The 72089-nt window shown below is 43.0% G+C and overlaps 4 protein-coding genes across 4 annotated transcripts; 2 read left to right on the top strand and 2 right to left on the bottom strand.

Annotated features, from left to right (window-relative positions):
* Nucleotides 1–8936: 8936 nt before the first annotated feature.
* On the bottom strand, nucleotides 8937–9959 carry LOC120055259 (melanocortin receptor 4-like). Its single transcript, XM_039003145.1, has one exon. It carries the CDS (start codon nucleotides 9957–9959, stop codon nucleotides 8937–8939), a length of 1023 nt encoding a protein of 340 aa, XP_038859073.1.
* A 31473-nt stretch (nucleotides 9960–41432) lies between these two features.
* On the top strand, nucleotides 41433–58769 carry LOC120055258 (glutamate decarboxylase 1-like). Its single transcript, XM_039003144.1, has 15 exons — nucleotides 41433–41454; nucleotides 42249–42389; nucleotides 47571–47813; nucleotides 51761–51851; nucleotides 52536–52654; nucleotides 56301–56416; nucleotides 56503–56582; nucleotides 56681–56735; nucleotides 57022–57138; nucleotides 57336–57400; nucleotides 57621–57699; nucleotides 57812–57961; nucleotides 58034–58141; nucleotides 58237–58326; nucleotides 58521–58769. The coding sequence occupies exons 1-15, from the start codon at nucleotides 41433–41435 to the stop codon at nucleotides 58767–58769; spliced, it is 1725 nt and encodes a 574-aa protein (XP_038859072.1).
* A 2351-nt stretch (nucleotides 58770–61120) lies between these two features.
* Nucleotides 61121–61917, bottom strand: LOC120055257 (E3 ubiquitin-protein ligase RNF152-like). Its single transcript, XM_039003143.1, has one exon. It carries the CDS (start codon nucleotides 61817–61819, stop codon nucleotides 61121–61123), a length of 699 nt encoding a protein of 232 aa, XP_038859071.1. The 5' UTR covers nucleotides 61820–61917.
* A 1440-nt stretch (nucleotides 61918–63357) lies between these two features.
* Nucleotides 63358–70647, top strand: LOC120055256 (glutamate decarboxylase 1-like). Its single transcript, XM_039003142.1, has 15 exons — nucleotides 63358–63379; nucleotides 63962–64108; nucleotides 66029–66271; nucleotides 66442–66532; nucleotides 66842–66954; nucleotides 67181–67296; nucleotides 67383–67462; nucleotides 67561–67615; nucleotides 67898–68014; nucleotides 69273–69337; nucleotides 69551–69629; nucleotides 69762–69911; nucleotides 69984–70091; nucleotides 70187–70276; nucleotides 70450–70647. The coding sequence occupies exons 1-15, from the start codon at nucleotides 63358–63360 to the stop codon at nucleotides 70645–70647; spliced, it is 1674 nt and encodes a 557-aa protein (XP_038859070.1).
* Nucleotides 70648–72089: the final 1442 nt, after the last annotated feature.

Genomic DNA, 72089 nt, shown 5'->3' with positions numbered 1-72089 from the left:
ATTGTTTTAGTTTACCTGTGCTGGATGATGGATTTGGTAAGAATATCAAAAGACACCTGGGATATTGTTAACCACGCTATGGCACTAGCAAGCAAGATACAACCTGGGAACAAGTAGAAATCTTGGTTAGATTTCATTTGCAACCTGGAAAGGTTTAATCCTCAAAACACATTGCTTTATTGTCCTCAATTCGTTCCACACTAAAATAGGCAAAAAATGGCGATAGGGGAGAGTGGGGTAAGTTGACCCTCATGAAAAATTACTATTTAAATAATACATGCACTACAACACAAAACTTACTGGTTTTACTACTTGATTTATATTGAGATGTGTAGTAAACCAGTAGTAATTTATGTATTAACTGAAGTAGTAATGAGTGATAAATTGGGAAGATTCACTACTGAACACTACAGTGCCTTCAGAAGTATTCACACCCCTTGACTTTTTCCACATTTTGTTGTGTTACAGCCTGAATTTAAAATGGATTAAATTGAGATTTTGTCACTGGACTACACACAATACCCAAATGTCAAAGTGGAATTATGTTTTATACGAAAGGAAGGAAAACGCACAGGGAATTCACCATGAGGTCAATGGGGACTTTTAAACAGTAACAGAGTTTAGTGTCTGTGATAGGAGAAAACTGAGGATGGATCAACAACATTGTAGTTACTCCACAATACTAACCAAATTGACAGACTAAGAAGGAAGCCTGTACAGAATAAAAAAATACTCTAAAACATGCATCCTGTTTGCAACAAGGCACTAAAGTAATACTGCCAAAAATTTCGCGAAGCAATTCACTTTTGTCCTGAATATAAAGTGTTGTGTATTGGATTTGCCCCAAACATATTACTTAGTACCACTCTCCAATTTTCAAGCAAAATGGTGGCTGCATCATGTTATCGGCATGCTTGTAATCGTTAAGGAATGGGGCGTTTTTTAGGATAAAAAAGCTAATCACAGGCAAAATCCTAAAGGAACCTGGTTCAGTCTGCTTTCCACCAGACACTGGGATATTAATTCACCTTTTAGCAAGACAATAACCTTAAACACAAGGCAAAATCTACACTTGCTTACCGAGTAGACTTGTGAATGTTCCTGAGTGGCCGAGTTACAGTTTTGACTTAAATCTACTTGAAAATCTAAGGCAAGACTTGAACATTTGTTTAGCAATGAGCTTGAAGAATTTTTTAATAATAAATGTTGCACAATCCAGGTGTGGAAAACACTTAGAGACCCAGAAAGACTCAGAGCTGTAATCGCTGCCAAATGTGACTTTAACATGTATTGACTCAGGGGGTGAATACTTAAACAAGATGTATTGTTTTTTTTATGTTATAAAAAAAATTCACTTTGACATGAGTATTTTGTATAGATTGTTGATAAAAAATGATAACTAAATCCATTTTAATTCCACTTTGTAACAACAAAATGTCAAGGGGTGTGAATATTTTCTTAAGGCACTGTACCTATTTCCTATTAACATCATAATTCTCCCTTAATGACTACTGTGTAACTGAGCTTTTGGGTATCTACTACTTAAAACCTACACATTCACTATTGAATTACTACGTAATGCCTACCCATTACTGCTGTATGTCTACTCAATCCCTATTGAATTAATACTGCCATTTGTGTGTGTAGTGTTGTGTCACTATTGATCCCAACAGAATTGCTCCAGATCCTTTTTCATTTCCCCCTTTAAACCCCTTGAATTACTATTGAAAACTGACACTTTTTCTACTGTTTGTCTATTCAAAATCACTGTTGACATCTTTTTCACTACTGTGTCACTAACGTTACTAGCAGTGGTGGGAAAAGTACTCAAAAGTCATACTGTAGTAAAAGTAAAGATACCTTAATAGAAAATTACTCAAGTAAAAGTGAAAGTCACCCAGTAAAATACTATTTGAGTAAAAGTCTAAAAGTATTTGGATCTAAATATACTTAAGTATCAAAAGTAAATGGATTTGCTAAAATGTACTTAAGTATCTAAAAGTATTCAAATTCCTTATATTATGCAAACCAGACAGCACAATCTTGTTTTTTATTTTATTTACAGATAGCCAGGGGCACACTACAACACTAATTTACAAACAGAACATTTGTGTTTAGTGTGTCCACCAGATCAGAGGCAGAAGGGATGAAAAGGGGTGTTCTCTTGATAAGTGCGTGAATTGGACCATTTTCCTGTCAAAATGTAACAAGTACTTTTGGGTGTCAGGGAAAATGTATGGAGTAAAAAGTACATAATTTTCTTTAGGAATGTAGTGAAGTAAAAGTAGAAGTTGTCAAAAATATAAAGAGTAAAGTAAAGTACAGATACCCCAAAAAACTACTTAAGTAGTACTTTAAAGTATTTTTACTTAAGTACTTTACACCACTGGTTACTAGACTAGTGCACATGCTATTTCCTCAAGTTATTAGCTGTAGTTATATAATCATACAATACATAATAAGCTTATACAAACGTAATTGCATTTTTTTATTTAAATGAATTACATATTTACACTTTTGTTAATCCCTTTGAGGCCTTGTCTTCATTCAGATTCTCTTTTGCGTTGCAGCCACATTTTTCCACCACTTAACCTTTTAGAAAATAAAAACAAGCAAAAGAGACAACCAATTATAAGCCATTATTCATCATCTGCTAATAAAGGTCACATAAGACAACACAGAAAAACATTTGATTAACAATGTTAATCTTACAAACACTGGCCTCCAGTCTTCTTACAGTATGTCAAGGGCCTCTTTGGCAACAGGTCAAAAGAGGTAAGTAGAATGGGTAAGTATAACAATATGAACATACTGTACATTTGCATACAAACACATACGAATTAGCTAGCATGATGAAAACACAGGCTACTTAGCTACAGTCCATTTCAATGGGGCTAACAAACAAGGCCATTTTGGCTAGCAATCTTTTTCATCTGGTAAAAAGTTATATAAATGACATTAAAGTATTTATAAAACATAAAGGAAAGTTAACCTTACAGATGGTGCCAGCATAAGGGATATGAAAGACAGGATTATGAAGGATGGAAGATGATTACATTCAGGATTGTCAAAAACAGTAGATAGCTAACAACCAAACTACTTCCTGTTTTGTCTCCTGCGGTCACGAAAACCTTGTGTAGAAAAGCTGTAGTTTTTTTACTACTAACATCAAGTAGTGAAAATCTCTACCTGATTACTACTAGAAACACTACTACTGTTTTCCTACTGAACACTACAAAATTCTACTTGTGTATCTTGAGTAGTGCATAAACTACACATTCACTACAAGTCTTTACATAGTCACGACTGTAACTCATGCAAGCAGTAAAATTTGATTTAAAAAACAGATACAAAATACACCTTATGGAACAGCGGGGACTGTGAAACACAGACACATGCATACAAACACGATAACTGTCACGTTCCTGACCTATTGTTCCTTTTTCTTTTATTTATTTAGTTGGTCAGGGCGTGAGTTGGGGTGGGTTGTCTTTGTGTGTTTTTGTATTGTCTAGGGCAGGGGTGTCAAACTCATTCCACGGAGGGCCTAGTGTCTGCAGGTTTTTGGTTTTTCCTTTCAATAAAGCCCTAGACAACCAGGTGTGGGGAGTTCCTAACTAATTAGTGATGTTAATTCATCAATCAAGTACAAGGGAGGAGCGAAAACCCGCAGACACTCGGCCCCCCGTGGAATGAGTTTGACACCTGTGGTCTAGGGTGTTGTATGGTTTAGGGGGTTAAGTAGAGTAGATGGTTTAGTGTTCAGTGTAGGTGTCTAGGAAAGTCTATGGTTGCCTGAATTGGTTCTCAATTAGAGACAGCTGGTTATTGTTGTCTCTGATTGGGAGCCATATTTAAGGCAGCCATAGGCTTTAGCTGTTGTGGGTAATTGTCTATGTCAGTGTGTAGTGGTCAGTGTCAGCACCATTTCTGTTTATATAGCTTCACGGTCGTCAGTTTGTTGTTTTGTTTCGTTCGTTGCTCTTCTCAAATAAAAGAAGAATGTATTTCTCACACGCTGTGTTTTGGTCCTCTCTTCAAAGTCAAGACGAACGTGACAGAATTACCCACCAATCTAGGACCAAGCGGCGTGTCAAGCGGCAACAGGACCCACCTACACAGGATTCATGGACATGGGAGGAGATACTGGATGGTAAGGGACCTTGGGCACAACCGGGAGAATATCGCCTCCCTCGTGAAGAGCTGGAGGCAGCTAAAGCCGAGAGGAGGCGATATGAGGAGGCAGCACGGAAGCAAGGCTGGAAGCCCGTGAGTACAACCCAAACATTTCTTGGGGGGGGCCTTAAAGGGAGTGTGGCGAAGTCAGGTAGGAGACCTGCGCCTACTCCCTGTACTTACCGTGGAGAGCGAGAGTACGGGCAGACACCGTGTTACGCAGTAGAGCGCATGGTGTCTCCTGTACGCGTGCATAGCCCGGTTCGGTACATTCCAGCTCCACGTATCGGCCGGGCTAGATTGAGCGTTGAGCCGGATGTCATGAAGCCGGCCCAATGCATCTGGCCACCAGTGCGTCTCCTCGGGCCGGCTTACATGGCACCAGCCTTACGCATGGTGTCCCCGGTTCGCCTACATAGCCCGGTGCGGGTTATTCCACCTCCCCGCACTGGTCGGGCGACGGGGAGCATACAACCAGGTAAGGTTGGACAGGCTCAGTGCTCAAGGGAGCCAGTAGGCCTGCACGGTCCGGTATTTCCGGCGCCACCTCCCCGCTCCAGCCCAGTACCACCAGTGCCTACACCACGCACCAGGCTTCCTGTGCGTCTTCAGAGCCCTGTGCCTCCTCCACGCACTAGTTCTATGGTGCGTGTCTCCAGCCCTTTACCACCAGTGCCTACACCACGCACCAAGCCTCCTGTGTGTCCCCAGAGTCCTGTGCGTCCTGTTGCTGCTCCCCGCACTAGCCCTGAGATGCGTGTCCTCAGCCCGGTACCTCCAGTTCCGGCACCACGCACCAGGCCTACAGTGCGTCTCAGCTGGCCAGGGTCTGCCGTCTGCCCAACGGCGCCTGAACTGCCCGTCTGCCCAACGGCGCCTGAACTGCCCGTCTGCCCAACGGCGCCTGAACTGCCCGTCTGCCCAACGGCGCCTGAACTGCCCGTCTGCCCAACGGCGCCTGAACTGCCCGTCTGCCCAACGGCGCCTGAACTGCCCGTCTGCCCAACGGCGCCTGAACTGTCCGTCTGCCCAACGCCGTCTGAACTGTCCGTCTGCCAAGCGCCGCATGAACTGCCCGTCTGTACTGAGTATTCAAAGCCGCCCGTCTGTACTGAGCCTGCAAAGCCGCCCGTCTGTACTGAGCCTTCAGAGCCGTCCGCCAGACAGGAGCCGCTAGAGCCTTCCGCCAGACAGGAGCAGCCAGAGCCTTCCGCCAGACCGGAGCAGCCAGAGCCTTCCGCCAGACCGGATCAGCCAGAGCCTTCCGCCAGACCGGATCAGCCAGAGCCTTCCGCCAGCCATGAGCAGCCAGAGCCTTCCGCCAGCCATGAGCAGCCAGATCCGTCAGCCAGCCATGAGCAGCCAGATCCGTCAGCCAGCCATGAGCAGCCAGATCCGTCAGCCAGCCATGAGCAGCCAGATCCGTCAGCCAGCCATGAGCAGCCAGATCCGTCAGCCAGCCATGAGCAGCCAGATCCGTCAGCCAGCCATGAGCAGCCAGATCCGTCAGCCAGCCATGAGCAGCCAGATCCGTCAGCCAGCCATGAGCAGCCAGATCCGTCAGCCAGCCATAAGCCGTCATCCAGCCAGGATCCGCCAGAGCCGTCATCCAGCCAGGATCCGCCAGAGCCGTCATCCAGCCAGGATCCGCCAGAGCCGTCATCCAGCCAGGATCCGCCAGAGCCGTCATCCAGCCAGGATCCGCCAGAGCCTTCCGCCAGACAGGATCCGCCAGAGCCTTCCGCCAGACAGGATCAGCCAGAGCCTTCCGCCAGCCATGAGCAGCCAGATCCGTCAGCCAGCCATGAGCAGCCAGATCCGTCAGCCAGCCATGAGCAGCCAGATCCGTCAGCCAGCCATGAGCAGCCAGATCCGTCAGCCAGCCATGAGCAGCCAGATCCGTCAGCCAGCCATGAGCAGCCAGATCCGTCAGCCAGCCATGAGCAGCCAGATCCGTCAGCCAGCCATAAGCCGTCATCCAGCCAGGATCCGCCAGAGCCGTCATCCAGCCAGGATCCGCCAGAGCCGTCATCCAGCCAGGATCCGCCAGAGCCGTCATCCAGCCAGGATCCGCCAGAGCCAGCCAGCCAGGATCTGCCAGCCAGCCAGGATCCGCCAGAGCCAGCCAGCCAGGATCCGCCATCCAGCCAGGATCCGTCCCTCAGTCCGGAGCTGCCGTCCCTCAGTCCGGAGCTGCCGTCCCTCAGTCCGGAGCTGCCCCTTATCCTGGTGCTGCCCCTTATCCTGGTGCTGCCCCTTATCCTGGTGCTGCCCCTTATCCTGGTGCTGCCCCTTATCCTGGTGCTGCCCCTTAGTCCGATGCTGCCCCTTAGTCCGGTGCTGCCCCTTAGTCCGGTGCTGCCCCTTAGTCCGGTGCTGCCCCTTAATCCAGTGGGGTTAATGTGGAGGGTGGTCATTTGGAGGAGGCTACGAAAGCGGGTAGTGACTATGGTGGGGTGGGGACCACGACCAGTGCCAGAGCCGCCATCGTGGACAGACGCCCACCCAGACCCTCCCCTAGACTTTATGCTGGTGCGCCCGGAGTTCGCACCTTAAGGGGGGGGGTTATGTCACGTTCCTGACCTATTGTTCCTTTTTCTTTTATTTATTTAGTTGGTCAGGGCGTGAGTTGGGGTGGGTTGTCTTTGTGTGTTTTTGTATTGTCTAGGGTGTTGTATGGTTTAGGGGGTTAAGTAGAGTAGATGGTTTAGTGTTCAGTGTAGGTGTCTAGGAAAGTCTATGGTTGCCTGAATTGGTTCTCAATTAGAGACAGCTGGTTATTGTTGTCTCTGATTGGGAGCCATATTTAAGGCAGCCATAGGCTTTAGCTGTTGTGGGTAATTGTCTGTCAGTGTGTAGTGGTCAGTGTCAGCACCATTTCTGTTTATATAGCTTCACGGTCGTCAGTTTGTTGTTTTGTTTCGTTCGTTGCTCTTCTCAAATAAAAGAAGAATGTATTTCTCACATGCTGCGTTTTGGTCCTCTCTTCAAAGTCAAGACGAACGTGACAATAACATACACACTATACACACACATGCATTTTGTGTTGTAGATATGTGGTAGTAGAGTAGGGGCCTGAGGACACACACTTAATATGTTGTGAAATCTGTTTTTAATGTATTGTAATGTTTTTAGAAATGTATAACTGCCTTCATTTTGCTGGACCCCACGAAGAGTAGCTGTTGTCTTGGCAGCAGCTAAAGGGGATCCATAATAAATACTGCATGAATAGGTTTTGTGCAGTAATTCAGTAGTACTTTTTCATGAGGGTGAGCCAAAGGGGTAAATTGAGCCACCCTTGGTTTCTAGGAAACCATACACAAAATTTATAATTTGACCAAATATTTAGGAAGAGGTCATAATTTCATGAAGTCTGTGAAGGAAGAAACCACATGGAAAAAATGGTACGCAAGTTAGGTCTAAAAAACAGATTTTCACCAAGCCAACTGAATGTATTGTGTTAGAGGTTTCATGATGCTTGTATCTAAACCAAACATTTGTGTTCCATACATCAGTTGGGGTCTCTATAAGCTTCAATATGAGGTCTATCCTTGTAACTGTGTGGCCTAATATAGCGCTAGGAATATGGGACCAAATACTAAACCTTTGATTACTTTAATACTCATAAGTGAATTTGTCCCAATACTTTTGGTCCCCTAAAATGGGGAGACTATGTACAAAACGTGGTGTAATTTCTAAACAGTTCACCCAATGTGGATGTAAATACACTCAAATGAAGCTGACAGTCTGCACTTTAACCTCGAAGTCAATGTATCATTTAAAATCCAAAGTGCTGGAGTACAGAGCCAAAACAACAAAAAAAGTGACACTGTCCCAATACTTGGAGCTCACTGCATTTGGAAAGTTATTATCCTAAATAACATGCAAAGACTACAGCACTGTGATGCATTGTACTTGCACATATCAAGGAAACAATATTTCATAGCAATATCTCTTCCTGTCTTTCTAAATATTCTCAGGGTGTTAGAGAGCAAACAGCAAGACAGTATCTAACAATTCCCAAACATCTCCATGTACTGATAGCCATGCCATTTGTTGACAATTTTTTTGATATTGAGATAATGTACATGTACAGGAAACTACCAAAATAATGGAAACACTTGAGTAAATGGCTCGGTTATCGTGTGGGGTGCATTTTCCTGGCATGGTTTAGGTCCACTCAACCCAAGGTAAACGCCAATAAATAGTGATTACCGTCAACCTATGGTGAATCATTTCTATCCTGATGGGAGTAGATGACAATGCCCCCATCCACAGGGCACGAGTGGTCACTGAATGATTTGATGAGCATGAAAACGATGTAAACCATATGCCATGGCCGTCTGTCACCAGATCTGAACCCAATTGAACACCTATGGGAGATTCTGGAGCGCCGCCTGAGACAGTTTTCCACCACCATCAACAAAACACCAAATTATGGAATTTCTCATGAAGAATGGTGTCGCATCCATCCATTAGAGTTCCAGACACTTGTAGAATCTATGCCAAGGCGCATTGAAACTGGTGGCTCGTGGTGTGTCGTGGTGGCTCAACAACCTAGTAAGACACTTTATGTTGGTGTTTCCATTATTTTGGCAGTTACCTGTAGTTACCTTAGGCATGTTAAACAATTTTGCAATTCTTATTTGGATCATGAGGCAAGACAAAAATATGTCCTTATTTACAAATAATATAATTATGTTTCTTTTAAACTGTTCACATTCTCCCTAAACAGTTCACATGCAGTATCTCCATAAGATTCAGTATCTGCTGGGCATTTCACACAGAGAGACACACAGAGAGGCGAGACCATACCAACAGCAGAAGATCTCCTTGAAGGTTTTCCTCATCTCCTGGCTCCTGAAGGCGTAGATCAGCGGGTCAATGACAGAGTTACACATGATGAGGATGAGGTACATGTTGAAGTGGGTCATGAAGCACACGCAGTAGGGGTTCCTAGGGCAGGAGATCATGAGGATGAGGTGGAGGAAGAAAGGAGCCCAGCACACTATGAACACCCCCAAGAGGATGGTGAGGGTGATGGCCCCCTTCATGTTGGCTGCCTGCCAGATGGGGCCGTTGCCCGGCAGAACGGCGATCCTCTTCATGTGCAGGCGTGCCAGCATGAACATGTGGACGTACAGCGAGGCCATGAGCACCAGCATGCTGAAGAACATGATGATAAGGCAGATAAGGACAGTAGTGCTCTCCGAGTAGACGATGAAGAGGACGCCCGACACGGTGCAGAAGGTCCAGATGCTGGTGATGATGGCGGCGGCCCGGCGCGTGGTCATGATGTTGTGGTAGCGCAGCGCGTGGAAGATGGTGACGTAGCGGTCCACGGCGATGGCCAGCAGGCTCCAGATAGACGCCAGCAGGGAACTACAGATCATGGAGTCAAACACGTTGTCCATGCTCTTGATCACGCCGCCACCAATCCCCAAATTTCCGTCGATGATCATTGCCATAACGATGGTCTCTGTGGCGTTGGAGACGCTGACCAGCATGTCGGCCATGGCCAGGGAACAGATGAAGAAGTACATGGGAGAGTGCAGATTCTTGTTCTTAATGATGGCGGCGATGACCAGGATGTTCTCCAGCAGGCTGACGATGCCCAGCGTGAGGAAGACCTCGGTGGAGATGAGCAGCTGCTCGTAACACCCAGACGAACCATGGTGTCTCTCCGCCCCGGCCTGATGCTGCTGATGGCTAAGAGGCGGAGCTCCAGAGCTGTGGTTCCATAGGTGAAATGATCCATGGTGATGCTGGTGCGTGGCATTCATTGTTTTGTAGGATCTCTTCAGTCAGTACTCTTCAGTTTACTTCTTTCTTCATTATTCCCTTAATCCGTCTAGAGGGTTTCTGTGCCTAATGAGGAGCTGCTTACTTCAAGCTCCAGCTTTGAATGCCATGCAGACACTGGGCAGTGAAGTAAAGTCTGAAACACTGGGAGGTAGTCCGATACGTGACCACAGGTGCCCGTCTGACTCTACTTCTGGCATTGACTCTACAGGCAGGAAAGCCTTATCATCCTCTGGTCTCACGCTACCATCTATTTACCACAGCTTCAGCCAGAGAGGTCTGAGAAAGAGAGCGTGGAGAGAGCAGGGAAAGAGAGAGAGAGAGGTGGACGCGAGAGGGGAGAGAAGGAGATTGGAAGAGAGAGACAGGGAGGGAGGCAGAAATTGTGAAAAATAGATGGAGGTTGAATGGGGGTGTGTGTCTGTGAGTGAGTCCCGAGAGTTTGAGTCACTAACTGAAAGAAAAGGTATTAAAGCACAGCTAGCCAGCCAGAGCTTCACTTAACAGAATCATTCTCACGTTTCCTATAGACACCCCTCAGCACTCTCATCCCTGACTCCTCCCCGTCTCTCAGCCAATGGGGGAGTGCTTACAAGGGTGGGAATCACATCTGGAGTGTGTTCTTGGTCTGAGAGAGGTATGAATAGCCCTGCTGCACCTCACTTCAGCACATACAGATTGTCCTTGTAGCATGTGTCAATTTAATCAAATTGATGGTTTTATTAATTTCAGAAATCGAGGTCTTTTGAAAAGCATTCACAGGGGTGATTTACGTAAGTGTATCAATAACATTTCTGAACTGTATCCTACCTACCACTATGTTTCAAGCAGTCAGATCTACTGGACATGCTCTGTAGCCTTGTCATTCATCCCCAGCTGCTGAATACATTGCAACCTCCCCATTTGTCCTAAAATTAATCACACCTGGGTCGTCCAACGAAAAGAGTTCCTTTTGCATCCCTTTGATATTTTAAGTAGAAATTGTGCACCAATTTAACATTTTAAAACTCTGCTATATTAAATGAAGTGCCCTTTAATATAGACCACATGGAGAGAAGGCTTGCTGAAGTGTCAATATACTTCAACCCTGTGTCACTTCTATGTAGATTTCAATCCACTTAATCTGAAAATTCATTGTAAAGCACTAGTTATTTTGTTGCTTTGAGAAAGCCATTTCTGAAGAGTATTACTTATTTAATGTGATTAGTGATTCATTTACGTACTGTATGTCCCTCATTTTAATGTGAACACTGTTACGTGAACTGAACTCTCATTTTAATCTGGTGAAGCGATTCCTTTTTAAATATTTATTTCAATAGAAACATTGACCATTTAAATCAGTGTAAAAGCAGATATGCTGGTTCTACTCTTTTTGGCCATTTTCCGGTGTTTTGTCATGGAAAACTGAGCTGGTCAAGCACAACACATCAATCCTGTTACCCATAGATAGACAGGCTAGAAATGTTTTAGCAATTCCATTTTTTGCATTCAATTGCCACTCCCTGTTGCACACAACAAGCTTCCCTTCCCCCAGTCATGAGAGGATTTATGGCTGATTTATGATTAAATCGTCAACCCTGTTACTTCATTTGGCACTTAATAGGCACTTACTACAGGAATGTTTTTATTTAACTTTTTAGGGATATGGGGCAGCATTTTCACTTTGGATGAATAGCGTGCCCAGAGTGAACTGCCTCCTACTCTGTCCCAGATGCTAATATATGCATAGTATAACTATTGGATATAAAACACTCTGAAGTTTCTAAAACTGTTTGAATGATGTCTGTGAGTTTAACAGAACTCATATGGCAGGCAAAAACCTGAGAAAAAATCCAAACAGGAAGCGGGTCGATTTTCAACTCATCGCCTATTGAAATCCCAGTAAGATATGGATCTGTTTGCACTTCCTACGCCTTCCACTAGATGTCAACAGTCTGTAGAACGTTGAATGAATCCTCCACTGTGATGTGGGGCCGGATGGGAGGTGTTTGAGTCAGTGGTCTGGCAGAGTGCCAATTCCTGGTCACGCACATTCCACATGATATCGTCTTGCGTTCCATTACTTCTGTAGACACAAAGGAATTCTCCGGTTGGAACGTTATTGAATATTAATGATAACAACATCCTGAAGATTGATTCTCTACTTAGTTTGACAAGTTTATTCGACCTGTAATATAACTTTGAAGTTTTCGTCCGACGTTTGCCTGGACCTGCGCGAGCGTTTGGACATGTGTACTAAACATGCTAGCAAAAGTAGCTACTTGGACATAAGTAATGGACATTATCGAACAAAACAACAATTTATTGTGGAACTAGGATTCCTGGGAGTGCATTCTGATGAAGATCAAAGGTAAGGGAATATTTATGATGTAATTTCGTATTTCTGTTGACTGCAACATGGCGGAGAAATGTTGTTTATATCTGAGCGCCGTCTCAGATTATTGCATGGTTTGCTTTTTCCGTAAAGTTTTTGAAATCTGACACAGCGGTTGCATTAAGAACAAGTGTATCTTTAATTCTATGTAAAACATGTATCTTTCATCAAAGTTTATGATGAGTATTTCTGTTATTTGATGTGGCTCTATGCAATTTCTCCGGATATTTTGGAGGCATTTCTGAACATGGCGCCAATGTAAACTGAGATTTTTGGATATAAATATGCACATTACCAAACAAAACATACATGTATTGTGTAACATGATGTCCTATGAGTGTCATCTGATGAAGATCATCAAAGGTTAGTGATTCATTTTATCTCTATTTCTGCTTTTTGTGACTCCTATCTTTGGCTGGGAAAATGGCTGTGTGTTTTTTGGACTTGGCAGTGATCTGACATAATCATATGTTGTGTTTTCGCTGTAAAATTATTATTATTATTATTTTAATTTTTTTAAATCGGACACGATGGGTAGATTAGCAAGATGTTTATCTTTCATTTGCTGTATTGGACTTGTTAATGTGTGAAAGTTACATACTTCTAAAAAATATTTTTTAATTTCCCGCGCTGCCTTTTCAGCGGAATGTTGTTAGGGGTTCCGTTAGCGGAATGCATGTCCTAGAAAGGTTAACCTCGAGACGGGAAGACGTGTTTTTTTATGTTGATAATGAAGAACATGTGCTCTTTATGACAGAATGTTAAAATTTGGTATTTCATCCTCAAGTGGATAGTCTTTTTTTTTTTTTTTTTTTTTTTAACCAAGTTACACTTCTCAAAAGGCACCGAATTGGTGGAACTGTCGAGGCCTCCCATGGCTTTAGGCTAGCTTCCTGGCCTATCGATCACACCTCTAGGTGTTTGAAAAACACACATGCATGCACAAATACATACACCAGCTTAGGACAGGACATATGTTTTAGGACAGGCAGATGTTTTTGTTTAGGTGAGCAGTTTGTTCTCACGTCTTATATCAGTCTGAATCAATAAGATATATTGTTGGAAGTAAGTTACTGTATGCACCAAGCACAAGCAGACAAACATCAAATGAAAATAAAATCACATGTTATTTGTCACGTACACAGTTTTACAGCATGTATGAAAAGTGCAGTGAAATGCTTGTGTGCTAGCTCGCTCAACATTGCAGTACAATAACCAATATCAATAATAAAAAAGTTAAATAAATAATATCAAGTAATTAGTAGGTAGTATGCAAAGTAATAAACTGATATGTACACAATAGGATATACAGTATAGATTATGAATGTGCTATGTCAAGTATGACTGTATTTACAAATATAAAATGGATAGTAATGGTCACGCAGTTAAATAGTATATGATAGAAGAGCAGCATCGGAAATATTGTGTGTTGAATAAGCCATCAATTTACCTAAAACCCACTGTAAGTCAGGACTACTTAGCCTCATTCAGGGCGCTCAGAAGTCACAAGAAGGATAAACGGAAGGTCTCTCAACAGGTATGTTGCGCTAACAGGTATCAACAAGGCTCAATTGGCTCATGTCCACACTTTCATAAGTAGGCATCTATAAAGATCAAATGGATGTGCAAATAATTTTATCCCCAAGTGGTCATGTCATCAGGGATATTAGAATATGCAGACTGATCAGATAAATATTAGATGAATATTGAGTCATTGTTACAGGCTATTCTCAATGCCATCAAAGCATGATCTGGAATGTTTTTTGAAAAGCAATCTTTTCTAGTTTTTCTAAATATATTTTTGGACTGATATTCCTTTAAATATAATTTGCTGATCTTCTTACAAATCAAACAAATATTGTCGTCAAAAGCATACTATCATTATTCGATTTCTACACAACTCTGGAGTACACTATCCATATAGATCCACTGTTATGGCTGTGTTTACACAGGCAGACCAATTCTTCACATTGCAATCTTTCATCCTCACTCAACAAAAGGTGGTAGTAGGGTTTGGTGCTGATCAGATATAGTATGTCATGCTTGAACTTATCCAGGAAGCTTATTAACACCACATTTTCTTTCAAACCTTCATTCAGTGTTTTGCTGACAGCTTTGTAACAACTTTCGATCACACTCGCGGTACTCTGACATCACCTCAAAGGATCCTGACAGCATGGTAATAGAAAAAAATAGTCACATTTAATGTGGCCTTAACATTGCTAGGCACAAAATTATAATTATTAACCACAAATCAGATGTACTGTGTCTTGGTCCTAAAATACTTCAAGAATCGATGTGAGTTTGTGAGAACATGTTGCAAACAGTCTTATGTCAATTGTTGTAGGGTCACGTTGGTTTTCAGTATTACCTAACTGGAACAGGATGTACTAGGCGTCGTCCATGTCACGTTCCTGACCTGTTTTCTGTTAGTTTTGTATGTGTTAGTTGGTCAGGACGTGAGTTTGGGTGGGCAGTCTATGTTTTCTGTTTCTATGTTGGTTTAAAGGGTGACCTAATATGGCTCTCAATTAGAGGCAGGTGTTTTTCATTTCCTCTGATTGAGAGTCATATTAAGGTAGGTGTTTTCACACTGTTTGTTTGTGGGTGGTTGTTTCCTGTGTCAGTGTGTGTTGCACCATACGGGACTGTCTAGGTTTGTTTGTACGTTCGTTCTTTTATGTAGTCAGTTTTCCTGTTCATGCGTTCTTCGTGTTACATGTAAGTTCTTACGTTCAGGTCAGTCTACATCGGTTTTGTTATTTTGTAATTTTCCAAGTGTTTTTCGTGTTTGTCTTAGTCTTTCAAATAAATCATTATGTATTCACAACCCGCTGCATTTTGGTCCTCCGATCCTTCTCTCCTCTCCTCGTCTGAGGAGGAGGAAGATCTAGACACCCGTTACAGAATCACCCACCAACAAAAGATCAAGCAGCGGGTTAACGGACAGCAACGACAGCGCAAGAAGGAGGAATGGACATGGGAGGATATTTTGGACGGAAAGGGTTGCTACACATGGGAGGAGATTCTGGCTGGTAAGGATCGCCTCCCATGGGAACAGCTGGAGGCAGCTCGGAGAGCGGAGGAAACCGGAGAGAGGAACCGGCGTTATGAGGGGACGCATCTAGCACGGAAGCCCGAAAAGCCCGTGAGTACTACCCAAAAATTTCTTGGGGGGGGGGGGGGGGGCTAAGAGGTAGTGGGCCGAGGGCAGGTAGGAGACCTGCGCCCACTTCCCAGGCTAACCGTGGAGAGCGGGAGTACGGGCAGACACGTGTTACGCAGTAGAGCGCACGGTGTCTCCTGTACGTGTTCATAGCCCGGTGCGGGTTATTCCACCTCCCCGCACTGGTAGGGCTAGATTGGGCATTGAGCCAAATGTCATGAAGCCGGCCCTACATATCTGGCCACCAGTATGTCTCCTCGGGCCGGCTTACATGGCACCAGCCTTACGCATGGTGTCCCCGGTTCGCCTACATAGCCCGGTGCGGGTTATTCCACCTCCCCGCACTGGTCAGGCGACAGGGAGTATACAACCAGGTAAGGTTGGGCAGGTTCAGTGCTCAAGGGAGCCAGTACGCCTACACGGTCCGGTATTTCCGGCGCCACCTCCCCGCCCCAGCCCAGTACCACCAGTGCCTACTCCACGCACTCTCCCTATGGTGCGTGTCTCCAGCCCAGTGCCTCCAGTTCCGGCACCACGCACTAAGCCACCTGTGCGTCTCCAGAGCCCTGTACGCACTGTTCCTTCTCCCCGCACTCGCCCTGAGGTGCGTGCCCTTAGCCCAGTACCACCAGTGCCGGTACCACGCACCATGTCCATAGTGCGTTTTGAGAATCCAGTGTGCCCTGTCCCTGCTCCCCGCACTAGCCTGAAGGTGCGTGTCCTTAGTCCGGTGCCTCCAGTTCCGGCACCACGTACCAGGCCTACAGTGCGTCTCAGCCGGCCAGAGTCTGCCGTCTGCCCAACGGCGCCTGAACTGTCCGTCTGCCAAGCGCCGCATGAACTGCCCGTCTGTATTGAGCCTTCAAAGCCGCCCGTCTGCCATGAGCCTGCAAAGCCGCCCGTCTGCCATGAGCCTACAGAGCCTTCCGCCAGACAGGAGCCGCTAGAGCCTTCCGCCAGACAGGAGCCGCTAGAGCCTTCCGCCAGACAGGAGCCGCTAAAGCCTTCCGCCAGACAGGATCAGTCTGAGCCATCCGTCTCCCCAGCGCCGTCTGAGCCATCCGTCTCCCCAGCGCCGTCTGAGCCATCCGTCTCCCCAGCGCCGTCTGAGCCATCCGTCTGTCCCGAGCCATTAGAGCCGCCCGTCTGTCCCGAGCCGTCAGAGCCGTTCGTCAGTCAGGATCTGCCAGAGCCGCCAACCAGACAGGATCTGCCAGAGCCGCCAACCAGACAGGATCTGCCAGAGCCGCCAACCAGACAGGATCTGCCAGAGCCGTCAGCCAGCCATGAGCGTCCAGAGCCGTCAGCCAACCATGAGCTGTCCCTCAGTCCGGAGCTGCCATGTATCCAGAACTGCCCCTCAGTCCAGAGCTGTCTCTCTGTCCGGAGCTGCCCTTCAGTCCGGAGTTGCCCCTCTATCCTGAGCTACCTCTCTATCCTGAACTACCTATCTGTCCTGAGCTACCTTGTCCCGGAGCTGTCCCTTATTTTGATGTTACCCGGTATATTAGGTGGGTGGAGTAGGAGGGTGGTCATTCTGAGGGAGAGACGTAAGCTGGGATTGACTATGGTGGGGTGGGGACCTCGCCCAGAGCCTGAGCCACCACCGTGGTCAGATGCCCACCCTGACCCTCCCCTAGACTTTGTGCTGGTGCGCCCGGAGTTCGCACCTTAAGGGGGGGGTTATGTCACGTTCCTGACCTGTTTTCTGTTAGTTTTGTATGTGTTAGTTGGTCAGGACGTGAGTTTGGGTGGGCAGTCTATGTTTTCTGTTTCTATGTTGGTTTAAAGGGTGACCTAATATGGCTCTCAATTAGAGGCAGGTGTTTTTCATTTCCTCTGATTGAGAGTCATATTAAGGTAGGTGTTTTCACACTGTTTGTTTGTGGGTGGTTGTTTCCTGTGTCAGTGTGTGTTGCACCATACGGGACTGTCTAGGTTTGTTTGTACGTTCGTTCTTTTATGTAGTCAGTTTTCCTGTTCATGCGTTCTTCGTGTTTAATGTAAGTTCGTCGTCCAGGTCTGTCCACTCCGTTTGTTGTTTTGTTAGTTTATAGTGAAGTTCGTGTTTTCGTCTTTTCTTTAAATAAATCATGTCAACTCAAGACGCTGCATTTTGGTTTAATCCCTGCTCCTCCTCTTCGGATGAAGAGGAGGAGGAGAACCGTGACAGTCCACCTTAAGTGGGTTTTAAATAGAGAGGATGGCTTCAGGTACACCCAGAATCACTTGGTGACAAATTTACGTATTTTGTCAAATGTATGTATTTTTCAGGGATAGCTTGGGTTAAAGCAAAAAACTGAATTTCTGACTCAGGCCATTAGCACGAAAAACCTCATTCTGGGAAATTGCCATGGCTGCATTGCAGTTTGGGCAGTTGACATCTTTGCAGAAATCTGCTAAACAAGCAACAGGTTGATCATTTCAGAGGTTTCCTATAATCCATCAGCAACAACAATTCATTCATGTACAGTACATAGAAATATCCCTCTCTTTACAATCCTTGTTTTTTCTCTGTTATTTTTGTCATTCATGCTTTCTCTGCTTTGTTTTGATTTAGGTGGAGTTGGTTTCTGTATCCTGGGACCAGCTGGTGAAAGAAATGGGCTGTCCTTTCTCTTTTGTGTGGTCATGAACAAGGCAAAATTAGAAGTTGTACACGGCTGCAGCAGCTATGGTAATATATGGATATGACTAAATAAATGAAGGTGCTGAAAGAATAGCTTTTTCAAAGGGTTTATTGGTCTAACCTTTATTATTACCTGGAGGCCGCTTGAGGTTATCAATCTCTTTTTTTCAAGAGAGACCTGATGAAACCTAATTTTATGGGGAACAAAACACCAAATCTTCAAGTGATTTTTTTTTGTGTGTCTTGTATGAGGATAACGCCTGTTACGAACCCCTTTGGCCCTGCAGTCTAGGGGGGATGGAAACGAGACCCGTAACATATCTCATGCAAATCATACGTAAAAAGGAACAATGAGAACTAAAATCAGACAACCTAAATCTACCGTCAAACACTTAAGGTTTATTGTTCAAACACACGATAATGGGGGGGGGGGGGGGGGCTGAGCTGGACCCAAGGAAAGAACTAATTTATTTTTCATTTAACTAAGCTAGTCTAGCCTGCTTCATGAACAGCTAGCTAACTAACCAATAAAATACAGTGGGTGGTCCGCCCAGTTCTAACTAGGGTACTTAGACAAAGTTCTCCTACGGGTAATGTATGCCCATGGGCGACTTGGTATGCCCATGGGCGATCCCCTTTTCCCAACAACAAACAGTCATACACCACAACAATACATACTCAGATAATAACAGACAAATGTGACATGTAGGCGCAAAAACAAAAGAGAGCTAGCTCCAGAGACAACTGATTTGGTTTCTTTTAAACCAAGGGAACAGGGATGTGATTGGGTAAGGGAAAAGTAGCAGGTGTGTCTTCAGATTGGCGACTGATGACTGCCACCTGTGACTAGGGCAGAAGGAGAGAAAACAAATACACAGGATCCCTGTATCCGTAACACCCCCCCCTTAAAAAAGAGTAACCCTATAAGGATTGCGACCAAAGTATTTGTAACGAATACCAACAAGTTCAATGAGCCAAGGCAACCTAACGAGACATACAAAAATCATACATTTTTAAACACGAGACAAAGCATCTGCCAATACATTATCAGAACCCTTTTTGTGGCTGATCTCCAAATTATAATTCTGCACAATAAGCGCCCAACGTATAAGGCGCTGGTTTTGGTTGTACATACGGTGGAGAAACACTATCACTGGTAGGGCACTGGAACCAATATATACTTCAAAGTATTGCAGAGCTAACAACAAAGCTAGAGATTCTTGTTCAATGGCTGCATAGTTAGCCTGACATTTGTTAAACTTTCGAGAAAAATAACAAACAGGATGATCCACTCCACTCTTGTCCTGCTGCAGTAGAACAGCATCAGGACCTCTGGCACTAGCATCTACCTCAAGTTTAAACGGTCGTTCAAAATCCGGAGCAGCAAGTACAGGGGTATTACATAAGAGTGCTTTAGCAGTATCAAAAGCTACCTGACAATCAGGGGACCACTCAAACAATCTAGCCGGACTGAGCAAAGTTGGACTGAGTAGTTGCTCCATTGACTGCTCATCCATTGACCGCAGATACATTTTTACAGAAACTACGGTAGTAGCCAACCATCCCTAAAAAGTGGCATAGCTCTCGTCTGGTGGTAGGTGCGGGGAATGCAGTTATAGCCAAGACCTTGGCATCAACAGGATGCACCTGTCCATGGCCGACCTCTTTGCCGAGATAGGTAACAGTGGCCTTCCCAAACTCGCACTTTGCCAAGTTCAGGGTTAGAGAAGCAGCTGCCAAACGTTCACACACCACCCCTAGAGAGTTAACATGATCTGACCACTCATACGAATAAATCACTAGATCATCAAGGTATGCACGACAATTTGGAACGCCAGCTAATACAGAGTTAACCAGTCGTTGGAAAGTGACTGGTGCATTTCGCATCCCAAAAGCCATGACAGAGTATTGTAGGAAGTTGTTGTTTCTGTATGTTAGGTTGGATAAGGGAATAAAGACAGACACCAATGTCAAGTTCAACAGCCTTGTTAAGCATTGTACAAATCCCTACACGTGGAGTCTGGGGAACAGTCCAGCTAGTCGATTACCTATCAACTAGACTCCGTAACATCATCCTTTTCAATAGAAAGTGCAAACATAACGGCATAACATTGAGTTCTTAACAGTCAAGTCATAACAATTGAAAAGCATGACATTTTCTTTTTACTTTAGTTGTCATCTTCCTTTTTTTTTATTTTTTATTAACAGACAACAAGTTAAGTCTCTTGCTTACAGAGTAAGCCTGTCCGGTGGCTTGCACAGCCGACCCACCCGTGAGTAAGTATTGGCTCTGACAGGTGTAGGATTAGGGCCACGAGCTGGAGAGTTTGGTGGGGTAGAAGCCTCACCTTCAGTTGGCTCATGTCTCAATTCTGCACCCCTTACCCTTATGCCTGGACTGTGATCCAGCTCATCTAGGTGAGTGTATGGCATGTTCTGGTTTGTCTGCTCTGCTACGCGCAGATCCACCCGATTGCGACGATAGAGGGAGCCACCAACATCCACCAGGTAAGAACGTGGTGCAACTCTCTGTAGGCATGTGCCCAGCCTCCAAAGTCCTGTGTGGTCTCCCGGCAGCGGTTTCATCCTTATAGTTTCACCCACCTCCAGCTCTGGTAGGTCTCGAGCAGTCCGGTCGTAGAAGCACTTAGCGAGCTGCTTTCTGTGACGCAGTTTGTCCGTGACGCCAACCATGACGCAGGGCTCAAGTAGCTTGTTAGCTACGGGGATAGTAGTCTTCAGACGTCTGGACAGAAGGCGTTGTGCTGGGCTGCTGTCCATGTTTTCGGTGGGTGTGTTCCTCCACTGTAAGATCGCTTTCCATGGGTCGTTGCTGTCGCGCAAGGCCCTGTTTAACAGGTTTTTTGCAATCTTGACAGCTGATTCTGCCTTGCCATTTGCTTTTGGGTGTCTTGGAGAGGAGGTCACGTGGTCAAACTCCCATTCTGAGGCGAAACGCTTGAACTGTGCAGTGAATTGTGGGCCATTGTCCGTGATTACCTTGTCAGGCTGACCTTGCCTTGCAAACTGCGCCTTGCAGCGCTTTATGACCGTCTCTGCAGACAAGTCAGGGAGCAGTTCAATTTCCCAAAAGTCAGAGTAATGATCAACGATGAGAAGATAGTCCTTTTGTCTGTGGCTGAATAAGTCCATGCTGATGATTTGCCAGGCCCTTGTGGGCAGTTCGTGTGACATCATGGTTTCCTTTTGCTGTTCATGAGCGTACTCGTTGCATGTGGTACAGTTGCTGACAAAGTCTTTAATTTCTGCTTGCATGTTTGGCCAGTATAATGTTTCACGAGCCTGGCGGTAGCATGCGTCACCTCCAACGTGACTGGAATGTATGCGGGTAAGCATCTCTGGACGTAGTGATTTGGGAATAATGACCTTCTGACCTCTGAACAAGACGCCATTTTGCACACTGATCTCATCTCGAAAGGTCCAGTATTCTCTCACTGTGAAAGGTGTCTCCTCTTTCAGATATGGCCAACCTGCGAGAGCCATGGACTTCAGTGACTGTAGGTGTTCGTCCTTGTCAGTATGTTGCCTGATCTGGGCTAGGCGGTGATCTGTGACGTTTAAGTAGTCTGCCTGATTGATCTGTTGAACATCTTGTTGTTCCTGCTGTAGCGAACAGATGGCCTGCCGCTGATAGGCAGTGCCTCGACCTGTACATTGTGCTGTTGCCCTGCTCAGTGTGTCGCTGATGTACATCTCTGGTCCTGGCTTGTAAATGACCTTCAGGCTGTAGTTTTGCAGAGTCAGGAGCATGCTTTGAAGCCTCTTGGGCGCATTGAGGAGAGGTTTACTGAATATGGAAATGAGTGGTTTGTGGTCAGTTTCAGCGGTGACCAGCTCTCGACCATATAAGTAGTGATGGAATCGCTGGCAGGAGAAGACGATGCTGAGGCACTCTTTCTCAATTTGTGCATAGTTTTGTTCGGTGGGGGTGAGCGCTCTCGAGGCAAACGCAACGGGCTGGCCTTCCTGCATAAGGCAGCATCCAAGTCCCCTTTGGCTAGAGTCGCTCTGGATTGTGACAGGCTTCGTGACGTCGTAGTAGCGCAACACTGGCATGGATGAAGCCAGAGATTTCATCTCCTGCACTGCGGCCTCGTGCTTGGGTAGCCAGTGCCACGGTGTGTCTTTGTCCAGCAACCGGCGCAGAGGCTCACAGACTGCTGATAGGTGTGGCATGAACTTTGCAAGATAGTTTGCAAAGCCGATGAGACGCTGTACTCCTTTTGCATCAGACGGGTTTGGCATGTCGAGGATCGCTTGGACCTTGTCTGGGTCCGGCTTCAGGCCTTTTGCCGAGAGAATGTGGCCATGGAAGTGGACGTCTTTCACCTTGAACTGCAGCTTCTTCAGGCCAAGACGAAGCTTAACTGATCGGCAGCGCTCCATCAGTGCCAGGAGCTTCACATCGTGGTCGCGTTCTGCTTCTTCGTCTGTTTCACCACAGCCTACGATCAGGATATCATCGGCGATGGGTTCAATGCCCTTGAGCCCAGCCAGTAACTCGTGCTGCTTGCGTTGGTATACCTCAGGCGCCACTGAGACACCAAACGGGAGCTTGAGCCAGCGTTTCCGACCCCAGGGGGTCCAGAAGGTAGTCATGAAGCTGCTTTCTTCGTCTAGCTGGCATTGAAGGAATGCATCTCGGGCATCCACCAAGGTGAAAATCCTGGCCTTGGGAAGCTTATAGAGGACATCCTCTAGTGTCGGCATGATGTAGTGGGATCGTTTCAGTGCTTGGTTCAGATGCTTTGGGTCGATGCAGACCCTCAGCTTCTCTGGTTTTTTCACTATGACCATATTGCTAATCCAGTCAGTTGGTTCAGTCACAGATGTCATGTGGCCATCGGCCTCATACTTGTCCAGCTGGGCCTTCACAGCCACTTTCATTGCAATGGGCACATTGCGAGGAGCACACTGGACTGGAGTGATGCTCTCATCCACTTCAAAGTGTACCTCCCCAGGCACTGATTCAACGGGCATGTTGAATACATCGTCATATCTGCTGAGTAGTTGTTCTTTGGACAGGGGTCCATGCTGGACATGATCCACAATGTGCAGGTCATTTGGTACAGTGAACTGCATCAGTCCCAGGCGTTCGCATGTGGAGCCTGAGAGGAGAGGATTTTGACTGGTTTTCACAATCTCAAACTCCAGCTTGTGTTTGCGTCCCCGAATAACACATTCGGTCTCAAAGGTGCCCATAGAGCTCATTAGTTCTCCTGAGTACAGCTTTAGTCTAGTATCGCTGGGCAATAGATGTGTGTCAGGTGCCAGATTGATTTTGTCTTTGTAGCTCATTACGTTGCATGTAGCACCCGAATCCAGTTGACATTGTTGTTGCTTGTTGTGTAATCGTAGTGTCACAAACCATTTCTTCCCTCTTGAGTGTACAGCCCCAATGGATTCATGCATGTAAATGTCCCTTTCACTGTTCAGCTCTGAACATTGAGTAACATCATCAACACAGTGAATCTTGCCCTCACTCACCCTTCTTTTGCTTTTGAGACACACTTTTGCAAAGTGATTATTAGTTCCACAAGTTCTGCATGGTTTTCCGTAGGCAGGGCAGTGCTCTTTGCCACGTGTGTGTGTATTCCCACAGTATTTACATGCTACGGGGCTCTCTGTGTTCACCGTTCGTGGTGAATTACTCTGCCTCGATTGGTTTTGTCTGAATGTCTGCCTAGCAACAGCGTGAACAGTATCAACGTCGGAGCGTGGGGTTTCCGTTTCCATTGCTCTCATTCTCATGTCAGTGACTTCAGCAGTGCGGCACATTTCGATGGCAGTTACTAATGTTAAGCCTCTCTCTCTCAGTAGACGCCGGCGCGTATTCTCATTTGCAATTCCCAGTACTATTTTGTCACGAATCAATTCATCTTTCAATCCCCCGTATTCACAAGTGGCAGATTTCTCTCTCAAACGGGTTACAAAGTTGTGTACTGACTCACCCTCTTCCTGTTTGCAGCTTCCGAAAACGAACCGCTCGTAAATGACGTTTCTGGCGGGTTTGAAGTAATTCTCCAATGCATCCAATATAGCCTTTGCATCACACTGTTGTCGTGCCGTGAGGGTGAGATTGTGCCGGTAGATATGCCTGCATTCGCTGCCCATTAAACTCCTCAGAGTTGCCGCTTGTACCTCGTTGGGTTTCTCATGTAGACCGGTCGCCAGCGCATAGTCCTCGAATTCATCCCTGAAGTTGTCCCAATTAGTATTCCAGTCCCCTGTGAGAACCATGTGATTTGGTGGCGGAATGTTCGCTGCCATAGCAATGGAATAGGAGATGTCTTTCCCTTCAGTCATGGAGGTAGGTAGTGATGCTAGCTAGCCAGCTAACAACGAGTTGATCAGTGTTGTGAGTAGGAAACGGCGTGTGTTCGCATATGGAACGTAACTGCGCCTATACTGTACTTAGCTACAAAATTAACAAACGTGTGTTTTCCGAGCCACTTCTGATACCATGTTTCTGTATGTTAGGTTGGATAAGGGAATAAAGACAGACACCAATGTCAAGTTCAACAGCCTTGTTAAGCATTGTACAAATCCCTACACGTGGAGTCTGGGGAACAGTCCAGCTAGTCGATTACCTATCAACTAGACTCCGTAACAGTTGTCTGGGGTCACAAAGGCAGAAATATCAGAAGCTCGTGAGGTTAACGGAACCTGCCAGTAACCTTTTAAGAGGTCTAACTTAGTTACATAAGTAGCAGCAAACAGTGTCGATACAGTCGTCCAGTCTGGGTAACAGGAATGAATCTGGCATTGTGACAGAATTTACCTTTCGATAATCCGTACATAACCTGGACGAACCATCAGGTTTAGGAACCAGAATGCAAGGAGAACTCCAAGGGCTTGAACTTGGCGTAGCCAGGTCATTCTTCAACAAATATCTCACCTCATCCCTCATTATCTTCCTCTTAGAAGCGTTGACACGATATGGGTGTTGCTTGATAGGGGCAGCATTTCCAACATTAATGTCATGTTCCAACACGTTTGTGCGAGTAGGAACGTCATTAAAGAGACATGGAAAACTGTGTAGTAGCCTCACAATATCGTCGGCCTGTCCGTCCGTTAAATGAACCAGACCTGACTGGAGAGGCAGCAGCATTTCTGAGTTGGGCAATCTAACGCACTGCTCCTGAGTATTGCGCAACTCTAATCCATCTCCATCAACATCATTAATATGACAGCCCACTATCATAGCAGTAGAAGCAGAGGAGACAGTAGTACCTGCCGCTGTTTTTGAACTATCTAACTAACTGGGTGATGGGTCGGGTGTGGTATGCTTTCAACATGTTAATGTGGCACACACAAGATTGGCGTTTTCTATCAGGAGTTTGAAGCACATAATCAGTTTCACTTAATTTCTTTTCAATGAAATAAGGACCATAGAAACGAGTTGACAGTGAAGATCCTGGAACAGGCAATAACACCAGTACTTGGTCACCCGGCTGTAGTGAACGAGAAACAGCCTGTTTATCATAGTTTCTTTTCATACCCCTCTGTGAGGAAGACAGAGCTTCCTTTGCGAGAGTACAGGCTTGGTGTAGGCGCTCACGAAAGCGACTAACGTAGTCCAACACATTCTCATCTCCCGCACACAACTCTTGGGACAAACACTGTTCTTTAAGGACTTTCATTGGTCCTCTCACTGTGTGACCAAACACTAGTTCAGCCGGGCTGAACCCTAGGGACTCCTGTACAGTTTCACAAGCAGCAAACAAAACTAGAGGAACTCCCTCATCCCAATCTTTCTCAGATTCCAAACAATATTTACGTAGCATCGATGCCAACGTTCAAGCGCACCCTGAGACTCTGGGTGATATGCGCTTGCCACACGGTGCGTAATTGACAAGGATTTTAACACCTGCTTGGAGAGCTTTGATAGGAAATTGGTACCCTGACCAGTGTGTACCACCTTAGGTAACCAGAATGTCGTGAAGAATTTAATTAAGGCTTTACTCACCACCGGAGCTGTAATCCATCGCAGAGGAATGGCCTCAGGGTATCTTGTTGCCATACACATCAACCGTTAACAGAAACTGGTTACCTGATTTTGTCTTCGGTAATGGTCCAACACAATCAACCACCACATGTTCAAATGGTTCACCTATGACTGGTATTGGACAAAGAGGAGCGGGAGGAATAACCTGATTTGGTTTTCCTGTTATCTGACATGTGTGGCATGTCCGACAGAACTGAGCCACATCTTGTTTTAAACCTGGCCAAAAGAAATGTCGAAGGACCCGATCGTAAATCTTGGTGATTCCTAAATGACCGGACCACTGGTGATCATGAGCAAAGGATAACACATTTTGTCTAAAGGCTGTAGGAATCACTATTTGGTAAACAGCATTCCAATCTCCGCCCGCGTCATCATGGGTTGTCCATTTACGCATGAGGAGATTACCATCAATGAAGTAAGCCACTTTCTTCTTCTTTACCTCTTCCCATGAGACAACCCTAGAAAAACATTTAGCAAGCCTGTTAGCCAATACTTCCAATATGGGTACTACCTTTCCTCCGGTAATATCGTTACCCATTATAAAGGTCACACCTTTTACTGGCAACATAGGACGTACCCCCACTCTGAATATTCCACTGATTAACTCAGTGTACATTCACAAAGTGCAATGGCACTGGGACAAAACCCATTTCAATACCCTGAACTAACACACTGGAATCACAGTAGGTATTGTCGGATAAGGGCAACACATCAGACAATATATACGACTGCGCCGCACCAGTATCTCTAAGGATTTTAACCGGATGCTGAGACGCTTCTTCATTCGTTAGGGAAACAAATCCCTCGAAAATGAACGGTTCATAACTGCGGTCGGGGACTGGGACTTTCAAACTACATTTACCCTGAGGCACCTGTTTCGTTTCAGACCTCCCAACCGTACGAATTAGCCCTACACCTGTTGGCGGCTTGGCACAAAGAGGCATCCCTTGTTTACGTTTTAGCAGGAAGCAATCATTAATCATATGTCCCATCTTATGACAATAGAAACAGGAACGCTCATTTTTCTGCCGTGCTTGATGTACAGCTGACCGAGTAGGGCTACAAGTAGGTAATTCAGTGGCTCTACTCTCAGTATGAGCCGAAAACCCGCTCTTGTGCGTCAACACAAACTCGTCTGCCAACACAGACGCTTCTGACAGGGAGGATACTTTGTTCGTTTAGGCAAATTACAATGCGTTCGGGAAAGAAAATTTTAAACTCTTCCAACAAGATTAACTCCCGGAGAGAGTTGAAATCAGTTACCTTGCTAGCAGCATGCCATTTATCAAACATATTTCCCTTGTCTCTAGCAAATTCCACATAAGTCTTACTAGAAGACTTTCTATGAGACCTAAATCTCTGTCGGTATGCCTCAGGCACAAGCTCATAGGCGCGAAGAACAGTAGCTTTGACCACTTCATAATTCAAACTGTCTTCAAGAGGTAGCGCTGACAAAACCTTTTGGGCTTTACCAGTTAATTTATACTGAAGTAATAGGCACCATACCTCTTCAGGCCATTTCAATGCTATGGCTATACGTTCAAAAACACAAAAATAGGAGTCAACCTCTGACTCTCTGAACAAAAGGTACTAAGGCAATCTGCCTACTAATGTCAAAAGTGTTGGAAGACACAGCTGGTGAGGACGGCTCACTAACAGGCACAGCAGGAATGGAGGCTAGCCTCGCTGTCTCTGCCTCCAGTTCCATCTGGCGCATTTTTAACTCCAACTGCCGCTGTTCTCTTTCTTTTTCTCCATGAGGGTGGTATGAGGGCCCGACGTCCACAGGTGGGGGTTGTGCTTACAGCCCAACACCGTGCAGGACGTTTGGCATTTGCCAGAGAACACCAAGATTGGCAAATTCGCCACTGGCGCCCTGTGCTCTTCACAGATGAAAGCAGGTTCACACTGAGCACATGACAGACGTGACAGAGTCTGGAGACGCCGTGGAGAACGTTCTGCTGCCTGCAACATCCTCCAGCATGACCGGTTTGGCAGTGGGTCAGTCATGGTGTGGGGTGGCATTTCTTTGGGGGCCGCACAGCCCTCCATGTGCTCGCTAGAGGTAGCCTGACTGCCATTAGGTACCGAGATGAGATCCTCAGACCCCTTGTGAGACCATATGCTGGTGCTGTTGGCCCTGGGTTCCTCCTAATGCAAGACAATGCTAGACCTCATGTGGCTGGAGTGTGTCAGCAGTTCCTGCAAGAGGAAGGCATTGATGCTATGGACTGGCCCGCCCGTTCCCCAGACCTGAATCCAATTGAGCACATCTGGGACATCATGTCTCGCTCCATCCACCAACGCCACGTTACACCACAGACTGTCCAGGAGTTGGCGGATGCTTTAGTCCAGGTCTGGGAGGAAATGACTCAGGAGACCATCCGCCACCTCATCAGGAGCATGCCCAGGCGTTGTAGGGAGGTCATACAGGCACGTGGAGGCCACACACACTACTGAGCCTCATTTTGACTTGTTTTAAGGACATTACATCAAAGTTGGATCAGTCTGTAGTGTGGTTTTCCACTTTAATTTTGAGTGTGACTCCAAATCCAGACCTCCATGGGTTGATAAATTTGATTTCCATTGATAATTTTTGTGTGATTTTGTTGTCAGCACATTCAACTATGTAAAGAAAAAAGTATTTAATAAGAATATTTCATTCATTCAGATCTAGGATGTGTTATTTTAGTGTTCCCTTTATTTTTTGAGCAGTGTATATTGTGTTAATCACTCTAAAATGAATAAGAACTTTAATCATCTTAAATATTCTCCATTACAGTCCCCCGTTTTGGTCATTCGACATGTCCATCAAAAGTGACATGTCAATGGCCAATCAATATCTCAATGCATTTTCAAGTTGAAGATTACTACAAATTTCACAGTGTGTAGACCCCGACAATCAACCTGCCGTTCCAAAAATAATTCTTCAGATATGCTACAGTTCAGAACTCACAAACGTACAGTAGAAGCCATTGATGATGTCCTGATATTGATGATGTCCAGGAGATTGTATTTCCCAACCAGACAAGCTTTAGCCTGAGCTGTCACCACCATCACCTGCTGTACATTCAGCCTCATCAGATTGTCCCAAGCACCAACATCATGAGAGAAGTGTAGTTAAGATCCGTCCATGCCTGCTCTATCTATCAAAGATCCACCACCATATTGTACAGTAGGTATGGGGTTATTTTCTGCTAATGCATCCTTTTAACCCTTTTGCATCCCGTGTAGCTCAGTTGGTAGAGCATGGTGCTTGCAACGCCAGGGTTGTGGGTTCGATTCCCATGGGGGACCAGTATAAGAAAAAGTATGAAAATGTATGCACTCACTACTGTATGCTGTTCTGAATAAGAGTGTCTGCTAAATGACTAAAATGTAATTATTTAGATGCCAAACTCACCATCGGTATGTATGGCCAAAAGCTCTATGTTCATGTCATCTGACCAGGACTGGCTCCAGGCAAAAGTGACATAAGCAGCCCCCAATACATATTCACAAATTGAGGGTGGGAACGATGTAGTGATTTCCATGTGGAGTGGAGAAATAACAACAAGTAGAGCACTGTCAGTGTAGCTAGATAGCATGCTAACCTTATCTAGCTAGCTAATGTTATCTGTTGTTGTACACTGTATTCAAAATATTAGCCAGAGATCTGGGCTATGGCTTGTTCTGGAGCTGGATTTGTCATAAGCATTGAGGGAAAACTTTGCCACAGATGGATAGGGGAAACCAGTATCTTTGACTTTGCCATCTATTGTTATCGTCAAAGTTTTGTCATGTTCCATAAATTGCAGGCACAAATCCACAATAGAAATAGAAAGAATAAGATGAAGCTCCTATAATATGGATAGCCTAACTATTGAACGGTTTTCTACATTGTAATGGACATAATGCAACCTTTAGTAGGCTGTTGGCAGGCTATTTTGGCTGAGCTACAGCAATGCCAAATCAGCCCATACCAGTGTTGGGGAAGCTACTCTGAAAATATAGTTTACCAAGCTACCGATTACTTCACACTGGAAGAAGTTATTCTACACTAAAGCTAAAGTTAGAAAAGTAGTTCAGTATTTCACTAGTTCACTACATCCAAACTACTAGATAATTACAATATCTAAATCTCAAGTGTCATCGACTACAAATTGCGAGAACAGATCATTCCAGAATCAGATGTTACCAGAATGTGTAACTTTGGCTATTGTAAGGAATTGTATTAGATATTGGTAACTTGTTTTAACAACTTCTCAACATTAGCTATGGTTGACACAATATACACACTCCCTTTTATATTGGACATAAGCTGGACTCATTGGACAAATGCACGACACCCACAACTCCCCTCCCCCATGACAATCACTCAGACACACACAACTCAGGGTTGGAGCTCCAGACAAAGAACTACCTCAGGAACCAATGGAACGTGGACACCAGGCCTGTACAGGACTACCCAAGACCCAGATCGTCCAATCGGAAGGCCAGACTCGCAGATCAACCTACTTTGCTTGTTGTCTATATATAAAACTGTACTACTGTGGAAACTCTCTCTTTTCCTGACGACCCCATACGGATCAGATAGAAAGAGCCGTGCTGCACGCTTTGCATAATATTTTTACACTTGAATAAACCTGCCTTATTATAAAATTATCCACCTCGTCCTATGTCTCCACTTGGTCTCCTGTCTCAAGTAAAACGAATTATCAACAGACTTGGTAGCAGAGGATGGTTAAAACATATTTGAATTCGGCCCAATAGAAAATTCATCGGACAGGAGACGAGAGGGAGAAAGATTCAAGAAGGAGAGGTGACCCGCTCGAGGGAGACGTCGGCGATTCAACTCACCCAGGAAACTGATCAAAGAGCTCGAAAATATTAAGGTAAGCAGAGCCGGTTTAATCAAAATCTGCATATTGTATTATAGCCAATATCTAAATTTAATGATCAGAAGTACTGAGGTGAGTGAATTGTTGCTAAATTTATGTGGAATTGTTTAGAATCTAAGGCATTGTGTAAAGATATTTGCGAAGTATAAAATCAAGTCGAATTAGTAATCTGGAACTAGTTGAATTATTCTTCAACTAGGAGTATCGGGGATAAATCTAAGCTTGAGGCTGATCAAGTCGAATTAGTAATCTGGAACTAGTTGAATTGTTCTTCAACTAGGAGTATCGGGGATAAACCTAAGCTTGACGCCGTTCAAGTCGAATTAGTAATCTGGGACTAGTGGACATGGCACACCACTAGGAGCATCGGGGATAAATCTAAGCTTGATATAGGAGTAATGGTATTAAACTTGAAACTCAAAGTGTTGAAATGTAATGTAGCCTGTTCAAGTCGTATTAGTAATCTGAGGCTAGTGGATATGGCACTCCACTAGAAGCATCGGTGATAAATCTAAGCTTGGCGTATTGGGATTCAAGTCGCATTAGTAATCTGGGACTAGTCGAAATATTCTTCAACTAGGAGCATCGGTGATAAATCTAAGCTTGAAATAGGAGTAATGGTATTAAACCTGAAACTCTCCAAATTAATGAGAGTGATTGAACGTTCCACGAGACCGATTGCTACTAATTAGCCATATGCTAGGTTGAGGCTGTGTTTAAGTGACCGCCGAGTGATGTTGTTTAATGATGGGGTTAGTGTACAGGCCACAATCTCATAAGTCTCGTGGAACGCGCCAATCAAATGTATGTGCAGGTTTGAAGTTGATTTGGGTTAAAGTCCTGCCCCTGGCGTTGCTGGCCATGATAGCCTCTCCAGGTGCAGGCACCCATCTCTCTCCTCATGAGACAATGGCTGGAGGAGTCATGCTGGGTTCACCAAGGAAGGGAGGTCATATGCCCGCCCTTGATGTACAACAAATTGTAATGTTTGATAATTGACGGAACTTTCTGCAGCTCTCTCCACACAGATTCACAAGGTCCAACGGGGAAGCAGAAGGGAGATCTGGCACACGGAAGGTAAAAATTGGTGACTGGGTGGGGTTAATGTCCACAAGAGAAAGTGGCTAGAACCCAGGTGGACTGGACTGTACGAAGTGGGGGAGGTTACTTCACACTCAGTCCAGGTCAAAGGTAAATCAGGCGCACCTTGGCACCACCTCACACATTGCACTCCAGCCCCAATCCCTTCTAGAACACTGACAGAAGTCAGAGCTGATTTAAACAGCTTAAATTCGATTCCAAAGGAAGACATTCCTGACTCAGGTGATGCGGAATCAAACTCCGTCTCCCCTGATAAAGGAACCTCGCCCAGTTAGAGGGATATTTCTCCCTCCCTGGGCAAGGCTAGGGATATCTGGCCCCTTATTTGTGATATTCCTACTGATATTTGGGGTGTCCCTGGGCACTTTCACATGGTTAATAGAATAACTATAACCGGATCCCCATGGATGTATGTCACGGACACTCTAGTCTAACTAGGTAATAATAGATTAAAAAATTTAAAAAAAATAAAAAAATTTAGAAAACAATAGTTAAAATAAGAAACTAAAATGGCTCAAATTGAGAAGGTTGAATAAGAGTGGGTGGAGAGCTGTGCAGAGAATGGACAGAAGATGGCAGTATTGCAGCACCCAATGGTCTCCCAGCCGACTGGTTGAATGCTGGTGACATAATTTTGTTTTTTGGAGTAAACATTAAGGTTAAGGGTTTCCGTGTACTCAGAGATAAGATATCTTAAAAGAATACACTCATATGGGAATAGGAGTTTTACTTTCTGAGTTTTATTTAGGCAAGGGACTTTGAGAAGATAAAGGGTTCTTTTGGTATGTTTAGATATGGAACACGAATGTAGGTGTAACATTTTGACCTGTTTTCTGTTTCCATTGCATTTTCCGGCGACTTGATCACTCGTGGGGAAATGTGGTGAGAATAATGAGATTGTGTCATTTGGGATACTAGTTTTGAGGTAAATTGATTATAATAGAGTTTATAACTCTTGACCATAAGGTAAGCATTTGTATTGGCCATTAGAAGATAGAGATAGGTTAATTAAGGTTATGTTAGGACTTTAAAGGTTGACACTATAAGACCTGTTGTTATTTTTAAATCCATGCAGATAAAGTCAAAACAGTGAGACACTTAGTTAATATTGTAAAGGAACACATAGAAAAAGGCAGACAGATGGGTCTACCCCGCACTGTTGAGACCTTGAAGGTTTGAGAGCAGAGTGGGGAGGGTGGACCAGGAAATGAGCAAGGTGGGCTGTGAAATAAGATAGGAGGGAAATGGGTTAACATATATAAGCAGCACAGATACATTTCAAAGTAGAAAGGTCACTTGACAGAGAATTGGAAAAGAATAGATATGGATGTGCGCCCAGGGGAGAATTGGATATGCGGGGAATAGAAGGGACGTTCCTATAATATGATGTACAAGGTTATTATTTAGAGTAGGTAAGGTTGATACCTGGCCAGAGCCAGGTATCAAACGAAGGAGGGTACATTGTGGACTGGGAAAGGATGGGGCCCATTGGATAATAAACTTATTTAAAATTAAACATTTATAGCTAAAAAATTAGGCATAGAAGTTAAATATATAATCAGAAAGAACAAATGAGGAACTGTTTGTTAACCAAACCTGTATGTCCAAGAGTTTATACATTGCAGGTGAATCAAGGGAGAAGGTGAATCACTCGACCTGGGGGCATATCGCACTTGGAGGGTGAGACACACTGACACTGCCGAATGAACACAGAGTTAAGGAGAAGAACCGTTGCTAATAGAGCTCGGGGATCAACTCCTTAATGAAGAATCCCTGACCCTGACCTCTCAACCCTGTGTACGTTCATAGAAGTGAAAGTGTTGCTTGATCTCTGGCTGATGATGTGTTCTCTGGGAGAGGGTGGGGTTTTACAGGACTGCTTGTAGTCCTGAGCTGTTTGATCAGGATACGATGGGGATGTTACCATCGCGGTGCTGCCAGAACCACCACCAGTTCCAACGGACCAGGGTTCAGCCGGTCTCCTCCACCACTTCAAGACCAAGTCCCACGCCATCACCTAAGCTCTCCAATCTGGTACAGATAATAAATATAAAAGACATTTCAGATAGTGAACATTTGGGGACTGAAACTGGTTATGAGGAAAGGGAGAATATGTGGTTGGCCTACAAAACACTTAATAGAAAGGACTGTGTCGTATGTGGACATGCCAGACCTATTCTGGCTGCTCACCCATTTGTCCTAAGTAATGGGGAAGGTTGGATGTGCATATTGGAAAAGTTCAAGCCAAATTCAACCCTGTGTAAGACTCTGAGTCTTGTGTTCCCAGTGGTCCCTCCCCAGAAGGTACCGTGGGGAGTTAAGGCATATGGGGGACATAACAGCTGTATCACTGGTACAGGTAGAGGTATAGACTATGGAAGGCTCCCTGCTACTACCTGCATCACTAATACCACTATTAACTAGAGGTGTTGCTGATGTATGGTGGATGTGTGGACCTGCCAGGCGGTTGACCCTATTTTTGAAAGGAAATTGTCGTTGCTCATGTGTTTTGGCCAGTCTGATACCACCATTGCCTATTATTATAGCTAATCAACTTCTGGGAGCTACACAGGACACAGAGGCTTGGGACCAACCCAGGAGACGGCAGAAACGTGACGCTCCTTGGTCCGAGGGTACAGATAACATGCACACCAACCTGTTGGGGGTCCCAATAGGGGTCCCCCACGAATTCTAGACATTAACCAGGAATGATGGCCTGTGGCATCTGATGCCCATCATTGGCCCAGCTATTGTTGATGCTAAAACAAAAGGTCTGGATCAATTATATCTACTATAATTAATGATGATTTGTCAAACACACCCACACAGGACTTACAGGGATGGCTGAACAATTGGATGCTGCCTCACAAACCAGTAGACACAATAGACTAACACTGGACATAAGTCTGGCCAACAAGGGAGGTGTAACAGTGTTGCACGTTTGTTCCTAACAATACTAGTCCGGATGGGAGCATTTCAAAAGCTCTGAGTGGGTTGGCAAGGTTATCAGTGGAGATGAAGGGTCTTGCAGGTGTGGAGGAGAGTGGACTGTTCCCCTGGCTGGGTGGTTGTTTTGGTAAGTACACTGCAAGGACGATTACTGGATTTCTGACACTAGTTGTGGTTTTTCATTTCTGTGTTGCCTGTATCATACCTTGTTTGAAGAAGTTTGTTACAGATGTGTAAGGGGCCTCTGGTTGATGCTCCAGTTGGAGAGGCTGATACGAAAACGAGCTTCCGCAGGAGAGTGGGCTGACAGAGGAGGACCCTTGGTTTGCTGTAGATGATGTTGTTGAATGAATAAAAAGTGATGTTTGTCCTCCCTGTTGTGAAGGTTTGAAGTTCCCGGGTGGCGACGAGCCCACCTGGTACAGGTTGTATAGAGGGATGGACCGGAGGGTTTAACATATTCTCGTTTTTTGGTTTACTAATGTGTGGTAGGCCACTCCAGGGGTAGTTATTGGAGTGGTCTCCTTTTTGGTCCTTGCTCATTTACGACTCAACTTACATTGATGCTATTGGTGCCCCTAGGGGGTGCCAGATGAATATAAACTGGTGGACCAAGTGAAAGCTGGGTTTGAATCTTCTGTCTGTTGGTGGTGAACAGTTAATAAAAATGTGGACAGAATTAACTACATTCATTTTAATGTCCAGAAACTGGGCAATTGGACTCAACAAGGCTTCGAGGCGGTCCATGGACAATTGGCAGCTACGTCCCTGATGGCATTTCAAAATAGAATCGCGGTTGATATGTTATTGGCTGAACGGGGGGGGGGTCTGTGCAAATGTTTGGTGAACAGTGTTGTACTTTCATTCCCAATAACACAGCTACGGATGGGAGTCTGACTGTAGCATTGGAGGGACTTCGTACCCTTAATGGTAAGATGAAACAGCATTCTGGAGTGGACACTACTATGTGGGACTCATGGATGGATGCTTTTGGTAAATATAAGACGCTGGTTTCCTCCATCCTAGTATCAATTTCTGTTTTTGCGGCCATTCTTGTACTTTGTGGATGCTGTTGCATTCCATGTGCGCGCACGCTTGCTAGCCGTGTTATAACTGCAGCCATAGACCCTAATCAGGAAAGGGCCCAAATGTTCCCATTGCTTGAGGATGGGGAAGCTGGACCTGTCTATCTATTTGAGGACTAAGATACTTTTATGTCACGTCTCTTGTGAGACGTGAAGAGAGGGAATTAAAAAATTTGTCCCTTAGCTTTGTCTTTTTATATACTTTTATGTCACGTCTCTTGTGAGACGTGAAGAGAGGGAATCAAAAATTTGTCTTCTGACAAATTTTATCCTTTAGCTTTGTCTTTTTATATACTTTTATGTCACGTCTCTTGTGAGACGTGAAGAGAGGGAATCAAAAATTTGTCTTCTGACAAATTTTATCCTTTAGTTTTGTCTTTTTATATACTTTATGTCACGTCTCTGGTGAGACGTGAAGAGGGGGATTTGTAAGGAATTGTATTAGATATTGGTAACTTGTTTTAACAACTTCTCAACATTAGCTATGGTTGACACAATATACACACTCCCTTTTATATTGGACATAAGCTGGACTCATTGGACAAATGCACGACACCCACAACTCCCCTCCCCCATGACAATCACTCAGACACACACAACTCAGGGTTGGAGCTCCAGACAAAGAACTACCTCAGGAACCAATGGAACGTGGACACCAGGCCTGTACAGGACTACCCAAGACCCAGATCGTCCAATCGGAAGGCCAGACTCGCAGATCAACCTACTTTGCTTGTTGTCTATATATAAAACTGTACTACTGTGGAAACTCTCTCTTTTCCTGACGACCCCATACGGATCAGATAGAAAGAGCCGTGCTGCACGCTTTGCATAATATTTTTACACTTGAATAAACCTGCCTTATTATAAAATTATCCACCTCGTCCTATGTCTCCACTTGGTCTCCTGTCTCAAGTAAAACGAATTATCAACACTATTAAACACAAAAAGTGAGACTTAGGCACACAAAAAGTGTTTCAAGTGAGAATTAGGCAGGTATGATGCAGAAAAATAATGTCAATTCTTGCCTACTTCAACATATTTTACTTTATTTGTGAGAAGAAAAAAAAATGTGTGAGTAGTTCCAGTTCACTAGCTGTGCCGTAGCCTCGTCACGGGAAGCCTGAGGAAGTTCAATGGCAGAAATCAGCTAGAGGGGTCAGAACCTGGTGTAAATCAGTGGCGCCTCACAAAACGTTACACCAATCAAATGCATTGCCTGGGCGGAGTTCCAAATGTGCTCACCAGGTTGGTGCTGCAGGAGCAACAGTGAGGACTAAACATGTCAACAAAACAAGCACTGGTAACAAAACATTTTAGAACGTTTGCAGCACGCTGGTTTTCACAGCATTTCCCTGTTATTTCGAGATGAGCAGCTAAAGCTGCAGCAAGAGGGGAGAAATGGTACACAATGCTGGCACTTCTCAATTTTAAAAATGTTGACGTTTCTGAAGTGATACTGTATTTGGCTGTAAAGGCTAGCATGAGGGACAAATAGCTAACCACAATGAGGTTTGTTTTGAGAAGTTAGCTAATCTTGTAATATACCTAGGTATAGCTAACTAACTAGCTACCAGCTAGTTCAATTTCTCATGATTATGAAGCCAACAACATCTTTCTAAAAAAAGCATATTATTGACCTTAAAGGTTAGCTGTGTTAGCCCAGTCGCTAGCTTATCCAGGGTCAGTGATGCATAGAGCAACCATGTACTGTCTATAGGAACTGCAATAATTTTGCTAGCAAAGATACATTTAATTAAATAAAATGAACCTCATAAAATGTTACCTGTAAAGCTTATCTCCTGTAGCCTAATTGCCATTTCCTTATTTTCATACTGTACCTAAATTAAAAGGCATATACAAAATCTGGTATAATTGAGAACATATAGCTCAACATGTAAACAATGTGTGAGTTTAGCTATTTGCTCCACTGATGCCTGATCTACTGGGTGAGCAGACTTCCATTCCAGCCCAGCAATAGCATACTTAATTATCAACTCAATAGATTTGATAAGTTGAATCAGGTGTGTTACAGCTGAGCTGAAACAGAACCCTGCACACCCAGCAGGGTTGACCTGCTCCAATTTTAATTGGTTTATACATTGTGTTTGATGTTTAACAGTATTTTAGTATACTACATTTGCTAAGATAGGTAGGCCTACACAGAGTATAACCCATTTTTGTATTTATTTAACTAGGCAAGTCAGTTAAGAACACATTCTTATTTACAATGACAGCCTAGGAACAGTGGGTTAACTGCCTTGTTCAGGGGCAGAACAACATATTTGTACCTTGTCAGCCCGGGGATTCGATGTAGCAACCTTTCAGTTACTGGCCCAATGCTCTAACCACTAGGCTACCTGCCGGCATATAGGACATACCCCTAGTCTCTTAGATATTCATTGGGACCTCTCTCTTCATCTGCAAACAGGCTTTCACAGCTTTCCATATCTGAGAACAGAAAACAGGCTTAATTTTACTCAAGTTAGACAGCACTGAATAGTATGTTCCTATTTTCTCTCAGTCTTCAAAGTTTCCCCCTCTAGGTGTAACGGATGTGAAATGGCTAGCTAGTTAGCGGGTACGCGCTAGTAGCGTTTCAATCAGTTACGTCACTTGCTCTGAAACCTATTAGTAGTGTTGCCCCTTGCTCTGCAAGGGCCGCGGCTTTTGTGGAGCGATGGGTAACGACGCTTCGTGGGTGTCAGTTGTTGATGTGTGCAGAGGGTCCCTGGTTTGCGCCCGGGTCGGGGCGAGGGGACGGTTTAAAGTTATACTGTTACATTGATGCTGTTGACCCGGATCACTGGTTGTGGCGGAAAAGGAGGAGGTTGAAAGGGGGGTGAGTGTAACGGATGTGAAATGGCTAGCTAGTTAGCGGGTACGCGCTAGTAGCGTTTCAATTAGTTACGTCACTTGCTCTGAAACCTATTAGTAGTGTTGCCCCTTGCTCTGCAAGGGCCGCGGCTTTTGTGGAGCGATGGGTAACGACGCTTCGTGGGTGTCAGTTGTTGATGTGTGCAGAGGGTCCCTGGTTCGCGCCCGGGTCGGGGCGAGGGGACGGTTTAAAGTTATACTGTTACATAGGTACTGGAACTGGAGAATCTTTTCATAATGTCCTCCCAGAAAATGACCTGCCCTATCCAGTAGCCTACATTCTCCCTTTACCGACAGCTGAAGCTGCAATTTCACCATGTTCCATGGCTGTTATCTACAAATGCATTTGGAGACTGTGTTTTTAATTTAGAATGATTACATCAATATAGCTAGCTGATAGGAAGATAGCTAGCTGATGACATAGCTGATTAACTTTAATTAACTTACCTAAACACAGTGTACAGTTAGCTGGCTAGCTATCTAGCAGCTCACTTGAGTTAACCTACAAAGTGGCCTACTGTAGCCAGCTAGATTGTTTTTTAACATTTAAAAAAATGTATTTACTTACTTGAATAGGTTCCCCCACTGCCTCTGTTTTTTGGGGTCCTTACACAAACTAAATAATGGGCAATATTCAAGATATTTCGGTGATAGCAAAGCGCAGCCATCAGCCTTGTGGGCAGTACGAATGGAGTCAGAGCGGTTTGCCGTAGATTTTTCGTCGAAATAAGGATGCATAAACAGAAAATAACCCCATAAAATATGGTGAGGGATCTTTAGTGTTTTGGGGCTATTTTGCTTCCACTGGTCCTGGAGCCTTTGTTAAGGTCAACGGCATCATGAACGTTACCCAGTACCAGGACATTTTTAATCAAAAACCTGGTTGCCTCTGCCAGGAGGTTGAAACTTGACTCCAAATGGATCTTCCAGCAAGACAATAACCCCAAGCACACATCAAATTCTCCAGACATCAACCCCATTCAAAACCTGTGGTTTTGGGCAGTCCATAAGCACAGACGTAGGATATCGAGGATCTCAAAATGGTCTAAGATCCCTCCCAATGTGTTCCCCAATCTCATAAAACATTTTAGAAAAAGTCTCAGTGTCTGTATCCTCGCAATTTAGAGGGTGCTGGAGTATTGATAACAGGGGATGCAAAAAGCTTTTTAAACAGAATGTCAGCTGTGTTGATACACACTGTATTAACACAGCTGCCTTCTCAGCTTTATTTTTCTTATTTTTTGACCAAAGCCATTCGCTCACCTGGCTGTTCACATCCCATCCTCGTCACCAAGCTTAAAAAGGAATTTTCAAGTGAACAAAAGAGAAATGCTGTTACGGATATAGTCAATCATAAATCAATCTGGTTTAATACAAGTTTGCAAACAGGGAGCACAGTATCCTGCACAGGAGCAGAGAATAATGTTTAACTTGGCCTTCACCCTTATATCCAAATGACACCAGGAAGTCAAAACAACTTTGTCAGCTGCTAAAGAATCAGTCTTTCACAAATTACAACAGTGTCCTTGGTCCTTGGATCTCCAGTCTGGTGTCAATCCCTATCAACAGATATCGAGTCTAGTGAACATCAAATAAACACAACCAGAACCCTGGAAATCATGTGTATTAAAGATAGGGAAAAAACATACAGTGTTAAACCCTCTAAAATGAATAACAACTTTATTAATCTTAAATATTAATTGCACCCTGTCCAAAAAATTATTCAAGCCTGTGCTCGTCATATTATAATAGATAACGCCATAATGTCATATTTGCAAATAACACCCTTCTCAGATGAGAATCTAGAAATATTACCAACATTTCAAGAGTAAGAAATGCATTACTATGAGTAAAACCATGTGTATCAAGAAAGAAATTGAGCTAGACATTTAAACATGCTCTCACAAACAATAATCATTATTTTAATGTCATTAAATCCAGTTGCCAGTTTTAATATATTATTCCAATCATGTCTTCAGATCAAAGGAAACATTCACAACAGTCTCTTTTTGATCCTTCAGAGTACTGTATGCAGGTTGAGTAGCACACACACACATATTTTGAGCCAAATAATTACACACAAAAGGACAAAAAAGACAGAAGAGATCATAATGAATTGATGTGGTAGCTAGTGATTGTCAGAAACATTTTGGGGAGGCTCTCATTCTCAAAGGGTTTTGTAATAGCATCGTTTCATTCAGGTTGAATAGCCTTGTGTCATAATGCGCCCACCACCACGCCTAGTTCCCCCAGGGGGTTATATATTCCACAAAACCATTCCAGGTGCATCTCATGGAGGGGCAGCAGTGGAACAGTGAGATACTGGACAAACTTCACTCCCAGAACTCAATCATATGTGGACACATTATGGATTATTTGCAGCTGCCAGGTCAGAGTCAAATGAGCATATCAATTATTTAGAAGTATCTCTATGGTATATCAATGGGGTTATGTCAGTTATGCCATGATGTGATTTTTTGTGTGTGTTTTGAAACATTCGCTCAGGTAAAGCAGTAAACCTTGAGATAAGGCTTTAGGCAATTTCTTTACACGTTTCTTACGATATCTATGAATAAGGAATCGTATTTGTGTTAGCATATCAATCTATTTGAACAATATTTTGTACTCACATGGTACACATGGTATGTAAATAACATATGCAACATGTGATCTTGTTGGGAACTCTATATTTGCTTGATATTGTTGAGTGGAGACAAAGAACAAGTCAAACTACTTTTTAGTTTTAATAATGTGTTGCAATTACTTTTGTTAAGTTTGTATCTATTAACTGCATACACACAATCGTCCCTCCAGGCCAGACTCACAATCTTTTGACAGTCTGTTCATTTCTCTGACCTGGCCCTGGCCATTTTGATCCTTCAAACGGGCAGACTGGGTTACACACAAAACTTTGCTCCTGATTACATGGCCTGAGTTTACTGTTGCTTACATGGTTTCAATCAATGAATATACGGGTGACATTCTATTCTTATTAGAATTACAATAAATTACTAAGATGCTTCTTCCCACCCTGCCCTCACACCCCACCTGACTAGTACGCTTTCCTTCGATCTTCAGTCTCTACTTTACAGGCAAAATTCAAAGAATTCTTCATGACAATATACAGTAGATATGTTAATATTGGTGTCGGATCATCATGTACTCTCCGTTTATTTGTTCCAGAAAGCACCACAGAAAAATCTACACCTGGTGGGCAGATTTTGGCAGAGAGTAAACAGAGAAGCTCCTCTGACAATATCAACTCTCCACCAACAAGTGACAACACCTGCATACCCAAGGACTTCAGCTGCATATACAACAAAGGTAAAGCCAACAAAAGCTGCATTATGAGGCTGATGAAAGCTACTGCTGGTAGCCTTTTCATCAGTTAAACTGCACTCAAGGTCTTCGTACCAAATGGGACCTTTTTCCCTATAGAGTGCCATACTTTTGACTAGGGCCCATAGGGTCAAAGGTAGAGCAGTGTGGGGACTAGGATGCCATTTGGGACACATGTCAATAAAATGTATTTATTAAACCTTTTTTACATCAGCCGATGTTACAAAGTGCTATACAGAAACCCAGCCTAAAATCCCAAACAGCAAACAATGCAGATGTAGAAGACACATACAAGATCAACATGGTCTGGCTTTCTATCCTGAAGGTGAAACAAATGTACACCTGTTTAGGCGAGGTACTGGCTAGTGGAGTAGAAGACTTGAAAAAAAAAAAAGGACAGCCACACACTCTAGGAGCTCAGATGCAATAATTTAATAACCAACATTTCGACAGCCAAGCTGTCTTCATCAGGGTATATTGACAAACACTGCAGGTCACTTAAGCAATAAGGCCCGTGGGGGTGTGGTATATGGCCAATATAACACGGTTAAGTGTTGTTCTTAGGCACAACGCAACGCCACAAACCCTCAAGGCGCCTTATTGCTATTATAAACTGGTTACCAATGTAATTAGAACAGTAAAAATAAATGTTTTGTCATACCCACGATATACGGTCTGCTATACAACGGCTGTCAGACAATCAGCATTCAGGGCTCGAACCACCCAGTTTATAATAGTTTATATAGTTTGAAAGGACACACACAGGTGTCTGTAATCATGGCCGGCTGTGGCTTAATTTTATTGGTTGATTATTTACAGATATACTGTAAATAGAACATATAAAAAGCATGAATGGATAACATAGATAGATACCTGATACATAGATACAATTTGGCTACATAGGCCTACAAACATTATTTACAATGGATAGCAAATTAAATGAAAGGTCCAAACGGCCTCTCGTTTTAACAATAATTGTCAAGGTCATCCCTTCTCCTAGGGAGGGGGACGTGTTCGATGCTGATATAACGAAGGAACAAAATAAAGTTGTTGCACCTAATTCTTGTAACGTCTGCTTCCAACTCACACTTTCAAACACATAGATCCCCTGAACGCAGCTCACTTTCCAGCCCACTTTCCAGCTCACATTCTCAAACACATAGATCCCAATCACCTGCATTCTGATCACCTGTTCACACACCTGTATGTGATTATCACACATTATTTAGTTCAGTTCTTTGCACCCTATCATTGTGAGGTATTGTTTGTTTTGTGACACATTTCTATTCGAAGCGCTGGTTTTCTGTAATTTAATCCTCCCGTGTATGATAGTTTTTGCCTGCCTCACTAACGACGCCTTTTGCCTATTCCCCTGCCTGTACTTTAGCCTATCGGTTCAACCTATTGCCTGATCTCCCGGACGACGTTACTAGCCTTTTCCCTGCCTGCCTTTTTAGACCCCCTGTGTATGACCCTCTGCCTGCCCCTGGACCCAGCTACCTGCCTCCTCCTGTGGTCCTTTACAATAAACACCTGCTGCGCCCTACGCTTGAAACCAGCTCTCGGTCTCCCATTGTGTTCATGAAAATGGTGCTACAATACTCAGAGATTCGTACTTTTAGTTCACGCTTCGTTTTGCCCTCATCATTTTTACCACAAGGACAAGTTATAAGATAAATAACTGCCTTAGTGGCGCACGTGATAACACCTTTGATTGTGATCTGTTTCCCTGTTTGAGGATGTTTGAAGGATCTACATTTGTTAGTCGCATTGCATTGAGTGCAGAAATTACACTTGTAGTTTCCATCCGGTAGAGGCTCAAGGAGACGTTGTGTGGGGGTATTTTGTGGTGGTGAATCAGAGTTTACCAATTGATCTCTGAGATTTCTGCCCTGCGAAAATATGACTAGGGGAGGGTCTGAAAACACATTACCGATACAGTCATCAGTAATACTGTCTATCCTCCCTGGGAATTGTGTTCCTGTACACATGCAGGAGGGACATCACTCACCGAGGCAGTTCAGATCAATCTGGACTCTGAAGTAGACAAAACATAGTAAATGTAAATCTGTCTCCCTCAATTTAGTGTGGTATGTATTAATTTGTGATATGTTACGAATTACAATTTGTACAGTATGTTACGAATTTCCAATACGTATGATATGTTACAAATTCCAATTTGTTGTGGCTAACGTTAGCTAGGTGGCTAACATTGTCGAGGATAGGGTTTAGGGGTTAAGGGGGGAAAAAATACTAATGTTTTAGCAAAAAATACTGATAAGTAGTGCACATATTTATCAATCTGATAAAGTGCATTCGGAAAGTATTCAGACCCCATGACATTTTGCTACAGCCTTATTCTAAAATGTATTAAATTGTTTTTCCCATCAATCTACACACAATGCCCCATAATGGCAAAGCAAAAATAGTTTAAAAAAATGTATTTTTAGTAAATTTATTTTAAAAAATAAAATGAAATATCACATTTACATAAGTAAACCCTTTACTAAAGTACTTTGTTGAAGCACCTTCGGCAGCGATTATAGCCTCAAGTCTTATTGGGTATGACACTACAAGCTTGGCACACCTGTATTTGAGTAGTTTCTCCCATTCTTCTCTGCATATTCTCTCAAGCTCTGTCAAGTTGGGTGGGGAGCGTCGCTGCACACCTATTTTCAGGTCTCTCCAGACATCTTCGATCGGGTTCAAGTCCAGGCTCTGGCTGGGCCACTCAAGGACATTCAGAGACTTGACCCAAAATCACTCCTGCGTTGTCTTGGCTGTGTGCTTAGGGTCATTGTCCTGTTGGAAGGTGAAGCTTCACCCCAGTCTGAGGTCCTGAGCTCTCTGGAGCAGGTTTTCATCAAGGATCTCTCTGTACTTTGCTCCATTGATCTTTCCCCCGATCCTGCCTAGTCTCCCAGTCCCTTCCACTGAAAAACATCCCCACAGCATGATGCTGCCATCACCATGCTTCGCCGTAGGTGCCAGGTTTCCTCCAGATGTGGAGCTTGGCATTCAGGCCAAAGAGTTCAGTCTTGGTTTTATCAGACCAGAGAATCTTGTTTATAAAGGAACCTTAGCCTTTTGGCAAACTCCAAGCGGGCCATGCGCCTTTTACTGAGGAGTGGCTTCCGTCTGGCTACTCTACCATCCATAAAGGCCTGATTGGTGGAGTGCTGCAGAGATCGTTGTCCTTCCGGAAGGTTCTACCATCTCCACAGAGGAACTCTGGAGCTATGTCAGAGTGACCATTGGGTTCTTGGTCACCTCCCTGACCAAGGCCCTTCTCCCCCTGATTGCTAATTTTGGCCGGGTGGCCAGCTCTAGGAAGAGTCTTGGTGGTTCCAAACTTCTTCCATTTAAGAATGATGGAGGCCACTGTGTTGTTGGGGACCTTCAATGCTGCAGAAATGTTTTGGTAACCTTCCCCAGATCTGTTTTTTAACACATTATCATTATGGGGTATTGTGTGTAGATTGATGAGGAATACATTTTTTTATCCATTTTAGAATAAGGCTGTAACGTAACAACATTTGGAAAAAGGGAAGGGGTCTGAATACTTTCCGAATGCACTGAACAAAAATATAAATACAACATGCAACAATTTCAAAGATTTTACTGAGTTACAGTTACATTTCTGGGATCTTTTATTTCAGCTAATGGAACATGGGACCAACACTTTACATGTTGCTTTTACATTTTTGTTCAGTGTATATCAGACACATCATTGGGATGTCAATTAAAATACATATTCCAGACAAGATTAAAGAATGGGACATGTAGAATATAGAGGAAAACCTGGTTCAGTCTCCTTTCCAACAGAAACTGGTAGACAGATTCACTTTTCAGCAGGACAATAACCTAAAACACAATGCCAAATATACACTGAGTGTACAAAATATTAAGAACATCTGCTCTGTCCTTGACAGACTGACCAGGTGAATCCAGGTTAAAGCTATGATCCCTTATTGATGTCTCTTGTTAAATCCACTTCAATCAGTGTAGATGAAGAGGAGGCAGATTAAAGAAGGATTTTTAAGCCTTGAAACAATTGGGACATGGATTGTGTGTATATGTGCCATTCAGAGGGTGAATGGGCAAGACAAAAGATTTAACTGCCTTTGAACGGAGTATGGTAGTCAGTGTCAGGTGCACTGGTTTGAGTGTATCAAGAACTGCAACGCTGCTGGGTTTGCACACTCAACAGTTTCCTGTGTGCATCAAGGATGGTCTACCACCAAAAGGACATCCAGCCAACTTGACACAACTGTGAGAAGCCTTGGAGTCAACATGGGCCAGCATCAACACCTTGTAGAGTCCATGCCCTGACAAAATGAGGCTGTTCTGAGGGCTAAAGGGGGTGCAACTCAGTATAAGGAATGTTTTGTATACTCAGTGTAAGTCAGTGCTTGCGTCTGCAGTTTGCATGAATTTGAGTGGTTAATGCAATACATGTTGACAGAAGGGCTGTCGTTGTAAAAATACATGTGAGACAGGTAGGGCCCTTCCCAGGTAGGGCATTTGCTTCTGGTACCACTGAAGGCCCCAGTGTTCAGTCAGGCAGCTTGAAGAAGATGTGTCACCATCCAGGCTTATGTCACAGCATACAGTGGCCTGATAGCGAGATTAAAATAAATGCATTATGTACCTTTCACCACAAAAGCCATGTTAGCATTCACTGCACATGTTGCTGAACAATTTAACCCTTTTGGTAGTGTAATTGATATATGGAAATTCACATAAAATATTCATAAGCTTTGACTAATACCTGTATTGTCTTGTGGGCCGCTTTAGCATTAGCTAGCCTAACATGAATCATATTACCGGAGCAAATATCTTTTTCTTTCAATACATGTGTTCTGGACCTTTTTAAACTACTCCCGGGCCGCTAACTGTTAGGTAACAAACAACCTTGTCCAGTCATGTTACCTAGCTGACTAACAACCTGGTAACTCGGCCACCAGTATGCTTTAAGATGGCACTGGAGAAAAGAAAAGGTGCTCCTGGATGTGCTCTCAGGCCTATAGGATAAATCAATTGAAATCAATACCTTTTTATGGTGCTCCTAAATACTTTTTGGTGCTCTTAATTATTTAAAGATGAGCACTGACTACCAATTTAAAAAGTTCATTTAGAGCCCTGACCGTGTCCCTTTATGTTTAGATCTACTCCCTGCTCTCAGTGGTGAGGACACAACCAAAAGTTTCTTCCAAGAGCTGGTGAACATTCTCCTCAGCTATGTCTGCAAGTCGTTCAGACGGAGCTCCAAAGTCCTGGACTTCCACCACCCTCACCAACTCAGAGAGGGCCTGGAGGGCTTCAGTCTGGAGCTCCCAGACCAGCCCGAGAACCTGGAACAACTCCTGGTTGACTGCAGGGATACCTTGAAGTATGGAGTCAAAACAGGTACCGTAAGAGCTGTCAACTGTTTTGCCAAACGTACTCCATTAGGGGTGTAACGGTTCACCAAGCCCAAGGTTCAGTACATATTGCAGTTTTGGGGTTAGGGTTCAGTTCCGGTACAGCGAGAAAATGAAATGCCAAAAGTTAATGTAGTTCCTTTTTGTTTATTTAAGAAAATACAAAGTATTGGTACTCCTGATTCAAGATGATCATGAGTCATAATGCTTTATGACAGCACAAGTGAAATGGTTTAAAATACAGATTTCTGTACTTTAACGCAACCCCTGGATATGATGGTTATTATATCAATATTTGAGCATTAAAGCTTTTCTACTGCCATTTCTTGCATAATTCATTTTACAGACACAAAAATATCCCACCTTGTTAAGTGTATTTTGTTTTGTCGACATTTGGAAAGTTTACCAACAAATTAGCTAGCTGTTTACAACAGGCTGGTCATGAAATGCTTTATCCAACATGTACTTTACTCGCATTAAAAGGATGGATGGAAACCTGGTTAATGTCAAGCCATTTTGAGGATACTGGAATTATATTTTGTACAAACTTGCACATGCCTACAGGAGACTTTTGAAGTAGCCAAATCAGATTAAAACATTGTGACTGGTTGTAAGCTATATGTAAGCTATATTTTGTCTCCAAAGTTTATTGAAAACATACATACATTTGCACAATAACCACTTGTTGTCTCTCAAATACATTGTTACAGTTGGTGGTTAACTATCTAGCACATTTTTTGCCATATTAGCATTAATGTGAAATCTGTCAAAACACAAGTTGAAACAAGTTGAAAATGAGCCACTTACAATTCCCCACATGGCAGTTTCTTGTCATTCTTGCTAGCAATCTGGCAACCCAGAATCACAACAACAGAATCACAACAACAGGCTGACTTCTCCCCCATGGAAGCAAACAGTTTTCGTGACATTATCAGCCAACCCATCTCTATTGCCACATTATTATAGGACGACTTGGGAGAATAATGATCTGCAACAGATCGCGCATATCAGTATCAGAAGTAAAAATACAGCCAGACTGGCCTGCTACTGTACCTTTCTAGATCTTATACACTGTCGAGAGTAGACCCACAACTGATCCAAACGTAAAGAAACATTCATATCACAGGGCTTTTGCACGTTATTCAAATAAAAAATGTTCACTGCAGCCGAGAGTAAAATTTTGTACTCACTTGAAAACAATAATGCAATTATTCATTGCATTGTGGTGTTGTAGGCAAGTCTAGGTAAGATAATTGTATTGTCCCTAAACAAGATCAAATCAAATTGTATTGGTCGCATACACATATTTAGCAGATGTTATTGTGGGTGTAGCGAAATGCTTGTGTTCCTAGCTCCAACACTGCAGCAGTATCTAACAACACACAACAACTGAGTCCGCAGTGTTCTGTCAAACATTATTAAAGTGCCAGTGTTCCATGACTATGTACTGTACATAGGGCAACAGCCTCTAAGGTGCATGTTAGAGTAACCGGGTGGTAGCCGGCTAGTGACAGAAACTAGGGGTACTGGGCAGAGGCCGGCGGAGGCAAGTGTAGACTATTTAATAGCCTGATGGCCTTGAGATAAAAGCTGTTTTTCAGTCTCTCGGTCCCAACTTTGATGCACCTGTACTGACCTCGCCTTCTGGAGGGTAACGTGGTGAACAGGCCATGGCTCGGGTGACTGAGGTCCTTGATGATCTTCTTGGCCTTCCTGTGACACCAGGTGCTGTAGATGTCCTGGAGGGCCATACTAGGTGGTGATATATTCCAATGGTGCATCTGTAAATGTTTGTGAGGGTCTTAGGGGCCACGACAACTTTCTTCAGCCTCCTGAGGTTGAAGAGGCGCTGTTGTGCCTTCTTCACCACACTGTCTGTGTGGGTGGACCATTTCAGTTTGTCAGTGATGTGTACCCCAAGGAGCTTTTCTCCTTCTCCACTGCGGTCCCGTCGATGTGGATGGGGGCGTGTTCCATCTGCTGTCTCCTGAAGTCCATGATCAGCTCCTTTGTTTTGGTGACATTGAAGGAGATGTTATTTTCCTGGCACCACTCCACCAGGGCCCTCACCTCCTCCCTGTAGTCTGTCTCAATGTCGTTGGCAATCAGGCTACCACTGTTCTTTCATGCACATTGGTGCACTTGGCCTCTCCTCAGCTATTCCTATTTGTTCTTGTGGATTCATATTGAAAATTGATGCAGCTTTGAATGCTTTTATGTGTGCTATGATTGCTAGTTAGCCTATTGCAGATCTGGACAAATGATCCACCTACCATTATTGTCACTCTGAGTGGAGAGACGGCAGGGTTGACATTTAGGCTGTATATTGATTGACCTGTGGTATAGTTAACCAATAAGGCCCAAGGGGGTGTGGTATATGGCCAATATACCACGGCTAAGGGTTGTTCTTAAGCACAACGCAACGTGGTACAGTATATTGGCCATAAACCCCAGAGGTGCCTTAATGCTATTATAAACTGGTTACCTACATAATTAGAACAGTAAAAAGTTATTTTTTGTCATACCCGTGGTATATCAGTTTTCAGGGCTCAAACCACCCAGTTTATAAGAAAAGTTAGTGCACGGAAAAGCGTATTGCATAAGCGATGTATCAAAACACCTTGATATAGGTGAGGCGCATGCAAGCAGATGAGGAAATATGGATTGAATGGAAGACATTCTATAGTAAACCTGCCAAAGAGTGAATGTAAGCCAGGGGGAAAAAACTCACTACCTTCCTCTGTGTCCAATAAAAAAAATCACACAACCCTCCCCAAAGCAGCAAAAAAAACTGATAGACAACTCTCCCCTATTGCAGAGGGGAGACGAAGTTGTGCTGTTTTTTTTTCGTTTCGTGGGTGATGTAGGCCAACCTGGACTCAGGAGTTGATGTAACATATTACATTTAAATCTGGGACATTCCAATTAGTATGATATGTTAAGTTTTGCATGGTATGTATTAATTTGTGGATGTCCATCATCCATTTTGTATGATATGTTGCGAATTACAATTTGTATATGTTACGAATTTCAATTCGTACAAAAAGTTACGAATTGCATACAATATATCACAAATTTCAAAAACGTATGATATGTTATGAATTCCAATTTGTTGTGGCTAAGGTTAGCTAGGTCACTAATGCTAACGTTAGCTAGGTGGATAACGTTAGCTCAGGTTAGTGCAGGGTTTTCCAAACCCCAAGGGTTGCACGTTTTGTTTTTTTGCACTACACAGCTGATTCAAATAATCAACTAATAATCAAACTTTAATAATGTTAATCAAGTGTGTAGTGTTAGGGGGAAAACCAAAACGTGCACCCCTTGGGGTCTCGAGGACCGAGTTTGGGAAACGCTGGGTTAGGGGTTAAGGTTAGTGTTACGTCTGTGTCGGCATAAATGTGTCAACATGTTTGAGGTGTTGACAGCTACATGGGCTATTCTCGTTGATCAGTGTCAACATATTCTCTCTGTCTATTGCTGTTGTAATCTACTGGGAAGTCAAAATGTTCTTAAACGATGATGTAGAATCCTCCTTGTTTATCGACCCAACCACTCGCCATTATACAGATCTAGTTCTTGGCTGCAAAAGGACTGTATGAAATTTGCCAATTAAGATTTTAATTTTTACTACAACATGTGCATAGGCTCTAGTTGTTTTAACAGAATAGCCTGAAATGGGGTTTTTTTCAGCTCAGATTTACTCTAAGCTTATACTGTAGGCCTAGGTGTTTTTTTTTTTTTTTTTATGATGTATTCATTCGGGAACCGAAGTCCCAGTACCGAATGGTCAAGTACAAATATGTGTACAGTTACCCCCCCATACTCCATGTACCAGTATGTCATTGGTTCTGGCCATGGGAATGGCTGACATTATAGACATCATAGACATTATAGATTAGTAGAATGTTCCAGAATGTCCTCATCTGTCCCCAGGTCACCCACGCTTCTTCAATCAGCTGTCATCAGGGCTGGATGTCATCGGTCTGGCCGGGGAATGGCTGACGTCTACCGCCAACACAAACATGTAACATTTACATTCCTTTTTATTTAACCCTTATTTTACCAGGTAAGATGACTGAGAACATATTCTCATTACCAGCAGCGACCTGGGGAATAGTTACAGGGGAGAGGAGGAGGAATGAATGAGCCTATTGGAAGCAACCAAAAACAATCATCATCAAGCTTTAATTATTTGAATCAGCTGTGTAGTGCTAGGGCAAAAAACAAAACATGCACCCAGGAGGGAAATGTAAAAAAAAAAGTACATTCCCCCTGGGTGCATGTTTGGGGGGGCAGGACCGAGTTTGGGAAACCCTGTTTTAAATCATAATGAATAAAATTATATGGACAGGGTGAATCTGATCCCATATCAGCACTCCGATACGCTTGATACATACAGCCCCAGGTTACACTACACTCTTAGAAAAAAGGGCTCCAAAAGGGTTCTTCGGCTCTCCCCATAGGATAACCCTTTTTGGTTCCAGGTAGAACCCTCTATGTAAAAGGTTCTACATGGAACTCAAAATGGTTTTTCCAGGGGGAATGTACTTTTTTTTTTTTTTTCATTTTTCCTATGGGGACAGCCGAAGAACCCTTTTAGGTCCAAGGTACCACCTTTTTTTCGAATAGTGTATGGCCTATGGTGGGATCTGTCCTCTGGTAAATGTCATTCTGCAATATGAGTTAAAGTGTAAAAACTTTTTTCTAGGTTTACATATGAAGTGTCCCCAGTGTTCATTCTGATGGAGGAAGTTCTACTGAGGAAGATGCAGGAGATTGTGGGTTGGTCAGAGGAAGAGGGGGATGGGGATGGGGTTTTCTGTCCAGGTACAGTGTTAGCTACATTCTGACCTTGCTATCGATACAAACAATGTAGCCAATGACAAACATACACTTTGTTACATTTATCCTTATTACTTTCATTGAATTGGTTCATTGTGTCCTCTTAATTTTGGATATATTGTTTAGTTGTTATGAAGTTGAATGAAATTATAAGCTTAAGACAATCTCTTAGTGAGATATCCACCTATAATACAGTACTCTCTATGACTCTCTATAGGTTACACAGACTTTTGGCCCCAATCCTATTCTAACCACCTCTCGCCGGCTTTGTATTCATGCTACCTGATGAAATTGCTATATAATATGATCCTGTTGCCATCTAATGCACATTCAAATGTCACAAATCAACACTGCAGAGCTTTTCCTGTCCTCTGCCGTGCCTTAATTGTATTACTGTTGATGATATCTGGAAATGTGCATGTACACCCTTGCCCATCTACTGTTGCTAGCCACAATTCTGACTTGTGCTCTGATATCTGTTTCACTGATTTCAGCTCTCGTAAAAGCCTGGGTTTTCTGCACGTTAACACTAGAAGCTTTTGGGGCGGCAGGTAGCCTAGTGGTTAACGCATTGGGCCAGTAACCGAGTGGTTGCTAGATCGAATCCCTGAGCTGACAAGGTAAAAATCTGTCGTTATGCCCCTGAACAAGGCAAGTAACCCACTGTTCCTAGGCTGTCATTGTAAATAAGAATTTGTTCTTAAATGACTTGCCTAGTTAAATAAAGATTACATGTAAAAAAAAAAAAAAAAAAAAAAAGCGTATTACCTAAAATGGATCAATTGAAAGGGTGGGTTCACAGCTCCAATCCAGATGTGTTGGTCATTACTGAGACGTGGTTAAGAAAGAGTGTTTTGAATACTGATGTTAACCTTTCTGTTTATAACCTATTTCGGCAAGACAGATCTTCCAAAGGTGGGGGAGTGGCAATCTTTACCGGGAATAAACTTCAGTGCTCGGTTGTCTCCACCAAGTCCGTCCCCAAACAATTTGATTTGCTGGTTTTAAGCATTCAACTTTCAAATAGCTCTTTGTTGACTGTTGAGTGGTGTTATAGTCCTCCATCAGCACCGGCCTGTACCCTACCTGCCCTAAGCTCTCTCCTGGCCCCTTACACTAAGTCTGAATTTGTCCTGCTAGGTGACCTAAACTGGGACATGCTTAAACCACCTGACCAAGTCCTAAAGCAATTAGACTCTCTAAATCTCTCTCAGATAATTACCAATCCCACAAGGTATGACTCCAAACACCCAGGAAAGGCTAATCTCCTCAATGTTATCCTCACAAATAATCCTGATAAGTACCAGTCTGGTATTTTCTGTAATAACCTTACCGATCACTGTTTAACAGCCTGGGTTCGTAATGGCTGCTCAGTGAAACGTCCTGTCCTGATTTGTCATAGACACTTGCTAGAAAACTTTAATGAGCAAGCCTTCCTTCATGACCTGGCCTCTGTAAATTGGTACAGAATCAGCTTGATTCCCTCTGTCGAAGACACTTGGACCTTCTTTTTTGATATCTTCAGTGATATTGTTAACAAACACTCCATAAAGAAAATGAGAATTAGATACAGATTCAGCCCCTGGTTTGACCATGATCTTGCAGAGTTACTCCACCTCAAGAATTGCATTTGGCGAAAGGCTCAGCACATGCATACTCAGGCTGACTCGTTCAGGCAAATGAGAAATAAGTACACTCAGGCTATCCTGAAGGCCAATGTTAGTTACTTTAAGGAGCAGTTCTCTCTCTGTGGGTATAACCCCAAGAAGTTCTGGAAAACGGTTAAAGACCTAGAGAATAACCCCTCCTTCCCGTCAGCTGCACATGTCCCTTAAAGTTGATGATGTGGTTGTTACTGACAAGAAGCACATGGCTGAGCTCTTTAATCACAACTTCATTAAGGCCGGATTCGTATTTGACTCAGCCATGCCTTCTTGCCTGTCAAACATCTCCCACTAATGCGACTAGCCCCGATGTTCCTCTCTCTTTTTCCCCCTGCCCCGCTACAAAGTTTCACCACGCAGGCGGTCATTGAGTCCGAGGTGCTAAAGGAGCTCCTTAAACTTCACCCCAAAAAAACATCTGGGTCAGATGGTTTAGACCCTTTCTTTTTTAAGATTGCTGCCCCTATAATCGCCAAGCCTATCTCTGACCTTTTTAACCTGTCTCTTCTCTCTGGGGTGGTTCCCATTGCTTGGAAGGCAACCCCGGTTAGTCCTCTATTTACATGCAGATTATACAATCTTATACTGGCCCCTCCCCGGATTTTGTGTTAAACGCTCTACAACAAAGCTTTCTTAGTGTCCAACAAGCTTTCTCTGCCCTTAACCTTGTGGTTTGGTAAGAAGAATGCCCCTCTCACCACAGGTGTGACTACTACCTCTGAGGGTTTAAAGCTTGAGGTAGTCACCTCATACAAGTACTTGGGAGTATGGCTAGACAGTACACTGTCCTTCTCTCAGCACATATCAAAGCTGCAGACTAAAATTAAATCTGGACTTGATTTCCTCTATTGTAATCGTTCCTCTTTCACCCCAGCTGCCAAACTAACCCTGATTCAGATGATCATCCTACCCATGCTAGATAAAGGAGACGTAATTTATAGATCGGCAAGTAAGGGTGCTCTCGAGCAGCAAGATGTACTTTACCATTTGGCCATCAGATTTGCCACCAATGCTCCTTATAGGACACATCACTGCACTCTATGCTCTTCTGTAAACTGGTCATCTCTGTATACCCGCCGCAAGACCCACTGGTTGTTGCTTATTTATAAAACCCTCTTAGGCCTCACTCCCCCCTATCTGAGATATCTACTCCAGCCCTCATCCTCCATTCACATCCGACCGTGATTGGGAGTCCCATAGGGCGGCGCACAATTGGCCCAGCGTCGTCCGGGTTAGGGGAGGGTTTGGCCGGCCGGGATGTCCTTGTCCAAAAAATAGGCACGCTGTGCTTTTGGTTTCTCTCCCTCTAAAAACAGAAATAAATATGTTGGCCTTTATAAATATTATTTTGGCCTTTATTGAGATTACAATCGCTTTAAATTCTCTAGTACAGACAATATTGAAGACTATCAAATGCTTCTCAAGATGCCCTCTGGGGGTCAAACTAGCACTAACTAGCATTAATAGCAACAATAGCTGACAATGAAATAACGTGCCATAGAATTCTGCGGCAGCCCGCAAGGTGTGCAGCAGTATGGCGCAACTTTTACAGGAAGAACTATTGTACAACACCCGTTCTAGCAGTCACATTCTGTTAAAGGTACTGACAGTTGTGGCTGCTTTGCGTGATGTGGCTGCTTTGTGCTGTTGTCTGTGTCCAAGAATGTTTGTACCCTGTTTTGTGCTGCTACCATGTGGTGTTGCTACCATGCTGTGTTGTCATGTGTTGCTGCCATGCTATGTTGTCATCTTAGGTCTCTTTTTATGTTGTGTTGTGTTGTCTCTCTTGTCGTGATGTGTGTTTTGCCCTATATTTTTATTTAATTTATTTGTATTTTTTATCCCAGCCCCCATCCCCACAGGAGGCCTTTTGCCTTTTGGTAGACTGTCATTGTAAATAACAATTTGTTCTTAACTGACTTGCCTAGTTAAATAAAGGTTAAATAAAAATTTATATATTTCCTCAGGTGGGACCATGTCCAATCTGTACAGTGTACTGCTGGCCAGATACCACTTCTTCCCTGAAGTGAAGACCAAAGGGATGACTGCTCTGCCCAGGCTAATCCTCTTCACATCAGCACATGTACGCATCACCAGTATTCACGTTAGGTCATGCTTATTCATATTATCTATAAACTTGTACTGACAAATACTTTTCCCCTACTCTAGAGTCATTATTCAGTCAAGAAATCTGCAGCAGTTCTTGGGATAGGAAGTGAAAATGTTGTGCTGGTGAAATGTAATGACCGGTAAGCAAGGAGGGGAGAGTGATTGGCATTTGTTGATTGTGAACATTGACAATATCATCAGAGCTAAATGAGTGATGTCGTGTTTTTTACAATTCAAGGGGAAAGATGATCCCTGCAGAATTGGAGTCAAGTATCATTACTGCCAAAGATCAGGTAATGGATGAATGAGTCTGCTCTTGCCAAACTGAGGGATAAAGGGCTTTGTGAATTAAATACATGTAAGCATATATTTTCAGCCAGGGATGGATTTAGTCAAATTAGGATGAAACAGACACCCCCAACAGAATACGCTTAAATCAGAATTTCTGTTTACCAGTCAACAACATTGTCTGGTGCATAAAATGAGCTACCAGAGCTCCAGTGTGTTGGCAGGGACTATTTCACAGGAACAAGTCAATACACTCATCATGATTCTTGTCATCTCTCTCTCTCTCTTCAGGGTTGTGTCCCATTCTACGTCAATGCCACAGCAGGCACCACTGTGTACGGAGCCTTTGATCCTCTCAATGCCATCGCAGACATCTGTGAGAGCCATGGACTCTGGCTGCATGTTGATGTATTTACCTTATAGCATCCATCATGGTTTACCGGACACAGATTTAGTCTTATTTCTGACATCCTATATTTTAATTGGGTATGCTTTTTAGTCCAGTACTAAGCATAATTTGTGTCTGGGGAACCGTCCCCATAAGAATTTGTTATATGTAAAGATAAGATTGTATTTAGAGTAAAATTCTCTTTATTTCTTAACAGGCAGCCTGGGGCGGAGGACTGTTGATGTCCAAGCGGCACCGTGTGAAACTACAAGGGATTGAACGGTAGGTACGGTAACCAGAGAGAACAGAGACTTGAGGACACCCAAATTCTACGGCTCTCCAAAAGGATAATAGATTTCTGAATTTCACTCTACCGTACAGCCAGGATCAATTACATTTTGGGGATACTGTTTCCATTCACAATGGAAATGGAATTGACTCTCAACAGTTCTGCCTTGATTGGATCTTACATGCAGGTCTATTTGAATTATGTTTATTACAGAGCCTGGTCTGTGACTTGGAACCCTCATAAAATGATGGGTGCTCCGCTGCAATGCTCAGCCATACTGGTGAAGAAAAGGGTGTGTAGTCTAACGCTATGAATTTTTAAAAATCAAGATTACCATTACATGCGCACACACACACACACCGAAACACACACACATAATGCAATTACTGGTTTCTCACTCACAGGGCCTCTTGAAAGACTGCAATCAGATGTGTGCTGAATACCTTTTCCAAACTGACAAGCACTACGACACCTCTTATGACACCGGAGACAAGACCATTCAGTGTGGCAGGCACGTTGATGTCTTCAAGCTCTGGCTCATGTGGAAGGCCAAGGTATGTAACACACTCATATGGATTTTTTATTTTTTATTTATCAACTGGTCAATAAAACACATCTCTTCTTAGGGTTCAGAAGGCTTTGAATCACAGGTCAATAAATGTTTGGAAAATGCTGAGCACTTGTTCGACAAACTCAAACAAAGACCAGACTTTGAACTCGTCTTCAAAAGCAAAGTAAGTCTGTTTTTTAAGTCCCTTGAAGTTATTTAATAATTCCTCAGTGAGATGAATCGTTGTAAGCCTTTTATCTGTGATACATCCCCATGCAGCCTGAACACAGCAACGTGTGCTTCTGGTACATCCCACCAAGTCTGAGGAACATGCCACCAGGTTCTGAGAGGAACAGGAGACTCCATGAGGTAATGCTACACCTTGGATCTCTAATGTTAGTGATATATTAGATGCGTCTTATTTCAACCTTTGTGGTTCTTTATCCATTAGACGCTGCAGATACTGTATCTGTACCCATAACTAGCAGCAGCACATTATGAATTCAATTCTATAAAATCTATACTCTATAAAGCTATAGCTAAATCACTGTTTGGTTTCTAAGGTGGCACCAAAGATCAAAGCCAAGATGATGGAGCAGGGGATGGCCATGATTGGTTATCAGCCGCTCGGAGACAAAGTTAACTTCTTCCGATGTGTCTTCTCCAACCCGGCCACACAGACAGAGGATGTGGACTACCTCTTGGAGGAGATCGCTGCTCTTGGTCATGACATGCAATATGCATCAGGATTGAGACCAATTTGTGAATCAGGTTTGAGACCACTTTATGAATCCGGTTGTGGCTCAGATTAACTGTAAATCATGCATTTAGAGGAAAATGGGTAAAAACAATCAGAAAACTAAATACATCTCTATACGTACTATTTGTTCTGAAATGTTTTGTTGTGTAATTACAGTCCTTCTTATGTAAAAATATATACAAATATGATTTTTGTATTCCAGGTATCGGAATCGTTAGAATGTAGCCAGTTCATTTCTAAATTCATTTTATTTGTGTACAACAATATTGTAGCATATACAGCGCATTCGGAAAGTATTCAGACCCCTTGACTTTTTTCACATTTTGTTACGTTACAGCCTTATTCTAAAATTGATTAAATAATTTTTTCCCCTCATCAATCTACACACAATACCCCATAATGACAAAGGAAAAACTGTTTTTTAGAAGTGTTTGTAAATTTGAAAGAATAAACAAACAGAAATACCTTATTTACATAAGTATTCAGACCCTTCACTATGAGACTTGAAACTGAGCTCAGGTGAATCCTGTTTTCATTGATCATCCTTGAGATATCTCTACAACTTTATTGGAGTCCACCTGTGGTAAATTCAATTGATTGGACATGATTTGGAAAGGCACACACCTGTATATATAAGCCTGTATATATAAGGTCCCACAGTTGACAGTGCATGTCAGCCAAAAACCAAGCCATGAGGTCGAAGGAATTGTCCGTAGAGCTCCGAAACAGGATTGTGTTGAAGCACAGCTCTGGGGAAGGGTACCAAAACATTTCTGCAGCATTGAAGTTCCCCAAGAACACAGTGGCCTCCATCATTCTTAAATGGAAGAAGTTTGGAACCACCAATTATTTTCCAAGAGCTGGCCGCCAGGCCAAACTGAGCAATCAGGGGAGAAGGACCTTGGTCAAGGTGGTGACCAAGAACACAATGGTCACTCAAACAGAGCTCCAGAGTTCCTCTGTGGAGAAGGGAGAACGTTCCAGAAGCACAATCATCTCTGCAGCACTCCACCAATTAGGTCTTTATGGTAGAGTGGCCAGACGGAAGCCACTCCTCAGTAAAAAGCACATGACAGCCTACTTGGCATTTTCCGTAAGGCTCCTAAAAGGACTCTCAAACCATGAGAAACAAAATTCTCTAGTCTGATGAAACCAAGATTGAACTCTTTGGCCTGAATGCCAAGTGTCACATCTGGAGGAAACCTGGCACCATTCCTACGGGGGTGGCAGCATCATGCTGTGGGGATGTTTTTCAGTGGCAGGGACTGAGAGACTAGTCAGGATCGAGGAAAAGATGAAAGGAGCAAAGTACAGAGAGATGCTTGATGAAAACCTGCTCCAGAGTGCTCCGGACCTCAGACTGGGGTGAAGGTTCACCTTCCAACAGGACAAGAACCCTAAGCACACAGCCGAGACAAAGCAGGAGTGGCTTCGGGACAAGTCTCTGAATGTCCTTGAGTCGCCCAGCCAGAGCCCGGACTTGAACCCATTCGAACATCTCTGGAGAGACCTAAAAACAGGTGTGTCAAGCTTGTAGCTTCATACCTAAGAAGACTCGAGGCTGTAATCCCTGCCAAAGGTGCTTCAACAAAGTACTGAGTAAAGGGTCTGAATACTTTTGTAAATGTGATATTTCCATTTTTATTTTTAACACATTTGCTAAAATGTCTACAACCTGTTTTTGCTTTGTCATTATGGGTTATTGTGTGTAGATTGATGAGGAATAAAAACAATTGAATCCATTTTAGAATAAGGCTGTAACGTAACAAAATGTGGAAAAGGTCAAGGGGTCTGAATACTTTCTGAATGCACTGTATATCTAAGGGGACAATGAGCATGGTTTTATTTTTTATATATAATTTCTCAAGTTTGATATTTTCAAACATTTCAAAATATTAATGTTAAGTAGGCAACAGTTGACGCTGTAATTTAGTAATTGTATCAACTGAAGGGTTATTAAAGTATTTAATCATATTGCCATCATTGTGTGTTTCCTAAAAGTCAGAGTAAAATTTCACTAAAAAGTCCATCACTACCATCTGTAGGTAAAAAGGAAGACTTGAACAAATCCAATCACAAGCTCTAAAATGGGTCCGTTTTTATGTTTCTAATATGAATGAACACAAGTAGGATTTTTTTTGAATGAATCACAATAGAGAAGCTGGAATAATGGTGATTGGTTATATTGTTTGAACTCTTTATTGCACAAAAATATCCTTTGAAAAATTCAAATTCATCATTATAACACATTCCTAAAACAAAGTATAACAACCATTTCTTCCCTCAGTACGACAGCACTATCTCTGGTTAAGAAATAGCCTGAATACTGGCATTGTGACAATGCCCTGTAATTTGGGGGAGTGAGATAGAAAGATTCCAAACAGCTTATTAGTATCCCGTCTTTCAGGCACAGGATATCATGGTGAACCGTTTGTAAATGCATTTCATGTTGTACAGTACAATGTACACAAGTAAGAGTAGGACAAAACCCAGAAGAACCACTAAGCCTGCCCTGGTCGTGAACGAGCTCTTACAACAACCTTCCTCCCTCTCCCCATGTTCCTCCCCCAACCCTGGGCTTCCCTCGTCAGACACAGGCACTGGAGACATCCCCTTTGTCTGCCCAGCCAGTAGGTGCCTACCTGAATGTTCACCAGGCACTGTAGCCCTCTCTTGGTGGTCTATAGACAGGTAGCAGGTGTTACTAGGCAGCTGTTTGAAGAAGACAGGTGTGTATTCTGGGGGGGATGGGACAGAGATGACGGCCATAATGTCCGGGTCATCTGGGAGCTGGGAGCTGGAGACCCCAGGTGGCAGGGTGGTGACAGAGCGACACCAGGGACAGCGCAGCTCACTCAAGCTCATCTTCATCTGGGTCAAGCACACAGAGCAGCAGGTGTGTTGGCAGTCCAAGAGCTTGGGCCTGCGCCGCAAATTGTAGTAGTTCAGACAGATTTGACATTCTAACATGGGGTTTTGTTGTGAGACAGGTTCCATAATCATGAGTTTGGTCTGTTGTGTCAATGACAGACACAAGATGTCAAACCACAAACAGTCTTGTTCCCTCAGTATGAGTATGCAGATTAGGGAACCATTGCACATCCAGAGGGAGACTCACAGATATTTCATGGTCTTGGTCTCAACTCCGCTCTTCTTTACAGTTGTGTTGACACAGTACTTAGTTAAATCCATGTCTGGCTCCATCTACCCTATTAGAGAGAAGACATTTGTCAAGTCAGTGTGTGATTCAGTAATCCTCATTAAATCACTCATACTGAAAAAGTCAAAAGACTACTTGGTCGTGTCCTGCCCTGTGTGTGTTGTGTGTCTGTGTCCTTCAAGACCCTGTGTATGACTATAAGGATATTAGTACAAGAAACCATTTTTGTCATTGAACAAAAAAATAAAAGAAGCCTAGATAATGAGCAAACCTGTATCTGGTATGGACTGGCAAGGATGTTGACCTCTAGATCTTTATCGCTCAGCAGCCTAAGGAGAAGTTCCTGCATGACGTTGCTGAAAATAGCTTAAGACAATCTTATGGGCTCAGTCCAGGTTGAAGTTTTTAGTTGAAGAAGCAGTCGAGAGTTACAGAATGCATGTCAGCCCACAAAACGTTTTCAAGTTCTTGCAAGTACTGACATACCAACCAAACCAGTTCACCAGGTTCTCTAAATAGGACACACGAGCACGGTCAAATTATCCCTCTAAATAGCGGCAGTAGAGATACAGTTCTGTAACCTGCCTTCCACAGTTACTGCAGTGGCCTATCCTAAGTGCTGAAGTTTGCAAAAATACAATGTACTTTAATTAGAGCTTTCTAAGACAAAGTCCTTGGACTTTTCATATGCAAAGATAATGCTTTGCCACTAACTTGAAATGGTTATATATAGTTGATAATCACCTGAAAATGAAAGTGGATGGAGCTGTAATTTGAAAGCAAAATATTACATGACGCCACACGTTACTACCATATAGCCTAAATCATGAAGTTAAAAAGTTAGTGTCTACTTTAAAGGCTATGTAAACACTGAATGCCATGAAAGGTGGTTGCATTTAACTGCCAATAAGGCTGTTTTCAAGGTCATTTCCTTAGTAGGTGATGTCAAAGGTCAGCATGTGGGAGGAATGGGAGCTCATTTTGTTTAACCTTTATTTTGACAGGGAGTCATGCATTCTCACAAAGCAATAACAACAATTTTGCTGTCCTATAAATCCAGTTGCCAGTTTCAATATAATATTTCAATGGTGTCCTCAGACCAAATACAGGTAACATTCACAAGTCTCTTTTTGATCCTTCAGAGTACTGTATGCAGGTTGAGTAGCACACACAAACATATTTTGAGACAAATAATTACACACAAAAGGACAAAAGAGATCATAATGAATTGATGTGAAGAGCTAGTGATTGTCAGAAACATTTTGGGGAGGCTCTCATTCTCAAAGGGTTTTGTAATAGCATCGTTTCATTCAGGTTGAATAGCCTTGTGTCATAATGCGCCCACCACCACACCTAGTTCCCCCAGGGGGTTATATATTCCACAAAACCATTCCAGGTGCATCTCATGGAGGGGCAGCAGTGGAACAGTGAGATACTGGACAAACTTCACTCCCAGAACTCAATCATATGTGGACACATTATGGATTATTTGCAGCTGCCAGGTAAGTGTCAAATGAGCATATCAATTATTTAGATGTATCTATATGGTATCTCTATGGGGTTATGTCAAGATGACATCTCCATGGGGGGGGGGCTATATAATTTAAAATAACTGTCCTTTTTCTGGCTATACTCTTCATGTATTTTGAATGGCATGGCAAGTTTTCATTTATGATATCTGTAAGTATGACAACTTATTAATGGTAGCATATCTATTTGAATAATATGTTAGATTCACATGGTATGCAAAAAAAAACATATCCAACATAGACCACTCGAGTGGCGCAGCGGTCTAAGGCATCACTACAGACCCTGGTTAGTTCCCAGGCTGTGTCACAACTGGCCGTGATCGGGAGTGTCATAGGACGGTGCACAATTGGCCCAGTGTCATTAGGTGAAGGTTTGTCCAGGGGTGTAGGCTGTCATTGTAAATAAGAATTTGTTCTTAACTGACTTGCCTAGTTAAATAAACAAAAATATATTGGATACAGGCCTAATGTCAAAATTCAAAGAATTCCACATGACAATATAGACATGTCAATATTGTATTGGATCATCATGTACTCTGGGTTTAATTGTTCCAGAAAGCATAATTGAAAATGCTAAACCAGGTGGGCAGGTTTTGGCAGAGAGTAAACAGCACAGAAGCTCATCTGACATCAACCCTCCACAGACAGCAAGTGACAACACCTGCAGCATAACCAAGGACTTCAGTTGCATCTACAGCAAAGGTAAAACAAGCCCAACATCATATGTGGGCATTTATGTATCTAATCCGGTTTCGGTATGAAAAATTACGGACAAAATCCCAAATTCCCGCGAGCTATTGCGTGGCTCCTAATCCATGACCAGATGTTTTATTTGTGAGGCTCCGTATCCGTGACTGCGCAGATCCTCGCAGTATCTCAGTGGATTGTGGGATTTCAATGATTTCTCATGTTGAAACCGGATTACGGTAGATAACTAAATCCACAAAGATGATATTCTAAATGTGACTAAGCAAAAAAACAGAAATAGCCACTACAATGTCAAAATATGATTTTGTTATGAGTTCTGTACCATTTGTTTGTGTATCCATCGTCATTCGCTAGCTAACCGGCGTTAGATAGTTTGCCAGCCAAGCAAACTCTGGTCAAGTCCAATGGAAACCGATGCAACCAAAGATTTTTTATAAAAACAAGATAGACCACAACCAGTCGTTTCAAACGTTAACAAATGAGTCATAGTAGGCAGAGCCAATCACGAGATAGCGCATATTTTCGTTAGGAAAGCCTACTCTGTCAAGTATCCGGGTGTTATAACTCAATTTGTCTATGCACTCTTTCTAAACAACGTTTTTTTTTTTTACTTTGGCAAATAGTAAAGTCTACTGAACTTTGTCCACTCTTTTGGTAACATATTCTATTTTGTTGAACAAAAAATTGTATTGAGATCAAATGTTTCATCGATGAGAAAATTTGCAGAATGTAGACAAAAAATGTCATCTCATTCCATCTCCCACTGCTGGCAACTAACCTTCCTCTCACTACCAAATTTGGTAGTAAGTGGAAACGACAAGCGAATGCTTCAGATTCATACATCTGGTGAAATATCTGTCTAATTGTTCTATCTGTAATGCAACCCTGCTGGCTAGCTAGATGACCAATGTTGACAGTGAGGTACGTCCCTATGAGATTCAAGGCTGTATTTTGATGGTTAGGGAGAAATCAACCACTAGGTGGTTGAGATGTTGTTTGTTAAAATGTTTTAAAAGCAATTCTAATTAATGCAACAGTTTGACAATGGATGAAGATACTCTAAACGTTTAGACATTTTAAAATCCATCAAATATTGACTGAATTTTATCACATAAAACATTTTACTGACATTGACATATATAATGACTGGAGTTCAGGTATTTTGATGGGAATTCAGGTATTCAATATATTGTAAAATCTCACTTTTTTTCTTAGGATGCACGCATATGTACATTTTGTAATGGTGTCAGGTATTTTTTTTTTTATATATTTTGTGTTAAAATAAAGAAAATGATATGTGCTACCTTTGCATGAATACACTGGGGGTATTTGCGTATATGACCAAATTAACATAAAGGGGTGGAATTTACCACAGGTGGACAACAATCAAGTTGTAGAAACATCTCAAGGATGATCAATTGAAACAGGCCGCACCTGAGCTCAATTTCGAGTCTCATAGCAAAGGGTCTAAATACTTATATAAGTAAAGTATTTTTGTTTTTTATTTCTAATAAATTTGCTTAAAAAATGTAAAAACTGTTTTTGGTTTGTCATTATGGGATTTTGTGTGTAGATTGAAGGGTAGATTGTGTGTGTAGATTGAAATAATTTAATACATTTTAGAAATGTGAAAAAAAGTCAAGGGGTCTGAATACTTTCAGAATGCACTGTATATATATGTGTGTGTGTATATATATATATATATATACACAAACAAAAATATAAACGCAACATGTAAAGTGTTGGTCCCATGTTTCATTAGCTGAAATAAAAAATCCCAGAAATGTTCTATATAAACAACTTGGCTGCAATTTAAATTAATCTCGTTTTCTGGTGCTCCTACAAACTATTGCAAGTTGGGAGCAATTACTACCATTGAAAAAATGAGCCCTGACCGTGTCCCTTTATGTTTAGATCTACTCCCTGCTCTCAGTGGTGAGGACACAACCAAATGTTTCTTCCAAGAGCTGGTGAACATTCTCCTCAGCTATGTCTGCAAGTCGTTCAGACGGAGCTCCAAAGTCCTGGACTTCCACCACCCTCACCAACTCAGAGAGGGCCTGGAGGGCTTCAGTCTGGAGCTCCCAGACCAGCCCGAGAACCTGGAACAACTCCTGGTTGACTGCAGGGACACCTTGAAGTATGGAGTCAAAACAGGTACCGTAAGAGCTGTTGACTGTTTTGACGAAAATTTACCAAAAATGTACTATAGGTAGAAAACATGTACTCCATGTACTAGTAAGTCATTGCTTCTGTCCAGTCAATGGCTGACATTATAGACATTATAGATTAGTAGAATGTTCCAGAATGTCCTCACTTGTCCCCAGGTCACCCACGCTTCTTCAATCAGCTGTCATCAGGGCTGGATGTCATCGGTCTGGCCGGGGAATGGCTGACGTCTACTGCCAACACAAACATGTAAGATTTACATTATCCCTAAGGTGTAAGATCTCATTTCTCGCTAAGCCCTCATGTTGCAGAATGACATTTGCCTAAGAACATATCTGACATTTACCAGAGAACAGTATGTATCAAGCTTCTCAGAGTAGTTGTTCTGATCTTATAGACACGGTGGATCTGATCCTGTATGAGCACTCCTACGCTGAGGCGTTTGACACGTACGGCCCCAGTTGACACTAGGGCCTACGGTGTGATCTGGTTTCTGGTAAATGTCATTCTCAAATATGAGTTAAAGTGTAAAACAATGTGTTAAAACCTTTTTTCTAGGTTTACTTATGAAGTGTCCCCAGTCTTCATTCTGATGGAGGACGTTCTCCTGAGAAAGATGCAGGAGATTGTGGGTTGGTCAGAGGAAGAGGGGGATGGTGTTTTCTGTCCAGGTACAGTGTTAGCTGCATTCTGACCTTACTATCAATACAAACAATGTAGTAAATGACAAACATACACTGTGATACAATTATCTTTGTTACTTCCATTGAATTGGTTAATTTTGTCCTCTTAATTTTGGATATATTGTTTAGTTGTTATGAAGTTGAATGAAATTATAAGATTAAGACAATCTCTTATTGAGATATCCATCTATAATACATGTATATATTTCCTCAGGTGGGACCATGTCCAATCTGTACAGTGTATTGCTGGCCAGATACCACTTCTTCCCTGAAGTGAAGACCAAAGGGATGACTGCTCTGCCCAGGCTAATCCTCTTCACATCAGCACATGTACACATCACCAGTATTCACGTTAGGTCATGCTTATTCATATTATCTATAAACTTGTACTGACAAATATTTTTCCCCTACTCTAGAGTCATTATTCAGTCAAGAAATCTGCAGCAGTTCTTGGGATAGGAAGTGAAAATGTTGTGCTGGTGAAATGTAATGACCGGTAAGCAAGGAGGGGAGAGTGATTGGCATTTGTTGATTGTGAACATTGACAATATCATCAGAGCTAAATGAGTGATTTCGTGTTTTTTACAATTCAAGGGGAAAGATGATCCCTGCAGAATTGGAGTCAAGTATCATTACTGCCAAAGATCAGGTAATGGATGAATGAGTCTGCTCTTGCCAAACTGAGGGATAAAGGGCTTTGTGAATTAAATACATGTAAGCATATATTTTCAGCCAGGGATGGATTTAGTCAAATTAGGATGAAACAGACACCCCCAACAGAATACGCTTAAATCAGAATTTCTGTTTACCAGTCAACAACATTGTCTGGTGCATAAAATGAGCTACCAGAGCTCCAATGTGTTGGCAGGGACTATTTCACAGGAACAGGTCAATACACTCATCATGATTCTTGTCATCTCTCTCTCTTCAGGGTTGTGTCCCATTCTACGTCAATGCCACAGCAGGCACCACTGTGTACGGAGCCTTTGATCCTCTCAATGCCATCGCAGACATCTGTGAGAGCCATGGACTCTGGCTGCATGTTGATGTATTTACCTTATAGCATCCATCATGGTTTACCGGACACAGATTTAGCCTTATCCTGGACAAAAAATATATTTTAATTGGGCATGCTTTAGTCCAGTACCAAGGATAATTTGTGTCTGGGAAACCGTCCCCATAAGAATGTGTTATATGTAAGCAGGGTTGGGGAGTAACAGATTACATGTAATCGCAAATTCAAGTTTGTTCCACCTGAGCGAGTCTGACAACAAGTCAGAGACCACTATGACGACACAATAAATGTGTTTGATGGAACGCTGGAAAAGAGCAGGAACAGGCTTTTGTGGGCTACAGTCCAAGTTATGTCTTCTAATGGTGGGACTGCTGTCAGCATTCAAATATTATCCAATTTGAATAAACGCTTGGAGGTAAGGATGACAACAGTGGTGTAGTCTACAGCGATACGGATATCACGTATTATTGATATCTACATAGCGCATTGATGTGAATCACACTGCTGCCCTCTGATTTAGCTATTTGCGCCTTACGGATTGTGGTTGTTGTGGATGGCTGTTCACAAATCTAAATGTGTGTTTGAACCCAATAATGGTTGAATTCAAGAAGTTTAAGTTGCCTATCAATCAGTTTTTGAAACCAATGGACAGACAGTGAAAAATGTGGTCTTGCAACAGCTGTATAGTGTGGATCCCAGCCTATGGAATAAATTGATTTTTTGCTAAATCTAATTCATGCTGTTAAAAAATAAATATATCCATAGGCCTAATGGAGACATGCTCAATCTCGTACACTTTTGATAGACTTAAAGGGGCAATCTGTAGTTGCTACATCCATTTCTGGACTTATAAATGATACATATATATATTTATATATATGTATGTAAATATATAATTTTATCCTATTATTATATGTAGTAGAAAGCGATGGGTTAGAAGAAGCCTACATAACCAACCCATAAAGTAAAATATAACATCATATATGGCCAGCTATGTAAACTTTAACATTGATTTATCCTGCAATAGATGTCGTTCAATTGGTAACATACATTTTTTTTCTTCTTCTAATATCACTTAAGGGGAAAGTAATCTAAAAGTAACTGAATGTAAACACATTATGTTACTGAGTTTGGGTAATCCAAAAGTTACGTTACTGATTACAATTTTGGACAGGTAACTAGTAACTAACGGATTACATTTAGAAAGTAACCTACTGTACAACTCTGTAAGATATAAAATATATAAAGATAAGATTGTATTTAGAGTAAAATTCTCTTTATTTCTTAACAGGCAGCCTGGGGCGGAGGACTGTTGATGTCCAACCTGCACCGTGTGAAACTACAAGGGATTGAACGGTAGGTACGGTAACCAGAGAGAACAGAGACTTAAGGACACCCAAAATCTACAGCTCTCCGAAAAGATAATAGATTTCTGAATTTCACTCTACCTTACAGCCAGGATCAATTACATTTTGGGGATACTGTTTCCATTCACAATTGAAGTGGAAATGGAATTGATGCCTTGATTGTATATTACATGCAGGTCTATTTGAATTATGTTTATTACAGAGCCTGGTCTGTGACTTGGAACCCTCATAAAATGATGGGTGCTCCGCTGCAATGCTCAGCCATACTGGTGAAGAAAAGGGTGTGTAGTCTAACGCTATGAATATAAAAAAATCAAGACTACCAAAACATTCCATCCTGTGCTACAATTTGCACACATGCATGCACGCATTCAGAAATACACATAATGTAGTCAGTGGTTTCTCACTCACAGGGCCTCTTGAAAGACTGCAATCAGATGTGTGCTGAATACCTTTTCCAAACTGACAAGCACTACGACACCTCTTATGACACCGGAGACAAGACCATTCAGTGTGGCAGGCACGTTGATGTCTTCAAGCTCTGGCTCATGTGGAAGGCCAAGGTATGTAACACACTCATATGGATTTTTTATTTTTTATTTATCAACTGGTCAATAAAACACATCTCTTCTTAGGGTTCAGAAGGCTTTGAATCACAGGTCAATAAATGTTTGGAAAATGCTGAGCACTTGTTCGACAAACTCAAACAAAAACCAGACTTTGAACTCGTCTTCAAAAGCAAAGTAAGTCTGTTTTTTAAGTCCCTTGAAGTTATTTAATAATTCCTCAGTGAGATGAATCGTTGTAAGCCTTTTATCTGTGATACATCCCCATGCAGCCTGAACACAGCAACGTGTGCTTCTGGTACATCCCACCAAGTCTGAGGAACATGCCACCAGGTTCTGAGAGGAACAGGAGACTCCATGAGGTAATGCTACACCTTGGATCTCTAATGTTAGTGATATATTAGATGCGTCTTATTTCAACCTTTGTGGTTCTTTATCCATTAGATACTGTGTATGTAATCATTCATTACTAGCACCAGCACATTATAACTTCAGTTCATACTCTATAAAGCTAAATAACTGTTTGATTTCTAAGGTGGCACCAAAGATCAAAGCCAAGATGATGGAGCAGGGGATGGCCATGATTGGTTATCAGCCGCTTGGAGACAAAGTGAATTTCTTCCGATGTGTCTTCTCCAACCCGGCCACACAGACAGAGGATGTGGACTACCTCTTGGAGGAGATCACTCGTCTTGGTCATGACATATGCATCAGGATTGAAACCGATTTATGAATCAGGTTGGGTGAATCAGGAATTAGACCACTTTATGAATCAGATTGTGGCTCAGATCAACTTTAAAACATGCGTTCAAATGTTTTATTGCGTAAATATTCATTTTTTTAAAATAAATATTCAAATATTATTTGTATTTCAGATTATCAGATAGTTATACTGTAGTCAGTTTATTTCTACATATATTTTGTATACAACAATATTGTATCTAACAGGACAATGAACATGGTTTAATTTTTTAAATATAATTTCTCAAGTTTGACATTTTAAAATATCAATGTTAAGTAGGCAATAGTTGATGCTGTAATTGTATTAACCGATGGGTTATTAGAGTGTTTAACAATCATATTGTCATCGTGTGTGGCCTAAAATGTTACATTTGACTAAAATGTCCAACACCATCTGTAGGGGAGGACAAAGAATTGAACAAATACAATCACAAAGCTCTAAAATGGGTCAGTTATGTTTTTCAGGTCAATTAACATAAGTACATTTTTTTTGCTTTTGTACTGCATGTTGTACAGTACAATGTACATAAGAGTAGGACAAAACCCAGAAGAACCACTAAGCCCGCCCTGGTCGTGAACGAGCTCTTACAACAACCTTCCTCCCTCTCCCCATGTTCCTCCCCCAACCCTGGGCTTCCCTCGTCAGATACAGGCACTGGAGACATCCCCTTTGTCTGCCCAGCCAGTAGGTGCCTACCTGAATGTTCACCAGGCACTGTAGCCCTCTCTTGGTGGTCTATAGACAGGTAGCAGATGTTACTAGGCAGCTGTTTGAAGAAGACAGGTGTGTATTCTGGGGGAGATGGGATAGAGATGACGGCCATAATGTCCGGGTCATCTGGGAGCTGGGAGATGGAGACCCCAGGTGGCAGGGTGGTGACAGAGCGACACCAGGGACAGCGCAGCTCACTCAGGCTCATCTTCATCTGGGTCAAGCACACAGAGCAGCAGGTGTGTTGGTAGTCCAAGAGCTTGGGCCTGCGCTGCAAATTGTATCAGTTCAGACAGATCTGACATTTTAACATCGAGTTTTGTTGTGAGACAGGTTCCATAATCATGAGTTTGGTTTGTTGTATCAATGACAGGCACAAGATGTCAAACCACAAACAGTCTTGTTCCCTCAGTATGAATATGCAGATTAGGGATTATTGCACATCCAGAGGGAGACTCACAGATATTTCATGCTCTTGGTCTCGCCTCTTCTTTACAGTTGTGTTGACACAGTACTTAGTTAAATCCATGTCTGGCTCCATCTACCCTATTAGAGAGAAGACATTTGTCAAGTCAGTGTGTGATTCAGTAATCCTCATTAAATCACTCGTACTGAAAAAGTCAAAAGACTACTTGGTCATGTCCTGCCCACTGAGCTCTGTCAGAAACAAACATCAGTAGCATTAAGGTTGCACAATTCTGATCTTGTTCCACCAATCAGCC

The sequence above is a fragment of the Salvelinus namaycush genome, chromosome 11 (genome assembly GCF_016432855.1).
Source record: "Salvelinus namaycush isolate Seneca chromosome 11, SaNama_1.0, whole genome shotgun sequence".
NCBI lineage: Eukaryota > Metazoa > Chordata > Actinopteri > Salmoniformes > Salmonidae > Salvelinus > Salvelinus namaycush.
Note: the sequence above shows the minus strand (reverse complement) of the source record. Positions and strands in the feature narration are given on the sequence as shown.

Bases quoted from the DNA above. Each gene is read 5' to 3' on its own strand.
- LOC120055259 (XM_039003145.1), bottom strand. From the start codon at position 9,959: ATGAATGCCACGCACCAGCATCACCATGGATCATTTCACCTATGGAAC.
- LOC120055257 (XM_039003143.1), bottom strand. From the start codon at position 61,819: ATGTGCAATGGTTCCCTAATCTGCATACTCATACTGAGGGAACAAGAC.
- LOC120055256 (XM_039003142.1), top strand. From the start codon at position 63,358: ATGGATTATTTGCAGCTGCCAG. The intron at 66,955-67,180 runs GTACAGTGTTAG...ATATTTCCTCAG, and splicing joins GGATGGTGTTTTCTGTCCAG to GTGGGACCATGTCCAATCTG. The intron at 69,338-69,550 runs GTAGGTACGGTA...TGTTTATTACAG, and splicing joins AAACTACAAGGGATTGAACG to AGCCTGGTCTGTGACTTGGA.
- LOC120055258 (XM_039003144.1), top strand. From the start codon at position 41,433: ATGGATTATTTGCAGCTGCCAG. The intron at 56,583-56,680 runs GTAAGCAAGGAG...TTACAATTCAAG, and splicing joins CTGGTGAAATGTAATGACCG to GGGAAAGATGATCCCTGCAG. The intron at 57,401-57,620 runs GTAGGTACGGTA...TGTTTATTACAG, and splicing joins AAACTACAAGGGATTGAACG to AGCCTGGTCTGTGACTTGGA.